The sequence below is a fragment of the Euleptes europaea genome, chromosome 11 (assembly GCF_029931775.1).
Source record: "Euleptes europaea isolate rEulEur1 chromosome 11, rEulEur1.hap1, whole genome shotgun sequence".
Lineage (NCBI taxonomy): Eukaryota > Metazoa > Chordata > Lepidosauria > Squamata > Sphaerodactylidae > Euleptes > Euleptes europaea.
This window is the reverse complement of record NC_079322.1, coordinates 5,590,972-5,651,919: the sequence shown is the minus strand read 5'-3', so window position 1 is coordinate 5,651,919 and position 60,948 is coordinate 5,590,972. Positions and strand designations below refer to the sequence as shown.

General features: G+C 44.4%; 1 protein-coding gene and 1 pseudogene across 1 annotated transcript; one reads left to right on the top strand and one right to left on the bottom strand.

Annotated features, from left to right (window-relative positions):
- The first annotated feature begins 6,595 nt into the window (after positions 1-6,595).
- Positions 6,596-6,830, top strand: LOC130484407 (DNA-directed RNA polymerases I, II, and III subunit RPABC4-like; annotated as a pseudogene).
- An 878-nt stretch (positions 6,831-7,708) lies between these two features.
- On the bottom strand, positions 7,709-37,408 carry YTHDC1 (YTH N6-methyladenosine RNA binding protein C1). The gene is made up of 17 exons (XM_056857392.1): positions 37,376-37,408; positions 21,859-21,960; positions 20,415-20,746; positions 19,935-20,307; positions 18,522-18,611; positions 18,005-18,058; positions 17,255-17,349; positions 16,369-16,477; positions 16,167-16,284; positions 15,361-15,445; positions 14,270-14,436; positions 11,869-11,951; positions 11,196-11,232; positions 11,075-11,114; positions 10,908-10,970; positions 9,989-10,123; positions 7,709-7,943 (listed from the first exon to the last, which is right to left on the bottom strand). Exons 1-17 carry the CDS (start codon positions 37,401-37,403, stop codon positions 7,722-7,724), a joined length of 2,133 nt encoding a protein of 710 aa, XP_056713370.1. The 5' UTR covers positions 37,404-37,408; the 3' UTR covers positions 7,709-7,721.
- Positions 37,409-60,948: the final 23,540 nt, after the last annotated feature.

Below are 60,948 nucleotides of genomic sequence, written 5' to 3'. Positions count from 1 at the left end.
CCGCCCTGCCCAACAGCTGATAGGCGGGCGGGCCCAGGCCAGGAACCGCCCAGCAATCGCGCGGCTAGAGGGGAGGGGAGGCTTTAGCCTCCCAACCATTGAGGGCAAGGGAAAGGGGGACCCGGCCATTCTCCATGGCGGGGGGGGGGGGGGGAACAGCGCACCTGCTCACCTGCTGTCTCACGCTCTCTCTCTCTCTCTCTCAGGCGCTGGCTCTGCAGCCCAGCTGCCAGCGCAAGTGGGCGCGAGAGCAGGGGCTCCGAACCAAGTTCGGAGAGTCGAACTCAAGGGGCCAAAGAGCCGCATGCGGCTCTCGAGCTGCAGTTTGGTGACCCCTGAACTAAAGGGAGTGCTGCTGATCCTTGGTCAGGTTGTTGGATTGGTGAGCCATAGAGGCCCAGTGAACTGTCACTTATGTATAAAATAGTGAGCCCTTGGCAGCAAGCCAGGACCAAGAGCTGGGCATAATTTGACTTGACAAACTGAATAACCTGCCTATCTCTTCCTAGTGAGACTAAGGGCCTCCAGGTGTTGGAGCTTCCAATACAGTATAGTTCCTTTTTAAAAAATTACCCGTGATCCTTTAGGATCTGGGTGGGCTGGATCGAATGATCCAGGGCTGATCCTGGTACCTGAACCAAGGAAAATCTGCAGTGATTGCTGCAAATTATGTGTAAACAAAAAGATCCAACGATGTCAGGACTACACTTGGCTGAAGATCTGCAGCGATCAGCCTACAAAATTTTCCTGTGGAAGTATTTCTGCACTATGGACATGTTGGTGTGTTTGGGGTCTAGTGCGTCATGTCAATCTCTGTTTGTCTTAATAATGGAGAGAAAAGGCAGAGTCTGCACCTAATGTGCATTCGATAAAGCACTGGTTTGATCGCTCCATACAGCAATAAGTGGAGGGTTGCTTCTAGCATTTGAATGACCGCCAGGATCAAATGAAGCTGTCCTAGTGGAGAATGCTGCTCTGAGAAATGATCGAATTTGATTATTGGGTCAGGAGAGGGATGAAGCCAAAGATCTAGGAACTGGTTTAATCCTCCCCTCATCTCTGGTGACCTCACCTGACACCACTGCTTCCATGTATGGTAAGCTGTGATGGTTCTATCAGAGCGAATATGTTGGCAGAAAACTGTCCTTAAGGAAAGACCCCCCCCCAGGAGGGGGATTCTTGCTGTTTGACCACTGTGCATCCCGTTCTGATAACTGTCGGGGTAGGGAGAGATGAGAATGGCAAGAAGATAGTGGGTGAAAAACCCTGGTCTCACTACAAACATACGTGGGCATGGTCTTATTTTTGTCCCTAGTTCTACTGGGATCTTAACCAGTTCGTCTCCAAACAGTCCCGCCCCCCTCAGGAGTTGGATGTGACCATGATTTTGTATGTCGTTAGGCTTGTCATGATCTGAACGGCAGTGCCCATCTTTTCCCTTGATATGGGGAAAGCGGTCGCCAAGGGTAAATCTGATGTCAGGGATACATCAAGGAAGGTGTAAGATCATGACTTGCCCCAGGATGCAACAGTCCTGGGATATCGCAGCTCTAGTGATGATGGCTGAGGATACTGTTGTTTGAATGGCGGGAATTAGTGGCTGTGTGCCTTCTCAGGAGCTAAGACTGCTCTCCTAACAAAGGAATCAGACATCTACTAATAGTAAGCCCGAGATAGGAGCTCCTCTAGGGGACGGCCCTCCTAAGGTCACCTGCGGCATAGCCATGGCACAAGGGATCAAGATATAAGGTCCTTTTGATAGTGTTAATAGTGATCTGTTTGCCAGGGGCGGTACTATTTTAACTGAGGCTATTCATATGTGAAAACCTTAGAGCCCTAGGGCAAAATGTCTTCCTCTGGCTCCTCCACAGAGTCTGGAGTTTTCTACAGGACCTGCGCTATAAGCACCTTGTCCGGCAGGGAACGGAATTCCTCTTTGTAGAAGAAGTTGGTTATTACACCTCAATTTGCCTGTTCATCCCTTTGAAAGGAACTTTCCTTCCTCCCTGACCTCATTGTTAAGGACAGAAGGGGGTAGGAAGCATGCCGCACCGTGTGGCTGGGGTGGGGTGGGTTCCCGAGGGAATAAGCTTCCTAGCTGCCTTATTGGACCCTTTTTTATGGAACCCGTCGTGATAAGTGTGAGGTCCCATCCTTATGCTTTCCTGATCAGAAGGACCTTGCAGGGGGGAGCTTGGGGAAGAACCCTGCATCCCCCTAATGAACGTAGAGGGGGGAGGGCAGTTGAGAAACTGCAACCACTTTCCAAGGGCACTTATACAGCCTGCATAATCCGCATGCAAGGCTGGTTGCCCCCACCCCCGGCAACCGGAGGGGTGGTTGGTATGTTACCGTTCGATGGAAATCTCAGCCGGAGCTGTCTGCCTCAACAGGCTGCCCTCTGGAGAGCTAGGTGTGCTCTCGCGGCTGCGCTGGACCAAGCCGTTAGCCTGGGTGCTGATTTATTTGCCTTTCCTGGTCACTGCATCGGTGCTCTTTCCTGCGGCTGCGGTCAGCTCTTTCCCGCCCACCTCCTCCATTATGACGTGAAAACAGCTGCAGGAGGTTCAGTCGCTCCTCTGCAGCTAGGCCACAAGTGGACTCATCCGGCTCTCCCTCTTTCCTGCGGCTTCAGTGCTGCCGATCTGCCATTTGGTTTTGGTGGGAAGAAAAATACTGAGAGGAAAAGAGAAGCGGAAGAGGACAAGGTTGAGAGAAGGTGAAAGCTGGCTCAGAGATGGGATTGGGGATGAAAGTAAGAATTTTAAGAAAGAACAGAGTAATGTAGGTGTGGTACCAGCTGCCCAGATGACCCCCCCCAACGTGGGCAAGCAGGCAGGCATCCAACAGGTGGCGCACTCGCCCACCTGGTGGCACAGGATGGTCTGTTGCACCAGCCAGGCGTAGCTGTCCAGCCGCATGCTGGAGTTGCTCCTGCTCCGCATGGTCGGGGCCGGATTCTACAGTCGGCTTCTGCTACCTCCGCCTGCAGGGATGAAATGAGGACACACTGGCTAAGAACTTGCCCCTGGGCATTCTGGCCCTGCCCCCTTTAACCCCTCCATTGTCGCCACTTCCACCCCCAGCCCTCACAGTGTCACAGGGATCAGGTGGTTAGAGGTTTCATGGCAGTCTTGCGTGATGAATCACTGACATAGCAGTCTTTATTACACCACAACGTCTTTGCGTGTCCACGGCCCTTTGGTAAAAGCATGTCATCCAAGAATCAACAGGGACTCCAATGAGATCCAGGTGACAGAGATGCCTGATCCCAAGAGTAGCTGTGTCAAAGTGAGACTCTTAAGAGGACTTCTCAGTATCGAGAGGATAAGGGGGCATCTCTCAAAGGGCTCATTCCACTGAGGCCAATGGTCAGGAGAGAACCAGAACCAGCGAAGTCTCCAAAATCAGTGATAGAGCGATACAAACAGGAATGACCTTCAGGATCCGTTTCAATGGTTGTATGGTGGTAGGAGTATGACTTTTTGCCCTTTTTGAAGGCAGCTTTCCAGGCATAAATCTTTTTTGACTGCTGGGGAAAGGAGCTACTGTTAGTTGCGTGGTGGGGAGTGCAGGAAGGCAGCGGCGTCCTTCAGAGGCACATGGATTGGTGATTGCTTCCAAAGTCATGAGGGCTTGTTCATCTTGTCCAACGAAGATCAGTCCAATTACAGCAAGCTTGTTTTGTGGAATTCTTGAGTGTTCACAATTCATTTACTTCATTTATTTCTGCCTTTCTCCCCAATGGGGATCCCCAGCTGCTTATATCAGTCTTGTCTCCTCCATTTTATCCTCACAACAACCCTGTGAAGTAGGTTAGGCTGAGTGTGACCGGCCCAAAATCACCCAGCACGCTTCCATGGCAAAATGGGGATTGGAATCTGGGTTCTTCCAGATCCTAGTCCAACACTTTTCTTAAAACATAAAAGGAAGCACTTGGGACCAGCAGCAGAAGGCTCAGCTTCACACATGAAGCTGCCATATACTGAATCAGACCCTTGGTCCATCAAAGTTAGTATTGTCTACTCAAGACTGGCAGCTGCTCTCCAGGGTCTCAGGCAGAGGTCTTTCACATCACCTACTTGCCTTGCCCCTTTAGCTGGAGATGCCGGGGATTGAACCTGGGACCTTCTGCATGCAAAGCAGATGCTCTACCACCGAGCCACAGCCCCTCCCAAACTTCACAACGGCAGTGCTTAAAATGCGGTCTTAAGTGTCACAGAGGAGGAACATTCTACATACAGCATTTTTCAGAAGAAAAGCTAGCTCTCAGGAGACAAAAGTCCTCTGGAGGTTTACGATCAATGGAGAGCTGAGCAGCAAAAGTGCGACTCCTCCCATCAAGGCAAACTTCACTCGAAGCCTCAATGGTGTGTGGGGGAGTTTTTCATACCCAACTCCTACCTGTAGAGGTTTCTGCTCTGCACAGGTGCAAAGCCTAGTGTGATGTATACAAGCTGCCAGTAAAATACAAGTTACCTAACATCTGGACCTTGCAAACTGGCAACTCCAAAATCTGGAGACAGTGGCTTGTTCAGTGTTTTCCTTTGCTTCCATAATTTCTTCAAATTATGGAATTATTTCAACAAATTATGGGAAACTGTTCAACTGAATGTGTCATTACATCAACTTCATTAGCGTTATATTGCAATGTACACAACCAAAATGTGCTATTGAGATGTATATACCTCATGGGTAATATACATTATCAACGTTTCTCATTAAGGCACCTATTAAGGAGCATATGTTAACAGTCTTCAAGATGACTTGAGAAGCTATTAGTAGGATAAAAAAAAGGATGTCCCTGAAATTCAAATGCAGTGTTCCAATGCGGTTCTCAGATTTGAAGAGGGATCCACAATTAAGCCCACCTCCAAAGGAACTCCACACTAGCTTCCTCCTACCTAGTACGAAACAGTCGTTAAAACTGAACACGCTTGTATTTTATGTCTCATGTTTAACATTGATAATATTTAGCATTACTGAATGTAATGCTCTTCGTGGGCACCCCCTACCTACCCCCGGCGGGGCCACTGTGTTGATCTGGCTGTGCTCATGTTCACCCCTGTGCACCTCCTCTGCCCTGCCCCCCTTGCAACCAATGGCTCCTGGCCAGTGCTCAGCGGGCCTCAGAGGAGAGGGTTAGCCACACTCCCCCTCAGGGAGCATCAAGCTTGCCCCTCAACTCACAGGGTTGACTTGTCTCAGCCACACTCTGCAGCACACTCCTCCTTGGCCCTGGCTCAAATTTACAGAGCAAGCCCCACCCCCTAGGCTCCCATCCCCTTTCCTCATTGGTAGCCCCGCCCTCTCCCAAGCTCATATAAGGGCCAGCAGGTCCCCCGCCCTGGCCCTCACTCTAGCCAGGCTGGCCCTGCACGCAGCTGCCTCTCCCCCGTCTGTGCCTGAGGGCACCAGCTGGGGAGGAGGGAGACCTGCGCTCGTGCAGGCGTCCTGCAGGCAGGTGCATTCGCTTGCAGCTCTGCCCAGCTGTCTCCGGCCTCCATCGGGTCCTCCTCCTCTGTTGGCCGCCTTTGGCTGGTTCCCCGGTGCATCCTGGGCTTTCTCCAGCGTGGTCAGCTTGACAGTGGGGTGAATGCGTGACCCAACGCCTTTGTGCCCTGGGGGTCTCCATCCCTTATCCCTGGAGAGGGAGGCTTTGCTAGGGATTTCCCAGGGAGGGTCAAGGGGATGTCCTGCATGGAGGGCCCGCAGCGCACAACACTGAACAACAGGCTGTATTTCATGGCTGCTTCACTAACACATGCTGTGGAGTCAAACCCAAATTTGCCCTTGAGCCTCCCAGACCCACTTCTTCTTCCTCCTCCTTTCAGGTCTCATAAGCCACCTGTGAGAGCTGACGCTTGTCTCTGGATCCTGACCCCCAGCATGAAAACTGCTGTCCTAGCCACATCAACCCTCCTACACAAGAGGACTAGCTCATGGGCCTACCACACAGCTTCAATAAGCTCTTCTTCAAGGTTCAAGGCAACAGAAACGGCTGAGAAAGTTTGGCAGCCACTCACAGATGCTGAGTGCCATTTAGGTGTGGGTTAATATGTACATCACACTCCCTCCTTGCCACTCGAGCAATCCATTCAGCATGCTGCTGAGGAAAATCAACTGCTTGTGTCCTGTGAACTGCCAGTGGAGAGCACTTAGGGCCCTGGATTTTCCCCACCCTGCCTGCCCCTCTAGAGCCATTTCCCATCTCAGGAATAATTGTTCCCAGGGGTGAGGGACTTGCATGTATTAGTGCACCAGTCAGGTGACTGTAAGCAGGAAGACAGAAGGGAATGAGATGGCCCTTCTAGCCTCTTGCACAAGTCAAGTTCCACTTACAGAAGAGACTCCCTTCCCCCTCCCCATTAGGCAGCTGTCTGGCCAGCGCAGTTATTAATACATGGAAGTCCCTAAACCTCAGAAATAAACTTTCCAAGGAAGGGAACTGGCTCCCAGAGGAAGGGGAGAGTGGAGAGGTTCCTGCAATCCTGCCCACAGATCATGGATCCAAACCAATGCTTGGCTATTTCCCCCACCCCTCAAAATACATGAGATCCAGGCTACGGAGACTGGTGGACAATGCGATCTGAATATGGACACCCAGACAGATGTGCCACCTCCCATGCAGCAGCCAGCTGCATATCTATACACATCTGTGGAGAATGTTGCACAGAAAATGAAATAAAAGCTAGAGATCCCATCCGATGCAGACAGTGTGGTTATAGAACAATGTACAAGAAAAGGACAAAAAGATGGGTTGTGTTTGATGCCCGATAAAGAAAGCTGAAGATGCTTCTGGTTTCTCTCAATGTATTTTGATTCTTCATATGCTGAATTTGATTTCACATTTATTTTATCCTGATAGTGTAAATTATAGTTGTAATAAAGTTTTATTGAAATAAAAATAAATAAATATATGAGATCCTATTAAGTACGGGGATCCATGGAAGTTGATTGTTATACCAGTTTATTATAAAAAAAGAAATGGTAGCAATGTCGAATACAGCAATATTTCCTGCTTACACACACAAATGAGCAGAGGACATCCCAGGCAATGTGGACTTTTCAGGGAACGCAAGGAAGTGGGAGAGGCAACTAAACTGCATTAACCAAAATGCCATCAGAATACAGAAACACTCTCTTTAAAAAGGTTAAAAATTAGATATTAATATTGGTGTCTTAATATTGCTTTCATTATCGGACAAGCACGACTTTTACAGAAGTTAAAGCACACACACCAAAAAAAAAAAAAAGAAAGAAAACAAGAAAACAGGCGGCTGCTCCAACATTGCCATTAATAGCCCAGCCATCTCACTCAGTATTTGTATACTTGATAGCAGCACTTTTCATGAGAACTACATAGGAGAAAATATCAAAGCAAAAATATTGTGGCAGTTATCAACAGGTTTTCAAAGAAATATAGGATTAAATTACTGTTAAGATGAACACTTAGAGACAATTTAATTATCTACATTTTTAAGCTGTTTTCCAAAACTGCTCCAATGAAAATAATCAACTCAAAGATCAAGCTTTGCATTTTTTTTGGCTGATGGGAGTTTTCCAGTTCACAGCTTTCTGCATGCTTGGAACAAGGGCCAATTATAAATCCTTTCAAACAACCAAGTAGGTAGACAGAGGAAAATAAAAGTTTACTGCCGGTAAACACACCACATACAAGCCTTTGCTCTTGTTCAAGTTAACTGCTGTCCCCCGGCACATTATCTTCTGTATCTTCCTCGCTCTCCTCCTCGGTCTCTGTCCCGGTCGCATATCCGCTCGCGCTCCCTCTCCCTGTCTCGGCCCCGCTCTCGCTCCCTCCGGGTGTCGCGAGGACGGTCCCGCTCGCGATCTCGCTCACGCTCGCGGGGCCTGCTTCTCCGGCCACTAACTACGGCTTGCGTCCGACGTAGAAAGTCATCAACCCTCATGTCATAGTCATGCTAAGGAACACAGAATGGTTTTTAGTCATCTTCTCATGTAGAATCCATACCCGAGGATCTTTCTGAAATTCAGACTTAAAGCTAGAGGCACTCTGGAGATCTAGTTTTCCAGAGAAAAGATCTTCAGGTCCCTTAGTTTTTGATCCGAAATGGAAACACTCCAAAATGCAAGACAGCAGGTTTTCCATCACAGATCAGCTGATCTGAACACCCTCACTGATCTAACAAATTCCTCTGACACCAGCCAACAACCATTTAGCTGGCCAGGAGACAGGGAGAGGGAGCAGAAAGTATATCTGGCACACTTTCCTCTCCAAGCCCCAACCCATCAGCAGGCCAGTGGCAGTGGGAGGCATAGAGCTAGACATATAATATACTTTCAGCTAGACATATAATACACATTCCGCTCTAAGCCCCCAAGCCACAACCCCTGTAGCCTTTCAGCTGCAAGCCCCCCCCCCCAAACAGGCTGGGGGGGGGGGTGAACTGGCCGGCCCCAACAGCAGAGCAAGAGGGGGGGAAACCCAGAGGAAAGTGGGATTCCCCCCCCCAGCCCGGTGTTCTCAGGGGCCTCTTGTCATTTCTTATTTTAAAGGCATCATTTTGTATTACATGCATAGTTTTTATAAATCTTCATGGTGAAATCTAGATTTCTAACAACTGAAAACCCACAATAGATTGATAACTAGAAAATACAGTGTTTCAAATGAAGCACCCTGCTGATTTATGAACTCTACCTTGGCCAGCTGTTTACCAATTTTGTTGTAATCCTACTTTTCATTACAGAGGATAATTAGCTGGGTTGCTGGCTGTTTTTGAAAAATGCTCCAAGTCACTGGGGGAGCGTAATGCAGAGAATGCACCCCTAATTAAATAATCCAGGGTAGTAAAAAAGAGCTATCAGTTTTTTGCTTTTAAAAACCCAGTTAAATGCTTATACACCCCTACCCTATCCCGGCTGCTGAGACATTACATGGACCATAAACCTGGGCTGCCTCCCTTCAACTAAGCAGGTGTAAACAAACCATCATTTCAGAGCACAGGTGACACTGGTAGTACTCCCCACAGACCGCAAAGCACAGACCACACCGTGCTGTTCCCACAGCCAGGATCACAGAACATCCCCAAAGGCTGAACTCAGAGCATACTAAGATGCTCTGGCTAAGCCTTGACTCGATTCCTTGCCTCACTCCACGTGAGGTACAAACACAGCATGCACAAAGACAGCCCAAGCAGAAGCTCAGCAAAACCAAGCACAAAGCTTCTCTTGTGCTTCTGATGAAAATCTCCATATTCCACATGGTCTCGCTATACACTGTATTGGTCAGGCCACCCCTGGAGTACTGTGTGCAGTTCTGGAGGCCTCACTTCAAAAAGAATATGGACAGAATGGAGCGGGTGCAGAGGAGAGCGACAAGGATGATCAGGGGCCTGGAGACCAAGCCCTGAAAGGAAAGGCTGACAGAATTGGGAATATTGTCGAAGGCTTTCACGGTCAGAGTTCATTGGTTCTTGTAGGTTATCCGGGCTGTGTAACCGTGGTTACACAGAACCAAAGAATTGGGAATGTTTCGTCTGGAGCAGAGGAGGTTGAGGGGGACATGCTTGCTCTCTTTAAGTATTTGAGGGGCTGTCACTTAGAGGAGGGCAGGCAATAATTGGTATAAATTACGGGTGGAAAGGTACCGGCTGGATATTAGGAAATCATTTTTTACAGTAAGAGTTGTTCAGCAGTGGATTTGGCTGCCTAGGGAGGTGGTTAGCTCTCCCCCCACCCCCTGGCAGTCTTAAAGCAGTGGCTGGACAAACACTTGTCAGGCTGATAGTGCATTGAGCAGGGGGTTGGACTAGATGGCCTGTCTGCCCCGTTCCAGCTCTATGATTCTACTCTTTACCTGGGCACAAGTGGACGTTTTAAAAGCCTGCCAATTGCAAGACTGACCATAATGAAGTTTGGCAGCCTGGTGCATCCTTGACCCACAACTGCCTCCAATTTGTCAATTTTCCTTACTTGGTGCAAGTCAAGCCCACGGTGGCACACTTACCACTCGCTTATCGCGATATCGTGCATCATGTGGTATGGGATGGTGCCCGGAGTAAGGAGGGTGAGCTTGGGGCGGAGGAGCATGGTGTTGGTAGTACGGATGATGGGGAGGCTGCTCCATACCTGGGTAGGGAGGCTAAAATGAAACAGTTTGTTACTCCAATGGAGACAAAACAACAACAAAAAACACCCCCATTTGAATGCTGCTGCAATTAAGAGTGCTCCTTAGACGGCATTTCACTGGGATGGGTATGATGCTTTTTAGGCTACACAGCAACTGCACTAGCAAAAACCCTACCTGCACTTAAAACAGCCATTTTCACAATGCCTGCCTGAAAAGAGATTGCAGCATTTTGCAGCATTTTACAGATCCTACTTGTTGAAGGCAGCATATTTCATGCCAAAAAATTGCTGCCACAGGTTACCTTCATTCACACAGTGAAGTTCCTCGAGCAGTGACAGCAGCTTCTGCTGAACCAACGTTTTAAAAATCTGAACAGCCAATCAAATGTCCAGTGGTCCATCAGAAGCCCTGCTGGGCAAAAGCCCCATCTGGTGCTACACACTTTCTAAAAATACTGGACGGGCACCCTGCTGGCCCCCCCTGCAGTAGACACATAATAATTTTCCGTGTGGTGTATTACTTGAAGCCCCATTCCTGCCTACTTTACCAAAGTCCTGTGCCAGGAACATGCCATGAATAAGCCACCTCTATATTACAGCTGTCTGAACCAAATCCTCCTGCTGCTGTAAACTTCAGGAGAAAAGGGATATGGTGCTCTACTCCCTAACAGGGTTTAACTGACAGAATGCCACAGAAAATCTGGACAGCATTTTAATACAATGGGGCGGGGGAGGGGCTGAAGAGAAAGGGATGAGCTGCAATCAAGATCTAAAATAAAATGAACAGAAATACAAACCATTCCTTGCCAGGGTGGCGGTGGCCCCATGTTGTGGAACTCCCTCACATAATCATTGTAAGACTAAAAAAGAAAAGAAACACAATAAAAACAATGGGAATATCAGCAATAAGGAATTGTTCTGAAAAGCACCTGCAGCTACAACAGAAGAAAGGCAATGGACTTACCCCATTTAAAAAGACATCCCTCCGGACTCCTGAAAATCGTCTGTTGAGAATAAGATTTGTGAAACTAAATGCCAGTGGCAAGTAACCAGATCATGAAATGAATAAAATTAACACTTCTTACCTGTCTACTTCTTGGTACCTGGGGTCCTTTAAATACCCTGTTCAAAATCAAGCAGCATTATATATCATATTTACAGTAACATTGTCTAAGTCGTTAGCACCCTCCCCCCAAGCATGCTACCTCCTTAGCAAAGACCCACCAGGAGCGGTCATTCTGCTGCTCCTAAAGCCGGTTTCACCAATTTGGGAAAGCTTTCAAAAGTCATTGAGTTTTCCTTTACACCAAAATAGACCAGGCTCTAGTTAAGAGATATGGATTAGACTGAAAGTTTTACCTTTCCAAATGACACTTTGCAAACTTTTATTTAATGCTATACATTGATGTTTGAAAAGTGCCCAACAAGCCTCTAGCACTAAATCAACCTGCTGATTACACAATCAAACAACTTGCTACCAATACTGAACTGATGTGTCAGCAGAAGCCCACAGCAGCCTTCCGGGAGGCATTGGGATTTGAGGGGCAACACTCAACTATTCTAGTTAGGTTGGCTTCACTCATGCAACAGGGGAAAGAGAGTTACATAAAGCCCTGACTGTGGCAGTCTTTCCAGGAAGCAGGGCAACCTGATTATGTCCTTCTGTCTGCATGCCCTCCACCCAAAAAAACCCCAATGTTTGGTTTACACACAAATCTGTTCGTTTGTGCACATATATTTGCATAGGAAGATATTAACCTGGTCTTTGGTGAAACTCAGGAGGATAATCAATCCTTGGTTTCTTTCTGCTGTTATGAATATCATAATCCTCTGGTCGACGCCTACATAAATTAGACAATAATTAAACAGTTGTTTGGAGGAACCTTCAGAGAGAGAACACCTTCAGAGGAAACAACAGGAACTGCCCTGAAATGGGTTTCTGGGAGTGCATGGTTTGTTTGAAAAAATACAAGTCTCAGGTAACTGTGTCACACCATTCATGACACAATCCCATTTGTAAGAATATCTATTAGAACTTGCATTTCATGGTTGTGATGAACCAGAGCTTATTAATATGTTATCTAATCCAGCCATACCTCTTACAGTTCAATCCGACACACAAGTATTAGAGAAAAAAAATCCCTGAATTCTGTGGTCTTACTAGCAAATTTGCGAAGGAATGCAGCCTAAACCTAGTCTAAACTTATTTTTAATTCATGCAATTACATTGTTAACCTACAAGAATGAACACAAATGTGGAAATATTTTACAAATTGGTCCTAAATTGTCCTCACTAATTTTGTGAAACATTTTATCAAGCTCTTGCATGCAGACCCCTCCCCTCCCCATTAAATAAAATACCTGTGCTATAAGACACATTTTGAAACATTTAATATTACTGGCATTTGTTCTAACTTTAGACATTTTAAAATGTGAACATTCATGTTACTAGTTGAAGTTCTCTCTTTTTTTCAAGTGGATGCTTTTCAGTTTTCTTCCTTTGCTCACCATCAGCAGGTAGTTTAATGGCCACCCTCCAAATACATCGTCAACATTGCCAATACTTATAAAAGGGAAACCAGCTACACTGCTGAAAAGGGCTGCTTTCTAAACATAAATGTCAGCTCCTGGAGCTTTGAACAGAACCTCCAGTTACAGACAATGATCCACCTCCCTCCTCTTCCCCAAATATCTTTAAATTCAACTGATTTTGCCAGATTTTAAGAAATTAATATAATTCTGAGCAAATAAATCAAAGCAACTGTATGTACAGCAAAAACAGCTTTAAGAAAAATAATAGCTGGTGTAAAGAATAAACATACCGCTTTCTTGTAGTTTTGAGTGTGCACTTACGACCGGTATAATATATGATAGTAACAGTTCATATAGTAGTCCAACTACTGACTTTAAGCTGAAAGCCACATACATAAATGGAGGCCCTGGCAGGCTCGAGAAGGTGTGATGGCGTAATAAGGTATAGTTTGCAGTCCATTGCAAAACCTTCACTCGCAAATACTTTATTGCACTGGAAACCTCTCAGGGCTTAACTTCAAAAGCCATCTTGGTGCTCAGTCCGCTTATGCCCAAAGGAAAAGGGATGCTGCCAGGATTCCTCCTACCTACAGGTTACAGTGTCCTTTTTTAAAAAGAGCAAGGAAATGGGGAATCGTTGGGTATCTGTACCTACCACAGGACGTTTCCACAAAGGAAACTTTAACCAAAAAGGTTGCCGCCCAAACCACAGTCTTTAGCGAAACACTTTAGATTTATCAGAATGCCAAGTGGCTACACGGGGATGGGGGGGAAACAGTGTTGGATAGAAGGGCTTATATAGCAGTCCTCTGCAAAGACTTCTCCAATTCTGCAACAAGATACACCCCCTCTTTTCTGGCCAATGTTGGCAAGTTCATACAGCAGTGATCAATAACCATGGCGATCCTCTAAACACACTTAAGTCCACCGGTGCTGCCAGCATCTGGAAAAGTGGCGTACACAAGACACAGCAACAGCCATTCTTTTGGGATTGTTGCCAGCTCTCCAAGGGCCGCTTGCTCCCCTTTGGAGAGAACCTATGGCTTTCAGAAGCTCAGAAAGATGTGAGAATATGTGGTAATGGGTTTAACCACAGCACGGTGATACAATCTGAAACAGTCCCAAACACGCTCCTCTTGAACAGCAAAATAATATAAATATTTTATCCTCAAAATGAGGCGGTCATCTTCTGCAAAATTACAAGAGATCCTGATAAAAGTCCCATATTTGATAAGGCTTATCCAGAGATTACCTGAAAGAAAAGGCTTTTACAAGATATTAACTCATTTTCGAACACACGGACATGCTCTTCCTCCACCTAGCCTGCTCTGGATAAATCCGCTTACCTATGTTAACAGATATGTTTCATCTGTTCAAAGGTCTAGTCTAAGCTAAATTTAAAAGCTTTTTTCTGTATAAGCCAAAGGTCCCCATTTTCCTCTTGAAATTGACCAACTGGGGTGGGGACAGTATGAAATCCTCAATGAAGCCACAAACCCGTCCATGCAGCTTGATGTGAGGATTTTCTCTCTTCTTGATTGCCGGAAAAGCTTTTTGATGAATCACATTCCTCCATCACGTTATTCTGACACATGTGCCTATTATCAGTCCAAAGAACGTTTCTAACCTTCCCACGTCCCGGACTGGCTCTCGACGCGACAGCCGTCCTCTTGACCGGGGTTGAGAGTGCATTCTTCTCTTGTGCCGCAATTTATGAATGACTTGATACAAGTCAATACTTTCATCGGGAGGGAATAGAAGACAAAGCTGGTTTCCAATTTCAGGCTCAATTTCCTGGAACAGTGAAACACTGATTTACAAGCTGAAGTCAGAACACATCCACATTTGCTAAAGCCATGTACAGGATTTCCAGCCCAGCAGAAGAATGAGTTAATGTGATTTACTTTTAAAGCAACATTCACTATGGTAACAGAACCATAACAAAATATACCAGCTTAGACACCACCAGATAGAAAAAAAACTTTTAGAAACATTTAAGAAAAATAAAGTTAATCACCTACTTCAACTGAGAGCCTACAAGTGAAGCCCTGAATATATGGGCCAAAAGCTTACTGGCACACATAAATGTATGTTAGATAAATTTGCTTTTTAGGACATCTGATTATCGAAACACCACAAGTAGGAGGCAATGTGTTAATTGTTGTACATTTATATTTCATGTGTACTAAAGTGTGACAGCCATTATTTTTTTTACAAAGGCATACGGACTGTACAATACACATGCCCAGTGAAACAGCTCATGAATTCATGGGGGCTGGTTATTAACCACAAGGTGAGATCTTCTAGGAAAAGCAGGGAAGAAGCTCTAAGTCACTCTGGCTCTTCTGTGTTTACTATACTTCTGTTCCCTTATTCCACACATCCCTGCTCCCCCCAAAGCCCAAGTACCTCCTTAAGAATGTGCCCGTCTCATACAGCAACTTCCAACCATGTTGGAGGTTACAGATTCTCAGGTTTCAAGACGACTTGTTGAAAGAATGCAGGTTACAGTGAGTATTTCAAAGAGAAACCAAGTATACTTCCAAAGAAGATATTTTGCCGCTTAACATTTTACCCAAATGTTACTTATCATTTTTCTAAAATCTTTTTGACCTGGACTTTCTATATTAATTTCCCATATGTGACAAAAACTAGAATGTATGGATTCTGGATGTTTTTAAACACCAGACTGAAGAGAGGGCAAAATGACTGACAAACCTGCCCATCACGTCCAATCTTGACTGGCTTATGTTCGTTCCAAGGATTCGTCAGGTGAGCAGACTTAGTGAAGGGCAACTCACGCCTGAAGTACAAATGACATTTATGCACCCAACATCAATTTAAAACAGTGAGTCTTTGCATACTATAACATTAAGAATTTACACAGATGGGAAGAACCATAACTTTCTGAACATCTTGGATGACACAAGACAAGACAGTGCAAGAAACCACCACTTGAGATGATCTTTATTATGCCCCCTCCCCAAAAAACTGAAGCAAAACAAAGATAACAAAGACAGAACTCTACAAAAAATGGAAGATTGGCCCCACCACAGAACTTGGAGTGGGCCTTCTACACACACTGCTTGGGCAGGTGCCAAGACACAGTGGAGTTCCCTCGCTAGGGTTAAGGCATCCCTCTCTCCCAAACAAAACCATCAGCTAAGTTACCCATCAGGGAAGCAAGCGAAGGTCTGTTAAAGTCTAATTCCCCTCAAACACAACTTTCAGGAAGACTGATACCACTTATTGTCATATGCTCTGATTTCTAGCAAAACAAAGATAGAAATACAAGTTGCTGCTAAACATCACATATTAGACTAAACAAATGCAATCGTAGCTTTGCAATCGTAGCTTTAAAAAACAGGAATCTCTGTGATGGAGTCTCAGTACAAACCTTTTTTCTACCTATCTGGGCCAGCAAAGCCTGTTCTGAAGATATACTGTTCGAATCCTGTAAGAATTCTCAATACTTGTCAAACTACTATTTTTCTGTATTTTACATGTCGAGTAAGCACAATTACCTGCAAATCCAATCTATTTTAAACACGCCTCCGAGCATTTTTGCACTCATCCCTGCAGGCAGGACCCAATGGATGGGGGATCCTCCATGATGCGATTCAGAAGCGAGCCTCGCAAACCCTGCACGAGTGGAGACATGGCGATAAGGAGACACAACCACACGAACACCAATGACTTCTGACAACAAGAGGCCCTCTTATTTACCTTGGAATTTTCCACTCTCTCTCACAGAAAATATCAAGATGACGCTCCTGGCTGATCGGAAGGCAGTGTTGAGCTTCTTCTCATTGACAGGGAGGGTCGACCAGACGCCCTGCAGAATCACCGACACGCACGTCACAAATCTGCCTAGGAAGCTGTGCACTTGTGGTGAAGGTCCACGGCTCAGTGGCAGAGCATACGCAAACCATGCAGAATGTTTACAAATTTTGCTTGTGGAAAACTAAGGCATTTATACCTTTACATTCCATAAAAACATGAAACAGTTCATGCTAGGTTTAAAAATGTGCATTTTATGTTAGTAAAGCAGTAAAATAAGTTTAGGTTTGATAAGAAAAAGTATTTTCAACCCCCTCCCCTATTCCTGTTTTTTCCCAAGGAAAAAAGGTTTCAAGATGGCCAGAAATGTTACATCTGTAGATCCTAGATAGCAGAAGTATAAAAGATGTCTTCCCAGTATGTTGAAAAGGTTCTTGCAGCAGAAGGAGGGAGGACGAAAAGGACAGACCAACAGTCTGCCTAGAGCACGTTCATATACCCACAGGCCCCCAAAAGCAATCTTGCAGAGAAGCACATCTTTCATCACCCATGGAATTGGTATTACATTTGTGGACTTCAAGCCACAAGGAAAGTTTCACCACTTGATACCAGAATGTGGTGTCTGCCTTTCCTCTGAAAAGGAACAGTGCAGACTAAAAGTCACAGAAAAGTCCCATCTGATGGGAAACGGTCTTTTTGGCAGCTGGCCTCAAGTCACAGGGTGAATTTAAGTGTGGGCATTCAAACTGCAAGAATTAGCCCACTGCCTTCCCTACTCTGCACCTGAGGAAATCTAACATCACCATCAAAGGGCCAGTGAAGTCAAGCATACCTTTGCTTTGGCCAGGGAGACATTTTCATGGTTGTTACTTTTGATAACAAAAAACCTTGCATCTTGGAGAATGTATTTAAGTTTGCTAGTTTGGTCTGGAAAAAAAGAAAACAGGAAATGTTATTAGACTTTTATCCCTTCCAACCCAGGGAAGCATACATCAACTGCTTGCAGCATTGGTGGGACAGAAAAACATTATTATTGTGACACAGCCCTCCCTCCTTTCAGAAAACACATCAGGGGCCTTTCTGCAAATCCATTTTAATACATGGAGCATACATGGCCACAGCCTTGAAGGTCCGTGTCTTCCCATCAATCAAGCAACAGAGACCCCCACACACAGATACAAGTGTGCCAGAGCATGCAACGCCAAGCTTCAAAAAAGCAAAATAAATACTGAAGGTAAAAATGAATGCATGATTAGTGATGTCCCAATATACTTGCTTCTTGGCTTACTACTGAACAATGAATGTTCTTGAACCAAGAAACGTCTTTTAGGTAAAATTTGTCTTTCAAGATCAGTCTCTGTGCTTCTTTGCCTACCAATTCAGCAACACCTTCTAGTTACTTTTTGCTATTATAAAAATAACATGCAAATAGTAATTCAAGACTCAGATGCATTACTGTTTGTTCACTATAATTAACTTCATCATACATTAGAACATCACCGCATCAGATGCAGGTTAAGGAAGATAGACAACAGCTTGTGATGGGGAGCATGCATTAAAAAAAATCGAATTTAAATTATACCTTTTTGGACAGCACGAACGGAAGATGATAATTTCTCATGCTTCTTTTCTGAACCTGTGTTTAGCCAAAGTACATGTGTTCAGATTGAGCTTTAATAGAGATACGATACAAGTTCAAAGCCTTTTCACATACTATTTTCATTCATGACAAATTATTCTTCCTGACAAGTACCACACACACACAAAGAATACTACTCAATGTGCATGAGGGTTTTGAATTTTTGGGTTGTTTCGTTTTTTGTTTTGCCTGACCAGTTTTCTCCTCAGAAAACTAGTCAATGAATCATCATCTTCCAAGTTTTAAAAAGTGAAAATTCCACTTAAGCAACAGAATAATAGCATTAACATAACAAGAAAGCCTACTCCCTCAAAGTATTCACAAAGAACATGCCAGTATACCAACTTTGACTATTCAGCTACATGTCCAATAGGTTTATATGGCCTAAATTTGTTTTGCATAATACAATTCAAGGATTTCACTACAAATCACAAAAGTAGGGAAAGCATTAATAGAATACCTGCATATGACTCTGATGCAGAGCTGCCACTTCTATCAAAAACAATCGGAGAGATGCCTCTGGCCCTTTTCCTTTCCTTCTTTTTTTCATCTAAGACCACCAAAACAAGCAAAAGTGGTATTTAAGGTTTACCGAGGAAGACAGAAGCTGGATTGGAAATGGCTGCACAAGGCTAACTCGTTTTACAATAGCTGAATACATGTTTGGTACCAGAAAAGGCTTACATTATCAACTAATTTATTCTTCAGTTAGGATCCAAAGAACCATGAAACTAGTCCCAAGAACCCAGTGGTGAAATAGCAAGGAGTGGGAGTAGTCAAACATTCTCCTCAATTCATACAAGCCACGTGCGAGCTTAAGCAACACGTTGGTCCCAGGTTTTATGACATTTTTATGTATGTTCTTCAGTATAAATTGATTACCGTTAACCACCAAGGCCTAATTTATACATTATGCACGTGATGTGGTTGCTGCTTCCTCGTGGCGCTTTGGTGCTGTCTGGAAACTGGAATCTCATGTGAATTGTAGACATCAACGCCGCAGACTCCCCAGGAGGTGCAGCATTGAGGGCAGAAACTTGGCAAACCCATGGCAACTCTACCCCATTGACAAAATATGGAAATCAGGGCTGCCACGAGGCTTCCGTACACCAGAATTATAAAGGAACTCTTTCAAAAAGTACACAGGCAGGGTGCAGAAAGACAAATCTTGAATAAAACAGGAACATCAGTATACAAACCCAAAGAAAAGGAGAGTCAGAACATCAGAGCAAGCAGCTCAAACAGCAGGACTGTCACCGGATTTCAACTTTTCATCTTAACATTTTACCAGTTTGCTAACAGAACGTCCGCAGTGTACTCCCAAGTTATGATATGGTCTTGTCATGGAAATCTTTCTCCCAAACTGAAATTCAGGCACTGACTACAGTAGGCATCAGAGTGCCCGACAGAGCCTTTGCGGGACCCCCCTTCAGCCCCCACCCAACACAGATACCTCAGAGGAGCACAGCTTAGAGCAGTGGCGCAGTGCTCAAGAGGAGGGTTCTGGTTACACTCTGCCCCTCATTGCGCCCCACCCCAGCATCACGCGAAAACGACTCCGCAATGGAGCTGCAAGGACTTGGCTGCTGTGCTGCCTGCGCTGCCTCAAAGCAGAGGTTGTCAAGACCAAGCTTCAAAACAGCAGGTTGGATCCAGACTAAATTTCCCAGCGGCAGAACGGAACTTCCTTCTCTCCCCCCACCATTGCAGCTCACTGACCTCCACAAAATGCTACTTGTAGGGAATATGGAGCCCTAAGGAATGACGTGAGGGAGGCCAGAGGAGGGAAGGGGAATTGGTGGAAATCGCCAATTTAGTCCGGATCCAGCCCACAGAGTTGACTATTAAGAGATTTAGAATAGAAGGATCAAACCTGATATGTCTGTGCCGGAGCCAGATCTGACTGACCCATCAGTAAAGGACGCCGACTCAGAATCAGAATCACTGGCTTCACTTCGCGTGTCATAGTCATTTCCCTCCTTCTGATCCCTCTCGTCTTGATCGTAATCCTCTTCGTCATCGTCTCCATCTTCTTCCACTTCTTCCTCTTCATCATCATCATCTTCCTCCTCCTCCATCCCCTCCTCCTCCTCCTCCGTATTCCCTGGGTCAGAGGAGCCGCTGCTGCCCGTTTCATGATCCGAGCCGTATTCCTCAGAATTGAGCTCTTCCTTGGAAGAGTGGCTGGACCTGCTTGGCCGCCCGTCCGCGTCGTGCCTAAGTCTCTGCTGTGTGGGAAAAGGACACTCAGTGGGCACCACCAGCGACAAACATTCTCAGGATTATGAAAGAGCCTGGAGCATTCGCCTCAGAAAAGCACAGTCTTCATGCGGCCGCAGAAGCCGTTACTTACCTCACAGGTGTCCGGAGTGGCTGACTTTGCCCTTCTTTCAGGCTCCCTCTTCCTGACACCCGCCTTATCTGGTTGCCCTTTATAGGGGTCCCGTGAGCTGCTACTTGTCATACGGGCCTTCCTGTCCCCTTCTGGCCGCTTGCTCCTGTCAGACCTCTGATATTCCTCACTCTTGTATTCCAGTGCCGGCTTTCCTTTCGTGCTCACTATTCTCTTGTGGCTGCCAACGGAGGAGCTTGGAGGTTTGGGCAACATCTGCCTCGAAGGATGTACGGCAGGCTTCGGTTTCTTGCTCTCCACTGATTCCATCCTTTCACTTTTCCTTTTAGATCCTTCAATTCAAAGAGAAGAAAAAGTAAATCTAAAATTAAACCTTTTTATCATTCCTTGAGTTAACAACAGTAGTTTACATCAAAGACAATTAAAAAAAATGGGAGTCAAGGATCTCCTGAGTGCAGAAAACCTGTGCTAGAACTACTGTTTTAACCAGCCTTTGATTGATCACAAACAACAGGCTGCACATTAGGAACCCTGAGTGAGAGTGCTGGTGGGGGGGGGGGAGATCTTCCCCCACATCACCCTTCTTCCAGCAGTTTCCTAATACCTCCAAAAAGCCCATTATGGGAGTCAGGGAAGACTCATGGTCTAAACAGACAGAGGTCAGGCTGCACTTCTCTTCCAGCCAACATCCCTTCTTCTCCCTCCGCTCATTAGAGTAGAGGTACCATACAGTCTACATCAAAACTTCTTAAACTGCGGGTAACTGAATGTGAAGGTCGCGAAAAATCTGGCAACAGTAAATGGTAAAATTATATGTATACCAAAGGATTTTTAAAAAAATAAATTTCTTTATGATTTATTATCAATAAATGTTTGATTTGTATACCTATTTTATATACTATGTACCCGGGGTCGTGTAAAAATTTCTTGGGTGAAAAGGGGTCACGAATGGGGAAAAAAAATTAAGAAGCTCTGGTCTACACAACCAGGTATCTAAAAAAAAATTCACACAATATGCTTGATTTTTTTTTAAATGCAGCAGCTTGTGATTACCAATTAGAGAAGACACTTAAACTGTACGGTTTTATTAGGTATGACATTTTCCACACACAAAAAGGGTTTTTTTCTTCTTTTTGCAGACAAAGGCAGCAATTCAGAAGATGATGCAGCTAGTTATTTGAACACGATGGGGTACATAAGAAGCCCACTCTACACAGCCTGAGATGCCTCTGAAACAGTTAGGCCTCTTGGAAAGGGCCCACAATTCCCAAAGGAACTTTTGATGAATTTCCTGCTGAAAAAAAAAAGGGGGGAAGCCGAAGGCCCAGCGAACCCACCCCTGGTCCACAAGCTTGTTTAAGGCTGCTGCTAGACCTCTACAGTCAAACCTGGCTCTGTGGCTCTTGGAGGAGAGGGGGAACATACAATTTGTGAAACAGCATACCCTTTTTCTCACTTTTATCTTGTTCGCTATCAGGGTTGTACAGCTCATCGTCATGATCAGGTGCATCAGTCAAGATGTCATCCAGAACATTCAATTCACCATCTGAAAACAAAACCAGTTGTTAACAGCCAGCAGTGCACACGTTACAATTGGATACCTTTGTAAAAACTGAAGGAGGCTGAATGCAATACCCACGTTTCCCCCCAGAATTACCCCTGCTCACACATTCAAGCTCTGATAATAGTATGTGGTGCTTGTTTAAATGGATTCTCAAGCACACACGATTTACAACAAGAGTGTACAACATGGGAGAGAAGGAATCTCAAGCATACAAAGGCCAACTGGGCAGTAGCAACACTTTCTGCAAAGCTACTCCTGACTGCTAACATTATGGGATCATCAGCCAGAAGAACCACAAGACAACCATATGCCATGTACACCACCCCAAACACAAACACGATATAAGATATAAATATTATATTATACATATAACAATAACAGCAGGTGAGAGTGATAACAGGCGAGAGTGAAATTGCTCAGGTACCCTGGGGATGCCACCTGGCTATAAAGAAAGGGGAGTAAAACTACTCCCACCCCACTGTGGCCAGCGTCCTCTCCTCCCTGCAGCTGAGGAGCTGGGACAGGCTGTGAAGAAGGGTGAGGGGTTGGGGGGGAGGTGAAGCCCTTTGCTTCCATCCCTGGCACAAGGCAAGCAGCTCAGGGAGGCTTGCAGCTTACCCCCCCCCAGTCCCTCTGCGCATGGCTATTTCAAGGTGCATACCACCAGCCCATCACAAGTGCTACCAGCAAGGACCTTGCCACACTTTCCTGGAACATGGGGCAGATGCCACATTGGGGCACAGTGCTCAGAAGAGCCTTGGGTGGCATGCTCATAGAACTCTTAAGTTGGAAGGGACCAAACAGGCCATCTAGTTCAACCCCCTGCTCAATGTAGGATCAGCCTAGAGCATCCCTGACAACCTCTTCTCCAGACTGAATATTCCCAACTCCCTCAGCCTTTCCTCTTAGGGCTTGGTCTCAAGGCCCCTGATCATCCTCTGCACCTGCTTGATTCTGTCCACATTCTTTTTGAAGCGAGGCTTCTAGACCTGCACACAGTACTCCAGGTTCGGCCTGACCAATGCAATGTACAGCGGAATTATGACATCTTGCGATTTGGATGTTATGCCTCTGTAGATGCACCCCAAGATTGCATTAGTTTTTTTGTCACTGCATCATACTGGCTGCTCATATTTAACTTACGGCCCACCAATATCCCAAGATCTTGGTCACACACACTGCTACCCAGAAGCGTATCCCCCATGCTGTATGCCTGCCCCTCATTTCTGTAACCCAGATGTAGAACTCGGCACTTATCCTTGTTGAATTTCATCCTGTTCACATCCACCCACTTTGCTGAAACACTGAGTATCAGTCACTCATTCAAAGAAATGCTGTACAGTTGGCAGGTTTTTTTCTTCTTTTTGTAACACAGCTGTTACTACATCTGTTATGCTTTCCACAGAGCTTGCCTGAATGCAGCAAAAAGAAAGGCCCCAGGCCACATGGGTTTAGTCTAAGCCTTTCAATGAGGATCACTTCTACTATACTGGGCTGCTCATCGACTGCCAATTTCCTCCTCCCTAGATAGTCCCTAGCCGGGACACCACCACGGCCGGCCAAGAGCATTCCCACATGTCCAGCAGTTCTACAAGTGCCCTCCTCCTCCCTTGTTTATTTGTTCTTCTTTGTGAACAAAGCACAACTCAGCGTGCAGGGGGGTGGGGGAAAGAGAGAAAGGGACAGCAAAAATCTTGGGACTGAATTACACTTTCTTTGTTCTGGTTCCATTTACTTGTTGGCAGCACAAATACATACGGAAACAGCTAGGATAAGGGCAGCTAGGATAAGCGCATCTATGGTTGGCCCTGATACAATTCAAACAAAAGAAAGCAAATGTTGTTTCATAATGATGCAATAACATAACCCTGATGGCTTGAGCCTGTTATACAGAAGTGAACCAGAACTCAAGTCACTTTTAATATACACAATAAAAATCTGAAACCCATATTTAAAACACATAAAACTGTGTGAAGTCATTTTGTCACTTTTTATCATACTGAAAACCATTTTACTGCTTAACGTTTAAAACTTAGTACCCAGAATTATATATCCATGCCATACAGATTAAAAAGTATAAATGCCTTTAACTTTCTACAAGCAAAACTGTAAATATATTTATTATTTAAATCACCCCCTTAAGCACTCTAAAAATTTAGACAGGTTCCTACACCATTCAATAAAATCATAAAAACATCAATATAAGAATAATGAATATTAAAATAAGTTTCAGCAGCCTAAAATGATATCCATAAAAAATTCCTTAGGCTAGCTAGAAGCAGACTATAAAATCTCTCAATGGAACATCTCAATTAAAAGCCTGGGTTAAAAGAAGTGTTTTGGGACTGGCATCTAAAGGACAGTAAGATATGTGTCAGGCGAACCTCAAAGGGAAGTACATTCTAAAAGCACGCTGCCACCACTGAAAAAGTCCTGTCTCTGGTTGCCACCCACCTCACCTCTGCAGGCAGAGGCACGGAGCACAGGATGCACACAGTACTCAAGTTTTGGGCTAAACAAATGGAAGCTAGAGCAGAACCAGGCACATCATACCTGGGTATAAAGTTAAACTTTCTCCTTTCCTTTATCCCTTAGAAGCTCCTTGATCCACTGATCTTGAGCAGCGTAAATCTAATGTTTGAGGGATATAAGGACTGAGATAAATCTTGCCACTGATAATGTAGCCTTGGGATCCCTGTCACTTAATAAAAAAGGCATTATGTCAGACACAGAGGCATTAGATTTATACGTTAAAAGGGGAGAGATATAACGTGATCGAAGTTCCTCATAAAAGTGGCATTCCAAGAGGGCATGAGCTAATGAATCAATAGAGCCAGAAGAGCAAGGACAGGTCCTGTCTGGGTATGGTATATTCAAAATTCTGCTGTGCATAACCATAGAGGGGTTAGCATTCAGTCTAGCGTTAAACTTTGTAACCCTGAACTCTTCTGTAGGGACAAAATTAATCACATTTAAATAAGCTTATCTTTGAAAATATGTATCTACACAATACACACTAATCATCTAACTTAGCTCCAGGATGGGGACCATAAACACATACAACAAAGCCACACATTCTGCAGAAAAATCTGAACCCTACATGTGTATCAACAAATCCTAGGCACCAGGTCACACAGAAATTTCATTGTGGAGCTTAGTATTTCCAGCAATGGTGCATGTAGATGCATTTTTTGCCATTGCTTGTTTATACTGCACCATTCAGTGGTGCTAGATCAATTCATTTCTTAACCGGCAGCTGTCTCTATTGACACCAAAGTTCAATTAAATGGAAACTGGGAAGGTTAGGAAAGGATTAGCTTTTTGTTGTGGTAATGACAACAAAGGTAACCCCTATATTTATTTATATGCTACAATATTTTTGTCATTGCTTTAAACAGTGAAGAGTTTAGAATCTAGTTTTATAGTAGCAATAATTAGCAAATATGGTCACTGAAATACAAAGACCAGAAGGCTGAAAAATTGACTCCTGCAGAAAAGGAACATTTGTCCAGTCATAATATATTTATGTATGCACGTGTGTGCACACACACACAGTGGGGAGGTTATTTCCCCCACCAATGATGTAACGCGCAGACATCACAATTTAAAAACTGCTGACCAACATCTCACAAGAGTATGTCGTGGGATCTCTTCACCCACTTCAGAGGTTGTTGGGAAACTCCAAACATTACCAAGGCTTTCATACCTCCGCTTGGGTATGAGAGACTGAAGAATCTGGTGGGGAGGAAGCAGGGAAAAAGGAGAAAAGCTGGAGAGAGGGTGAAACATACGTAAGCAAGGAAGGGGGGGAAGGTGAGGATAGTGGGGGGGGGGGAGGCCAGTAGGTGAATGTGATGCCCTACCAGTGAGGTCCCCACTTGTCATTACACAAGGCAGCAGATTGTTTTACATAAACTACATGTTTTCAGTGAGTAAAGCATCGTCTTAAAGCATTTCACTCATTCCAAAGGGGAAAATATTTTACATGATTTCCCTCCTGTGCCCCCCAAAATTTCCATTTTTTTTCTGTTGGAAAAACCAAAAAAGTCCAGGATGTGTATCTGTGTGAATTTATCTGCTTTCCCCCCTTGGGCCTTCAAGTCTCTACTATACCAGGCCTTAATTAGGCCCCTTGGAGGAAAAAACCCACAAGGTCAATACCAGCTACCCCAACTCCTTCATCTCCAATCCCTCTGTCCCATCAATTTCCTGACCTCCTTTGAGTTTAGGGCGGCATTCGTGACTTTCCCTTCCCCTCTGCTGTCCAAGCAACAACTCCGTAGGCTGAGAACATGTGATTGGCTCAAGGTCACCAAGTGGTAAAGGTGGATAAAAAGCAGTTTTAAAAAATTTAAATCAGATTTTTATGTTTCAAATAACCTAGTTTAAAATAAGGCTGGGACCAGCTGCAAACATAGTTCAATAATACCACATATAAAGCTGTTTCATACACTACTCTTCATCCTGAGGGTAACTTCCATGCTGGCCATAATTAGATGAGGAAAAGAGAACAAAACTGCTGCTATCATACTGTCCTTGTACAAATCTATGGTGAGACCACACTTGGAATACTGTGTGCAGTTCTGGTCACCACACCTAAAAAAGGCTATTGCAGAACTTGAGAAAGTACCGAAAAGAGCAACCAAAATGACCAGGGGACTAGAACAACTTCCCTATGAGGAGCGGTTAAAAAGCTTAGGGATGTTTAGCTTGTAAAGAAGGTGGTTAAAGGGAGACATGATAGAGGTCTATAAAATTATGCATGGTATGGAGAGTGTGGACAGGGAAAAGCTTTTCTCCCTCTCTCATAATACTAGAACGCCGGGTCATCTGCTGAAGCTGGAGGGTGAGAGATTCAAAACAGATTAAAGTCCTTCTTCACACTATGCAGAGATAAATGGTGGAACTCCCTGCCCCAAGATGTGGTGATAGCTGCCAACTTGGAAGGCTTTCAGAGGGGAGTGAACATGTTCATGGAGGATAGGGGTATTCATGACTACTAGTCAAAATGGATGCTAGTCATGATGCACACCTATTCTCTCCAGGATCAGAGGAGCATGCCTAATATATTAGGTGCTTTGGAACGCAGGCTGAATAACACTGCTGCAGTCGTCTTGTTTGTGGGCTTCCTAGAGGCACCTGGTTGGCCACTGTGTGAACAGACCTGTACTTGCTGGGCCTGGGTCTGAACCAGCATGGCTTTTCTTATGTTCTTAACTTATTAAAATAAAATGTGAAGATGGGGGGGGGGCTGGTTGTCAGCTCTGCAGCACGATCGCTCCAGCTGGAAGTCAAAAGCAGAGCCAAAAGCGAGATGGCTACCTCCCCAGTGTGGTATAGTGATCAGAATGTTGGACTGGGGCCTGGGAGACCCGGGTTTGAATCCACACTCTGCCACGGAAGCTGGCTGGGTGAACTAGGGCCAACCTCTCTCTTTCACACACTCAGCCTAACCTTCCTCCCAAGGATGTTGTGAGGATAAAACAGAGAAGAGAAAGATAAAAGCTGCTCTGGGACCCCCTTGGGGAGAAAGGCAGGGTAGAAACGGAGCAAGATCAGTGAAAGACAAGCACAGAGGCGAAATGGGGCAGCGGGGCTGATGGAAAGGCAGCTGCAGGCTCTCCCAAGCAGAGACTCTGACAGGGGAAGTCAGCGGGAGACCCCCCTGGAACAGTCGGCTGGTGACTGCACTCTCCACCAGCTGCAACCTCATATATATGTACAGAAGGGGATACTGTGAACATCCCCCCACCATTAGAACCAGTGCTATCTATCCCTCTTCCACAGATGTTTCACTTAGTGGCTTTGTTTTCAGGAACATAACTACCATGCTAATGGAGGCAATACTGTTTTTTAACACAAAACTTATAACCTTCTTATGAAAGGCTGCTTTTCTTTGTACAATAACTGCTGTGGGAAAACCATTTTCGCTTGTCATAAAATGGAATTGTTCATAAAATGCAAAAACAAACAAAACATTTCATATACCAGCCAACACAGGCTAATTCTTTTTTAAGAAATAGCAGACCTGCAAGTTCAGACCACTACTAACAGATAACACCTCTAGAAGACCAGCCATGACAGCCCTCTACAAGAAACCTGAACTGCTTAAAACTGAATCCACCTCAGAACTGATTTGATGGACAGAGAACCGAGAATTGCTGTGACACCATCTGCATTTACTACATGCCCTTTCATCGCTTCTCAAGTGCTGCATTAATTATTTGCATTGTGATCAATAACTAAACACAGACTTTTCCAGATAGTCAGTGCAATATTTTTCAACCAAGCTGATCAATTCATATAGCTGCCAGTCATCAAGTAAAGAGAGAACAAGAGATGGACACGAGTTAACTAACTCAAAAAAAGAGGGGTAAAGGTAGTCTCCTGTTGAAGCACTGGGTCATTACTGACCCATGGAGTGATGTCAGATCACGTTTACTAGGCAGACTGTGTTTACGGGATGGTTTGCCACTGCCTTTCCCAATCATCCACACTTTACTCCCAGCAAGCTGGGTACTCATCTTACCGACCTCGGAAGGATGGAAGGCTGAGTCAACCTTGAGCTGGCTACCTGAAACTGACTTCCGTTGGGATCGAACTCAGGTCATGAGCAGAGCTTTGACTGCAGTACTGCAGCTTATCACTCTGCGCCACGGGGTCTTTTAACTAGCTCAAAGAGATACACAATTACAGAAAATGTCTAACACTGATAATTTTTCAAAACACAGCTACACATACCTTGTTCTTTATATCCATGTGCAAAAATATTCATGGAACATTTCAATGAATGGCTGATATAGTAATCAAGACCTTATCTAGAAAGCATGTGTGTGTGTTTTGCCATCAAATCACAGCTGACTTATGGTGACCCCGTACAGTATTCAAGGCAAGAGATGTTCAGAGGCAGTTTGACATTGCCTGCCTCTGTGTCACCACCCTGGTATTCCTTGGAGGTCTCTGATCCAAATAATAACCAAGGTCGAGGCTGAGTGTGTATGACTGGCCCAAGCACATTTCCATGGCAGAGTGCGGATTTGAACCTGGGTTTCCCAGATCCTAGTTTGACATATTTACCACTACACCACGCTGGCTCTAGAAAGTACAGCAATGCAAACAAATTTAGATACCAGAGCTTTAGTAAAGGGAAACAGGGAAAAAAACCACAGTCTTTCCAAGTTCAGAACAATTTCCACATTGTTTTCTGAAACAATGCAGCACCTATGAATGAGTCCTACAATAGGAGATGTGGAAGTGCATGTGGCTCTTATCTCCAATTATTCCATATCCACATATTTGTAAAACTTTCTCGTCAAGTTATTTGCTCAGCAACATTTTTACCTTCAAGAGGACTGCAACCAAGGTTGTGCATACTCTGCATGCAAACTGCAGACACAGCAGTATGATTTGGTTCCCCATGACTATTAACTATTTGAGAAGCTGGGAGGCAGGTTTTATTTGTAAAAGCAAGCAGAAAGTTCTTTCAGACCATGCTCCTGTGGTCCTGGATGCTGGTTCAGAGAAGCCAAAACATAGGCTAGTCAACTCCAGCATGCGAGGCTCCACTTATTTATGCAAGGAAGTCAGTATGCAGTCAGAAAATGTTAATTATTCCCCGTGACAGAAATGCTATAAGTTCAGCAACAGCAGCAGTGCTACCAAAGCCTACAGAAGAAACACATTTTGTTCATGAGCAAATTCATCATTTGCTGTCTCAAACTTTTATAGACTTAGTAAAAATAAGAGATGGCTGTCAAATTTGAGGAATCTGAACAAAAGACTGACAGGAAGTGCTATGCCCTACATTAGGCAAATGTTCTTTGAACAGTGTTATAAGAGTGGTAATTTTTTTAAAATAAGTAATTTAAAAACCTTTTAGGTTTAATGACTCTTACAAAAACCATTCTGGATTTTGGTAACAAAAGGATAATATCCCAAGATTTTCTCAATTGTTGTGTGTGTAAAGTGCCGTCAAGTCGCAGTCGACTTATGGCGACCCCTTTCATGGCAAGAGACTAACAGAGGTGGTTTGCCAGTGCCTTCCTCTGCACAGCAACCCTGGTATTCCTTGGTGGTCTCCCATCCAAATACTAACCAGGGCTGAACCTGCTTAGCTTCTGAGATCTAATGAGAGCAGGCTAGCCTGGGCCATCCAGGTCAATTGTTAATCAATGCTATATATTGTTCCAGTTCCCAAGACAAACAACTTGAATTATTTATTAACTTCTCTGCAGACTCAAATAACTTTAGAATTGGGCTGTCTGCTAAAGCAAAACAAGTGCAAGTAAGCAAACTGGAAAAAAATAGAGACACAGGGTATGTATGGATTTCCTCTGACAGTCTACCAAAAATTCACAGTCAAGCAACTGCAGCTTTTATAAAATATCTTTTTGGACTGTTTTCAACAAGGAGTTATCACTCAACCTGGGAGTGGGGTTGGACCATGGTTCAGTGGTGCTTTTCATGCAGAAGGACCCAGATTTACTGCCCAGTAAAAATGATTAGGGAAGGAGGTGATGTGAAAGACCTCATCCTGAGATGCTGTAAAACTGCTGGATGGCAAAGACAAGACTGCCCTTGACAGATCAGGGGCCTGACTCTCTATTAGGCAGCTCCATATGGAAAAAAAAAAAACTAAAGTACTAAACCTACACCACATAAGGATGCTGCACTGCTTGACAGTTTCATTCCACTCCTTAATTATTCTTAGAATATAGATTTACTGACCAGGGATTTATCCCAGGACTAGTTTCAGCCACTATGCACTCTAACACAGGACTTCATGCCTGTGCCCTCAGCAAAATGAGGGTACCCATAGACAAAATAAAGTATGCTGGTAAAACTTTGCAAATTACACACCTTCACCTCAGTGACCTGAAGATAACTGAGCATGCACACTGAAGGCAGCTGTGACTCAGTTTTTAAAAAAAGAAAAGAACATGGGTGGGGGAGGAGATATTGGCCTGCTAGTCTCCAAGAGCTCATAATCTCCTGGAAGATAATATTAGTGGGGGGTGGGGAATTCCCAGTCATTTATTGCCTCCCTGTAATTCCTTGTGCACTGACCTGGATAGCCCAGGCTAGCCTGATCTTGTCAGATCTCAGAAGCTAAGCAGGGTCAACCCTGGCAAGTTATTCGTATGGGAGACCTCCAAGAAATACCAGTGTCTGGACATAGAGGCAGGCAATAGCAAAGCACCTCTGAATATCTCTTGCCCTGAAAACCGCACTAGGGGTTGCCATAAGTCAGATTTGACTTGACGGCCCTCCCAAAAAATTCCTTGCAGGCTCCCAACTTTGCCATATTATATATAGACCTGTTATAGACCAAAAACAGAGAGTAAATTCCAAATTGATTTTAGTGTCTCTATGAAAATACATTCAATTGGGCACAACAACATTTTTTATGTGTGGGCTCTTAAGCTTGGAAAGCCATGGCTCATCTTTAAATTATGTTAAACTATAATTTAATGGCTTGATTGAAAGGGGGAGCTTGAAACAGAAGTCAATTAAGAAACCAGACGAAAATGTCTTAAGCAGATGGAACAAGATTTTGCATTAGTTTCATAATAAACTTAACCGATCTAAAACAGAATGTTTATACAACAGTTTGCACAGCTATAAGAAAAATCAATTACAATTTTTATAATTGGACAAGTGGGATTCTGGTTAAGTATACAGGTGTGTGATTGTCAGAAGACCCCAAGAACTTGGTACATCTCAGTTATGAACTGCTGATACAAAAAAACACCTAGTTAAGTTTTAAATTTGGTTTGGAAATCTCATATTAAGATAGCTGTGTGTGTGTTTCTGACTCATGGCAACCCTATGAATCATTTTTTTTTAATTTAACAGAAAGAAAAAAAGGGGGGGAATTGGAAGAAACACCCAACAACATGTATTTGGGATTTAACTCAAAGTTCACCTGTAGCATATCTTGAATCATTGACCTCCAAAACGTCTTATCGTTAACCGCCTTGCTCAGGTCTTGCAAACTGAGGGCCGTGGCTTCCTTTATAGAGTCAATCCATCTCAAGTTGGGTTTCCCTCTTTTCCTGCTGCCTTCAACTTTTCCTAGCATGATGGTCTTTTCCAGTGAGTTTTCTGTTCTCATAATGTGACCAAAGTACAATAGCCTCAGTTTAGTAATTTTAGTTTCAAGGGACAGTTCAGGCTTGATTTGATCTAGAACACACTGGTTTGTCTTTTTAGCGGTCCATGGTATCTTAAAGCTCTCCTCCAACACCACTTTCAAAGGAATCTACTTTCTATCAGCTTTCTTCATTGTCCAACTTTCAAACTCATACTTAGTAATAGGGAATACTATGGCCTGAATTAACTTGATCTTGGTTGCTAGTGACACATAATCTTTTCTAGGTCCTTCATGGCTGCCTTTCCCAGTCTCAATCTCCTTCTGATTTCTTGGTTGCAGTCTGGCTTTTGGTTGATGATGGAACCAAGGAATAGAAAGTCTTGAACAATTTCAATTTCTTCATTGTCCACCTTAATGTTGTGCAATTATCCAGTAGCCATTACTTTTGTCTTTTTAATGTTCAGATGTAGTCCTACTTTGGCACTTTCTCCTTTAACTTTCAGCAGTAGTCATTTTATGTCTTCACTATTTTCTGCCAGTAATGTGGTATCATTGGCTTGGAATAGCTCTATTGATACCCCATCTGCTCCTGGTGATTTGTTTCTCCCAACTGATCTTCTTGTAGCTTTCACTTCACTTTCTGAAACAGTAGGTTCTTCAAAAGATTATTCTTGGAAGGAATCTGTCATCATTTCATCTCTTCTTTATAGTTCATCAGTGTATTGTTCCCACCTGTTTTTTATTTTGTCCTGTTCAGTTAATGTATTTCTATGTTGATCTTTCAGCATGTCTAACCATGCTTTAAATTTCCCTTTGATTTCTTGGATTTTGAGGAACAGATCTCTTGTTCTTCCTTTTTTGCTGTTCTCGTCTATTTCTTCACATCAAATATTGTAATTGTTCTCTTTTTCTCTACATGCGAGTCGCAGGAAAGTTGTATTTAGACTTTTGATTCCGTTTCTGCCACCTTTTACTTTTGCTTCTCGTCTATTTTTAGCAATTTTAAGAGTTTCCTCAGTCATCCATCAAGGTTTTTCATTTCTTTTGACTTCAGCAATAGCCTTTGCACATTCTTCCTTGATAATATATCTAATTTCAACCCCAAGTTCTTCTGGTTTACATTTCCTTGAATTTAGTAATGCACATCTGTTCTTTACATGGTCTTTAAACTCTTCAGGAATGTTGCTTAGATTGTATTTTGGCATGATGAATGTTTTGGTGTTTTCCTTCAGCTTTATTCTAATTTTCGATATTAACAATTCAAGATCTGTACTACAGTCGGCTCCTGGCCTTGTTTTAATTGAGAGAATAGAGCTTCCAATTATGTTATCTATTTAATTTCTATACTGGCCATCTGGTGATGTCCATATATACAATCGTCTTTTTGGTTGCCTGAAACATGTTTGCAATGGACAAATTGTTGTCTTTGCAGAATTCTATGAGTCACTCTCCTGCTTCATTTCGTGTTCCTAGCCCAAATCTGCCAACAATATTGGATTCTGCTTTGTTTCCTACTTTTGCCTTCGTCACTTATCATTATCAGCACATCTTTTTAGGTGTATGATCAATTTCTTCCTGGACACTTGCATAAAATCTTTCAATTTCTTCCTCATCACCATATACTGGAATTATGGTTATGTTGATAGGCTTTCCCTTAAGTCTGACTGATATTATTCAGTCAGACTCCTGACTACCTGTGCCACTTGTCGCCTCACTATTACAGCAACTCCGTTTCTTCTGGTTTTGTCATTCCCCAAGTAAAATACTTTGTAATTTTCTGACTGAAAATATCCTAAGTTCACTCACTCCCAGGATTGAAATGTTTAAATGTTCCATTTCTCATTTGACGATTTCAAGCTTACCTTGATTCATGTTTCTCATGCTTTATGTTCCTATTATATGCGTCAAACAACTTTGGACTTTCCTTTTCCATCCTTTCATGTCAACAACTGAATGTCCTTTTGGCTTTAGTCCAATCACATCATTAAGAACAGTGCTACTCGTACTTGTCCTCTCCTCTTCCCCAGTAGCTGACTGAGTGTGTCTGACCTGGGGGTATCATCTTCCAGCACTATATCTTTTTTCATTTTGGATTGTCTCATCATAGGGTTTTCAAGGTAAGGGTTGGTCTGAAGTGGTTTACCAGTGCCTTCTTCTGCGCAGTACTAACCAGGGTTAGCTGTAGTGGTACTGCTGTTGTCTATGAAAGATCCTCCACCAGTGTCACCTTCTACTACTGCTGCTGCCCAGTAGCTCACCTTCCAGGATTCCTCTTCCCCCATCACCATTGGAATGGTCTGTTCTCTTCTCTTCTGCTGATGTGGCTGTTGATCCCTGAAGGGAGTGGACGCATCTAAGTCTGGTGTCTCATCTGTGCCTGTTCCACCTTGAGTGACTCTGCTAGTATAGCCTCTTGACAGACTCTAGACCCCTTGCGGTCTTGCTCCCAGCTTCGCTGACACACACAAACTCCCTCACCACTTTAAGGTGTGCGTCCAAAAGGGGGATTAAGATAGTTACTCTTGCTAAAATGTTATTATCTCTCATAACACCAATATTTATTTTAAATCACAGTAAAAATACATCAGAAACATTTTTAGGCAGTTTGTGTGCACACATCTGCAGGGGAATCCAAAAAATAAAAACTGATTTTTACAAAAGAGTAAACTGGAAATGCAATTTATGTGGAAATTATTATGTTGCTCGGCTTCACAATAGTACCATGCCTATGGACAAAACAACAGCATAAAACAAGAGGTTGGCTTTAAATACTGTTCTTGGCTACAGAAAAGAAAAAGGGTACTGTCACCACAGTCTTTCTTCAAAACAAATACAGCTGTTAAGCTCCAGTGATGGTTTTTTAAAGTAATGGACAGATAAGCATCTGTTTTAGGACACAAGGAAAGTCAGTGGATCAGTGATGGATTTATAATGGGCATTAGGGACTCACTGATGAGATCTTTACTTGCTTTAAGTATCCAGAATGGATAAGGGTCTAACAGAATGGATCATGACATCCTATTGAGATGTATGCAGGTAGAAGTAAGGATTAAGGGATGTGCTTTGGATTGGTTTTAGCTGTTCCTCATGGGCTGAAAGCCACTTTAGGGGACAAGTTTCCTACACTGTGGGACCTGCCATGAAGGGTTCCACAAGGTTCAATCTTGTTCTACATACTATTCAATCTCTGTGTGTAGACCTTGGGAAAAACTATTCATGGTTTTGGATCAGGGCGCCATTGCCTAGTACTGCTACAGAGTCTCTGAACGAATTCCTGAAAGCAACCATTGAATAAAGGTAAACAAGATGAAATTAAATCCTGACAAGACAGACATAAAGTTAACAGTGGTCCTGACTCTTGCCGACTCAGTTAAGAACGTAGGGTGATTTGGGATCTGGCATTATTATTTAAGGAACAAGGCGATAACATTCTACCAACCCCACTTTGCTCAGAGGATGGCATCCCTCCTTGAATCAGCTGACCTGGCCACATGTATCCAGGCTATGGTTACCTTGAGGCTATGCGCTCCCTACATGGGCTTCCCCTTAAAGACAATTCGAAAACTCCAGTTTGTATGGAACACAACACCCTGACCACTATCAGATGCTAAGCAGAATCTGCATATAACTTCCACTCTCCAGACAGCTCTTTGGATACTGATCAGGTACCAGCAGGCTCAATTCAAGATTCTAACTATCACCTACAAAGCCCTTAATGGCGCTGGACCAGCATACCTGCAGGACCACTTCTCCAGTTATGACAGCTGCCCTCATCTGAGCAAAACATTCTGAAGGTGCCACCCTGCAAACAGGTAAAAATTGGCAACAGCCCCTTCACATTCATTCTGTGGTGGCTACCACATTTTGGAACAGTCTGCCTCAGGCCCCTATGCTCATATTTTTTCACAAAATACACAAAACAGAATTGTTCAGAAGGACATTCTTGGAGAGGAGTAGAGCTGTGATGTAATGGATTAGTTCAGGTGGCGACCTCTATTAGGGACATGTTTTTTCTTCCCCTTCTTCAAGTCCAGCTTCCTGTGTTATGTTGCTTACTTGGAATCTTTGCTGTTAGGCTAAAATGCTGTCAAGTTTTGAAATCCACTGGCAGACTGAATTAATAGCTTTTTAAAATTACGAATCTCTGGTGTTAGGATTAAAATATTGTTATAATTCAAACGCTATCACATTTTACGTATTGGTTGACTAGTTCTATTGTACTTGCAACCAGTATTGAGTCACAGTGAAAGGTAGAATGTACATTAAATAGATAAAACATAAAAACGGAGATCCATACTTTGCTCAGAGGACACGTTTCCTTCCTACAGAATCTGGATTTCACCATGCATCCAGGTTGACAAGGGCCACGCAAGGAGAAAGCTCTACAGCTGTGGTCGGAGATTTAAAAAGGCTGCAACCCGCAGCATGTATACCACTGATGAAAATTCCACTGAAACAGATGCAACTGACAGTGGGGGGGGGGGGGAAGGGAGAGGCAGGCTGCTAAAATTAGGTTAAGGAGGGTAGTATGTTAAAGCAGTGTGAACAAATATTTTCCCTTTTGAATCTCTGATCATTCAGTTGATCTTTGGTCCAATTATACATTCTCTCTCTCTCTCTCTCTCTCTCTATATATATATATATCTATATATATATCTATATATAAAATAAAGTACAGTTTAATTCCAAGACGGTTTGGGAAGGCTTTTTCTAGGAGGCTTTTGTGCCCCTGACTGTGGCAAAGGGACTGCGGAGAGGCGGCCGTAACAGCTCCGCACTGCACGCGCTGTCTGCAATTTCACAACAAAGAGCTACTGTGCGTTCCTTAAAGCATTTACCCCCCACTTTCCCTCGTGATTCAAGGTGGTCTACAAGGTCAACCCTACACGGCCTCGCTTACCGACAAGCTCCCTGAGCACAAACCGACCTGAGGAATCCCAGCACCCCCCTGGGCCTCGGGCCGTTATTTATTGGCTTGTTTCATTAGATTTATATCCCGCCCCTTTCCTGGCTCCAGTCACGAGGGCCCTGCCCAGGCTACCGCCGCCACTCCAGGTTCATCGGGCCGGGCCAGCCTACCTGGCAGGGTTGTCAGGAGAACAAACCCGGTGTGAGGAGGGAGAGAGGGAGAGGGCCGAGCAGGGGGCCGCCCTCCCCGGGAGAAGGGCAGGGCACCGGGGGGGGGGGGCGAAAGGGAGAACGGGGGCCCCCCTCCCCTCCCCTCCCCCCCGGGGGAAGGGGCCGCGTTCTGTCCGCCCCCTCCCTCAGGGGCAGGGGGCGCGGGGCGGGAGGCGCTGGGGGTACCTTTCTCTTCCCGGCTCTCGGCCGCCATCGCTCCCGGCCACCAGCAGCACAGCCCGGGCGGGCGAGGGACGAGGAGGCGGAGAAGGCGGGGTCCGCGGGAGCCGAGAAGCCCCTCCGAGCAGCTCCTCCCGGGGCGCCCCAAAATGGAGGCTCCGTTTCCTCCCCCGTCCCCTCGCGGAAGCCCCGCCCCTTCCTCTCGGCCCGCCGCCGGGCTTCCTACGCGACAATCCCACCACGCACTGCGCCGCCCGCGCTCCCTTGCGTCACAGGGGGCGACGTGTGACCTCGCGGCGTGCTGGAACGGAGCCCGCCGACGCCCCCGCGGCCATCTTGAGTGCTGGCAAGCGGGGTCGGGGCAGGCCGCAGGGCGCCCCGGGCCTTTTCGCCGCAGGTGCCGGGGGGGCCGGGCTCCGCCAGCCCTGCAGCCAGGGGGTAGTCAGCATGTTTATTTATTTGGAACATTTTTCTGCCCCCCTTCCGCCTCATTCTGGCCCTCAAGGTACGAAACGGTTATAAAGACATTAAAGTGAGTGATCCATGGTTAGGGTTGCCAACTACCAGGTACTAGCTGGAGATCTATGATTCTATGACCTTACACAGATCATGGGAGGGAGGGCATCTTGGTCCTCTCCTGGGCATGGAGTGGGGGTCACTGGGGGCGTGGGGGGGGAGGGTGGTTGTGAATTCCCTGCATTGTGCAGGGGGTTGGACTAGATGACCCTCGGGGTCCCTTCCAACTCTGTGATTCTATCTCCTGCTATTATAACTGATCTCCAGCCGATAGACGTCAGTTCAGCTGGAGAAAATGGCCGCTTTGGCCATTGGACTCTATGGCACTGAAGTCCCTCCCCTCCCCAAACCCCGCCCTCCTCAGGCTCCGCCCCAAAAACCTCCCTCCAGTTGCAAAAAGGGACCCGGCAACCCTATCCATTATGTGAGTCAGAGGGGACGGTCAGGGGACTGGAGCAACTGCCCTAGGAGGGGCGGCTAAAACGCAACTGCCTTAAAAGGAAGTGTTTCTTCACACAACACAGAGTTAAATGGTGGAACTCCCTGCCCCAGGATGTGGGGATGGCTGCCAACTTGGAAGGCTTTAAGAGGGGAGTGGACACGTGGCATGGAGGAGAAGGGTATCCATGGCTACTAGTCAAAATGGCTACTAGTCATGAGGCATACCTATTCTCTCCAGTACCAGAGGAGCAGGCCCATTATATTAGGTGGTGTGGAACGCAGGGAGGACACTCCTGCAGCCTTCTTGTTTGTGGGCTTCCTGGAGGCCCCTGGTTGGCCGCTGCGTGAACAGGCTGCTGGACTTGATGGGCCTGGGTCTGATCCAGCAGGGCCTTTCTTATGTTCTTATGGAAGTAAGAGCAGACTGCTGGATGTTGGCCAATCAGGAGAAGAGCCTCTGTTGAGGAGCGGGGGCTCTGGCAGCATGGTGTAGTGGTTTGGAGCTGTGGAGTCTGATGTGGAGAACCGGGTTTGATTCCCCACTCCTCCACATGAGCAGCAGACGCTAATCTGGTGCTGTTACCGCGCTAGGTATCCCCAGCGATGTATTAAGAGTTTGGAAATATTATAAAAAACTGTTCACACTTTGTGTATTCCCACCGATGTATTAAGAGTTTGAAACTGTTATAAAAAATACTGTTCGCACTTTGTTTGGCCCCTTTAGCTGTGGAGACGTTTTCCAACCATTTTTTAGCCGTGGCATCCAAAAACCCTTTTAAAGCGAACATTTCCAAACTCTTGGTACATCACTGGGAATACCTAGTGCGGTAACAGCTTGGTTTGTTTCCCCACTCCTACACGTGAAGCCAGCTGGGTGATCTTGGGCTAGTCACAGCTCTCTTCGAGCTCAACCCCACCTACCTTACAGGGTGTCTGTTGTGGGGAGGGGAAGGGAAGGTGATTATAAGCCGGTTTGATTCTGCCTTAAGTGGTAGAGATATATAAAAAACAACTCTTCTTCTCCTACCCCCTCCTCTTCCCTTGCCTCCTTTGCCTTTGTAGCTGCCATCCCCACCCCTCTGCCGCCAGAGGGCTGCTCTCTAGCTTTAAAACAAAAACAAAACACCAGTTAACAGCTCGGCTGCTCCGACATTGTAACTCGACAATCTGTTGCAATAATGGACTAGTTCCCAGCTTTCATTGCCAAAAAATAAGTCTCTAGCTCTTTTGGCTGCAGAGTTATAAGGAGAAATGTGCAAGCAGTACCTTTCTCCCAATAACTCTCCAATGATAAAGGCTAGAAATGTACTTTAAAAAAATGTGAACTGAGAACTAGATAAATGTGGTGGCTAAAAAGGCAAATGCGATCTTGGTCTGTATCAACAGTAGTGTCCAGATCATGCGAAGTGATGGTATCGCTTTACTCTGCTCTGGTTAGACCTCACCTAGAGTAATGTGTTCTGTTTTGGGCAGCGCAATTTAAGAAGGATGTAGACAAGCTGGAAAGTGTCCAGAGGAGGACAACAAGGATGGTGAGGGGTCTGGAGACCAAGTCCTATGAAGAAACATTGAAGGAGCTGGGTATGTTTATCCTGAAGAGGAGGAGACTGAGAGGTGATATGATAACTATCTTCAATTATGTGAAGGGCTGTCATGTAGAGGATGGTGCTGAGTTACTTCAGAAGGTTGGACCAGAACCAACAGGTGGAAATCTAAGGAGTTTCCATCTAGACATTAGGAAGAATTTTCTAACAGTTAGAGCGGTTCCTCAGTGGAACAGGCTTTCTCGGGAGGTGGTAAGCTCTCCCTGTCTGGAGGTTTTTAAGCAGAGGCTGGATGGCCATCTGTCAGCAATGCTGATTCTATGACCTTAGGCAGGTCATGGGAGGGAGGGCATCTTGGCCATCTTCTGGGCATGGAGTAGGGGTCACTGTGGGTATGTGGGGGAGGTAGTTGTGAATTTCCTGCATTGTGCAGGGGGTTGGACTAGATGACCCTGGTGGTCCCTTCCAACTCTGATTCTATGAACTAGAACATTGTTGCAACAGATCATTGTGTGTGTGTGAAAAATGCTGTGAAATCATAGCTTACTAATGGCAACTCTTTATGGGGGTTTCAAGACAAGAGACTAACAGAGGGGGCTTGCCATTGCCTTCTTCTGCAAAGCAACCCTGGTATTCCTTGGTGGTCTCCCATCCAAATATTAATCAACACTGACCCTGCTTAGTTTCCAAGATCTGGTGAGATCAGGCTAGTCTGGCCCATTACAGTGCTATAAATGCTATGACAATACAGCTATTACTGTTGTTTTTTTTTCAATCCTGAGAAAGGTCGCTGGTGGGGGTGGAATGGCTGCCCCTTGGAAAATGGGGCCAGTATGAGTGGGACCTGAAAAAATGCCCCCTCCTCATCCACACAATGTCCAAAGGCACATTTGACTGCAATCTTCCAAAAAGATTTTACCAAACCAAGATTACAGCAATCTTGGCCAGCTGAGGGGGCGTTGAAGGGGAAAGCAGGTCCAGCCCAGCATCCACCCCCCACCCCCCCAGCCAGATGATGGAGATTCTGGGTTGCAGAAGCCTTTCTCTTTCCAAATCCACATTGGCAGGCTGGCGGTGAGAGGTCTGGAGGAGAAAGTATGGAAGATCTGCAGTTAGCTTTAAGCCTTTCCCCCTCCTGGTAGAGTTGCCAACCCCCAGGTGAGGCCTGGAGACCTCTTGGAATTAGATTCGATCTCCAGACTACATAGATGAGTTCCCCAGGAGAAAATGGCTGCTTTGGAGGGTGGACTTAATGACACTACACCCCACTGCCCTCCAAACCTTTCTGTTCCCAGGCTCAACCCCCAAGTCTCCCAGTCCATAGTTGGCAACCCTTAACTCCTGGCCAGCTAATTGGGGGTGTGGAGAGGAAGGAGGCACTTTCTGCCGGAAGCCTCCCCCTCCTCTGGAAAGATCTCCTTTGGAATGGTGGATGGCTACTTCTGCACTTTGTTCCGTGGCTTGTAGGGGTGGTTAACCCACCCACTTTTTGTTTTAAGTCTTGGGATTTTTCTGCAAATCTTGGGTTTCCACTGGTCTGAATATCTTCAGCTGGATGGTGAGCATTTTTGGCTGTTGCTCCACACCTGGGGAAAGGGCTTCATGCTGGGGTCCACAAAGCAGTTTCCCTGTGAAGGCAATTCTCTGCGGAGCTCTTGTTGCTGCTGCTGCTGCAAATACAGAGGTATTTACAGTGGCACCGGAGCAACCTGCACTTTCCTTGCCCCATCCTGGCATCCTCCCATGGCCACCATTTCTTCTCCTCCACTGGAAAGCTTTTTGTTAAAAAAAACAACAAAACAGCTTTGTAGATTATGATGACCTATTGTCACATTTTAATAGTTCCCAGCATTCATTTTTAAAACCAAGGCATTACAGAAGGAAGGGAAGGGGGGGAAATGGCATCTTTCCTTGCTGGGAAACTCCAAGGTAACAGCTAGACTGAGCCACTGAGAAGGTATCCTCCTAGTGTAGTAGTACAACAGTAACAAAGGGGCAGGGTAGAAACTCCAAGAAATACCTTATAAACCAACTATGTAGCGCCGCGCGCTCTAGCATATAGGGAAAAGATTCAGAGAAATTTCCCAGAGAAATGGATTGTACTAAGCAAAGGCAAAAAAGCATTTATAAAAAAGGTTTATTATAAAAGGGGGGAGGGGGGAAGTGTGGTTGGATCTTAAAAAGGAGTAGGGAAAAGGCAGAACAAAATACGGAGGGGGGCATACGAGAACACCGTGAACAGAATTCCAAAGCAAAAAAGCAACGTATGTGTGTGTGCCATCAAGTCACAGCTGGCTTATGGCAACCCTGTAGGGTTTTCAAGGCGAGAGACTTTCAGACGGGGTTTGCCATTTCTTTTCTTTTTTAATTAAATATTTTTATTGATTTTCAACGATAAATAGGGGTACAAAAAGGAAAGGGGTTTGCCATTTCAAAAGTTCAAAATCCTCTCAACAATTATGCTGGATGCGGTGTTAATGGAGAGAATACCCTTATCTTTACCTCTGCCTCCAACACTTCATAGACCTTCAAATGGTCTGTACAGATGCTCTGACCCTGTTGCTAGGGTTGCCTGCGGCCTGGGAAATACCTGGAGATTTTGGGAGTGGAGCCTGGGGAGGGCAGGGTTTGGGAAGGGGAGGGACCCCAGCAATGTACAATGCCATAGGCCATTTATGCAAGGTCAATTTTGATGCTCGCTCAAAGCTGTTTTTTTAAATGCGACCTTTAAAATGCTTATTCACGGTCCTGATGCAAAAGGAGAAATTCCACTCCCCACACTCGCCTGCTCCTTTGTTCCTTCCATTAGAAACCTCTATTTGCATAGCTAACATGCGGCTGTGAATTTTACATGCTTCCTTGAGGGGATTCTTGACGGCTAGGGCAGAGCAAACACAAAAGTTCGCGTTAAAGGGGCTCTTAAGAAATGCGAAGCAGGTATGCGCTGGCTTTGCAGTCACTTCCTGAATGACAGTTCAGCCTGAAAAACTCAATCAATGCTGTGGGGCACTTCAGCCTGGAACATGCTGCTAATTACCAAGCATCAATGGCCATAGAGTCCACCCTCCCAAGAAGCCATTTTCTCTAGGGGAACTCATCTTGGTCGTCTGGAGATCAGTTGTAATAGTGGGAGATCTCCAGGTGCCACCTGGAGGTTGGCAACCCTACTTGCATTGCTAGATCGCTTCCATCCTTTTCAAAGGCTTTGTTCTGCAGCATACCAAGGTGACAGATTCTGGCCAAAAGGGAGAGTGAGGACAACAAGGAGATCCTTCTTAACTGGAGACACTCAGGACTGGACTTGGACCCGACGCCTGCAAAGTGCGTGTTCAGCCCCTCCCCTCAAGCCTACCCCTTCCAGTCTGGGAGTGAGCTTCTTGTCTGTGGATGCAGAAGAGGCTCTCAGAAATTCAATGCCAGTCAGACATAACAAAATGGCATCTTATAACAGAAAGTCAGGTGAAACCTACATTAGGAAGGAGACATCTTTGTAAAATAGTTTCTGTGTATAAAGGCAGGCCAATCCCTGTTTCATCTTGTCACTTCAAAACAATGAAATAGATAGATTGTTTCACCTGTTTCTCCTTCTGGCAGATGACTAATTAACCACAACGGGCAACACCTAAGAGTAATCAGCAAAACAATTGAACGATTCTCAAAATGACAAAAGAGTTATGTTCAGAGTGTTTCCTGGGGTTGGCAAATAGCAATGCAATCTTCAGGCTATTAGACCACTTCAGGCAAGACCGTAAATGCAGAGTGATCCAGAAGTGATTTATGACAGTACAGATTCCTTGCCTGACATTTGTGGTGATGTATTTGATGCCTCTTCTGCACTGCAATAGCAATTAGCAGTTGGTGCATTTAATGCTCTCATCGGTCTTTCCATTCTCTGGTAATACTGAGTCAAATGCAATAGCAAAGTTCTTTAAAAAGCAACATCAGAATCTAAAGCACCATTATGGACATGCAACCATCATTTTTTTGGGAACATCATTATTTAGCTGGGAACACTCATGCTGCTTGCAGAAGGCATCTTCCAAGCTTGCTGGACCATCAAAGTCATGTACGCAGCCATTCAGCAGCATATTGGCAGGTGACATCAAGGCCTTGATTGCTTTCTTTCTTTATTTTGATTATCCACCTGAGAGACAAGGCGGATTACAGTCTCTGCAATCAATAGGATGAGACATCGAATAAGCAATGTAATAGGACTAGGATTACAGAAATATGAACAAAAGCATAAAATATTGAGAACCAGTGTGGTGTAGTGGTTAAGGTGCCAGATTAGAAGCTGGGAGACCCAGGTTTGAATCTCCACTCTGCCATTGAAGCTTGCTGGGTGACCTTGGGCCAGTCACGTGCTGTCAGCCTAACCTACCCCAGAGGGTTGTTGTGAGAATTAAAGGGAGGAGAACAGAATGATGTAAGCAGCTGTGGGTCCTCACTGGGAAAAAGGTAAATGGATAAATAAACAGACATGACTTGTTGAAACAATGCAGAAAATTGTATTACATAAGTAGAAAAAATTTACAGTGGGTAGACGTGTTAGTCTGTTTGCAGTAGTCAAAAAGGGCAAGAGTCCAGTAGCACCTTAAAGACTATCAAAAATATTTTCTGGTAGGGTATGAGCTTTCGTGAGCCACAGCTCACTTCTTCAGATACAGCTAGAATGTGAATCCATCGGTGTGACTCACGAAAGCTCATACCCTACCAGAAAATATTTTTGTTAGTCTTTAAGGTGCTACTGGACTCTTGCCCTTTTTGACTACTTGAAAAAATTTAGTTAGAGCAGGACAATACATACAGCAAACGGATAATATATACTAAACACAGTGGTGTGGTTCACAATCCTGTTCCCATTATCGAACATAAGAACATAAGAAAGGCCCTGCTGGATCAGACCAAGGCCCATCAAGTCCAGCAGTCTGTTCACACAGTGGCCAACCAGGTGCCTCTAGGAAGCCACAAACAAGACGACTGCAGCACCATCCTGCCTGTGTTTCTCAGCACCTAATATAACAGGCATGCTCCTCCGATACTAGAGAGAATAGGTATGCAGCATGACTAGTATCCATTCTAACTAATAGCCATGAATACCCCTTTCCTCCAGGAATATGTCTACTCCCCTCTTAAAGCCCTCCAAGCTGGCAGCCATCACCACATCCTGGGGCAGGGAGTTCCACCATTTAACTATGCGTTGTGTGAAAAAATACTTCCTTTTATCTGTTTTGAATCTCTCACCCTCCAGCTTCAGCAGATGACTCCGTGTTCTAGTATTATGGGAGAGGGAGCAAAACTTCTCCCTGTCCACTCTCTCCAAACCATGCATAATTTTATAGACCTCTATCATGTCTCCTTTTAGCCCCCTTCTTTCCAAGCTAAACAGCCCTAAGCGTCCTAACCGCTCCCCATAGGACAGTTGCTCTAGTCCCCTAATCATTTTGGTTGCTCTTTTCTGCACCTTCTCAAGCTCTGTAATATCCTTTTTTAGGTGTGGTGACCAGAACTGTACACAGTCTTCCAAGTGTGGTCTCACCATAGATTTGTACAAGGGCAGTATGATATCAGCAGTTTTATTCTCTATTCCTCTTCTAATTATGGCCAGCATGGAATTTGCCTTTTTTACAGCAGCAGCACACTGGGTTGACGTCTTCATTGAGCTATCCACTACCACCCCAAGATCCCTTTCTTGGTCTGTCGCTGCCAGCACAGATCCCATCAAAGTGCCTTCCAGAAACACTGCATTAAAATACAGCCCTATTATTTTTATTAAAAACACCTTCCTGAACAATTCTGTTTTACATGGTTTGTGGCTTGACAGAAAACTGGGAACCTTCCCGACCTCCTCAGGCAGGCCATTCTACGGGGGGCGGGGGCTTGGGGGGACGACGACAGAGAATGCTCAAGTACGGGCTGTTGTAGATCTTGCCCATTTGCATGGTGGCACCTGCTGATGAGTGAAGCTGTCACTGAAGAACATAGAGGGAAAGGCAGTCCTGCAGATGTGAGCATCTGAGTCCATGAAGGGCTTTTCTGTGATAGCCAATACCCTGAATTGAACCCGGCGACGGCTGGCCAGCAAACGGTGTGTGTGCAAAATGGGTGTAATCTGCATGCTTTGCCTGGCTCCAAACTGCAGAGGGTGGGGGGGGGGGCGTATGCAGAAGACGTCCGATCGCTACTCTCTGCACCAATCTTCTTAAAAATCGCCGCAGTTAAATCCTAGCTAAGCCAAAAATATCCAAAAAGCTATGGGAAAATCAGGGGAAGGCAGAAACAGGAAAAGCAACCTGAAATCACCGGATTTGAAGCCTTTTCTGCGTCGAGGACCTTCAGAGCCTCCAGAGTTCCTAGGCAGCCAGGCAGGCAAAATAGCCACCGAACAAGTTAAGCTGGAAGAAAAGTGCGACGAACAAGCTCCAGGAGCCTTGGAAAATCAAATAACGACTGCCCTTCGCCAACTTGAACACAAAATCGTAAGTGGGATGGAAGAATTACTCCAACCTATTGCTTCTTCTCTTCTAGAGCTCCAAAATAACTTAAAGCAAACAGATAAAACTGCAGAAACAGCATTAGAGCTGGGGATAACTGCTCAAGAAGAGATCAGAGCTCTGCAGTCCAATGAGCTCATCTTGAAAGAAAAAATAATCATTATGGAGAATAAACTGCGTCAAGATAATTTGAAACTTAGAGGCTTCCCTGAGAAGGTGGAACAATCCGAACCTCTGGAAATATTCATAGCTACTTGGTTAGCTAATATATTCAACTTGGAGGACGGGGTGGCTCCCTATATTGCTCAAGCATATAGATCAGGCCCCATTCCCAAACCAGACTCATCATTAAGGAGAGACATTACAATGAAAATATCAGACAACAGAACCAAAAACAAGATTTACAATGAGGCCAGAGCTAAAGGTTTTTCTTTTTAAACAGTCGAAAATCAAAGTTTTCCCAGATCTTGCACTGGAATCCCTTGCTAAAAGAAGAATCCTGAAACCCATCATATCCTCTCTTTCAGCAGCATCTACAAGATACAAATGGCTGCATAATTCAAATATTTTGGTACGAAAAAATGGCCAATCTTTCACAGCTGAAGACCTGGACTCAGGATACAAACTCCTTCAAGACCTACAGATAGACATAAAGGAAACCTCGAATGAAGATCTGGCAAAAACCCAATCAACTAAAGGCTCCACAGAACCGAAAAAGCATTTCACACAAAAAAATGATAACAAAACCCCAGACTGTTGAGCATACTTACAAATTTAATTTGCGGCTTTTGCATATATTAACAAGCTTATGCGGTACAGTTCAGGGTAGTTTGATCTTCTCCCTCCTTATTATAACCCCTCCGGCTACAGGTGTCATTATTGACCCTGTATTTTAATAGGCTAGATATAGAATTAAGTGCTTTCTACTGTTAAATAACAAGGGTGAGTTTATTACACCTATTTAATTTGTGTGTGTGTGTATGTTTGGGTATAGCCTTTTCCGGAGGGGCGTAGTTTAGTTTAGTTTAATGTAAATTGAAATTTAGATAAGTTTATAAAGTTATAAGTTTGTAAGTTGTTATTGATGTCGCACAAAATAATCTCCCTCAACTGTAGAGGTTTAAATAATCGGATCAAGGCCAAGCATATCCAGTCTGTGATTCTAAAAGAACACCCGGATATAGTTTTCCTCCAGGAAACTCATTTATAAAATTCTAAAACACAACCATTCCAATCAAAGAGATGGGCTGAGACATTATATGCTTATGAATCAAGAGGAGTTGCCATTTTAATTTCCAGTAATATTAACTTTACCCCACAAAAAATTAGTAAAGATTATAATGGTAGGTATATTTTTGTTTCAGGCTTATTAAATGGCGTTAAAATTACTTTGGCATCAGTATATGTCCCAAACACCAATCAAACTCAATTCATTGAGAATGTTCTTACGAAATTAGAAAACTTCAAAGAGGAAGAAATTATGGGAGCAGATCTCAATATTATTAACAACCCTCATTTAGATAGGTCTACAATCACAAACAAAAAACGTAGTTCCCCATCTGAGCTGGGAAACAATACATCAAAATTAGCCATAACACTTCAAAAATTTAATATGATTGATTTGTGGAGAGTCCACAATCCCAATTGCAGAGATTACACTTATTATTCCTCACAATTTGAGACATACACTAGAATCGATTATATCTTGGTTTAAAAAAAAAATACTACCTCTATTCAACTCAACAAAGATAGGACTTAAGTTATGGACTGATCACCACTGGGTTGAAACCACAATAAAAAATCCCAAAACCAATACAAAAAATTACAAGTGGTCTCTCAACAGAAATTTATTGACAGATGGCTCTATTGCAAAAGGAATTGAACTTGAAATAAAAAATTATCTAGACCTTAAATGGAATTGTGGAGTAGCTCCGCCAATAACTTGGGACGCCCTTAAAGCTCTATTGAGGGGAAAATTCATTGCCATGGCCTCAGCAATTAGAAAGAAAAAAAATCAGATTAGACAAAACATCACAACATCACAACTACTATTACTAATCTAGAACATCTTCATAAGCAAACAGGAAGTAAATCTATTTATAAAAAATTATTAATAGAAAGGAAAAAACTCGAACTCTTGGAATCCTCCCAAATTCAAAAAAACATATTATTTATGAAGCAGCGCTATTGGCACTCTGGTCCTAAATCATTAAAAATTTTGGCCTGGAGAACTCGACAGAAATTAAACAAAAGATTGGTGAGTTCTATCAAGGATGAAAAGGGCCATGCCCATACGGATTCTAACTCTATTATAAAATTATTACACACATACTATTCAAAATTATACTCTTCCCATAGGCCAAACACTCAACAAATTGAGAACTATCTAAATACAATAGATTATACCAATCGCTTATCAGCTTACCACCACCAACTCTTAGATCAACCCATAACCCCCCAAGAAGTTTTAGATACTATTAAAAAAATAAAAATTAAAAAGGCGCCTGGAATGGACGGCTTTCCATCAGAATTTTACAAAAAAATTTCTCATTTACTCGCTTCTCCTTTTACAGAAATTTGCAATATGGTAATGGAAAGGGCAATAACTCCCCCTGCCTGGTCGGAATCTGCCACAATTTTAATACCAAAGCCAGGAAAAGACCTCTCAAATCCATCCTGATACAAGCCCATTTCTCTTTTAAACCAAGATTCAAATTTTTTTGCATCAATTTTAACGGCCAGACTGAACAAGTTTATAGGCAACTATATCAATACAGACGAATCAGGCTTCATTCCCCAGAGGCAGTTAATAAACAACATCAGGAAAACCTTGAATATCATTAAATATAGCAAAAGCTTGAAAACTAATTCGGTCATTATTTCTTTAGATATTGAAAAAGCGTTTGACACGGTAGAACCTAATTACTTAATTCTTTTATTAGAGAAAATGCAAGTTGGGCCAAAATTTATGCAAGCAATCAAAGCAAGTTACACTCATCCCACTACTAAAATAAGAGTTAATGGCTTGACTTCAGAATCAATCAGCCTACACAGAGGAACTAGACAAGGGTGCCCCTTGTCTCCATTGTTGTTTGCATTAGCAATTGAGCCCCTCGCCCATCACATCAGAACTAATTCAAAAATTGAAGGTATTAGCATAGGAAACAAGATATACAAATTGTCACTGTTCGCAGACGATATTGTTCTTTATATCACAGAACCCTGCTCATCACTCCCCTTTGTGGATGAAACTATTGGGCATTTTGCCAATATTTCAGGTTTAAAAATTAACAAAAATAAAAGTGAACTTTACCCTATACATTTAACACCTAAATCCTTCTCAACAATCAAAGAGAATTTTGACTACAAGTGGGTGTCCACAACTTGGAACCACCTAGGTTTGTCAATCCCTGTCAATATTGCTGATCTAGAAAAAATCATTGTAACTAAAATAAATCAGAAACTCAACCAGTTATACCTGGATTGGCAAAGAATACAACTTTCCCTATTTGAAAGAATTAACCTTATTAAAAGTTTAATTCTCCCCCACTTTATATTCTTATTTAGCTCTCTCCCATCAATGTTTTCTTACTATTGTTGGAAGTATTGGCAAAATAAGATCTAAAGGTTCATTTGGAATAATCACAAACCAAGAATCTCACTAAATACACTTCGGTTTCCATCTGCGAAAGGAGGCCTAGATGTCCCGGATATCCGCCTCTACCATGACGCTATTCACCTCCAAAATATAATAGTATTAATGAAAGTTAAGCCTGTCCCAGACTGGTTAGACTTGGAATTCTCTGGCGGAACACAAATCTCAATATTTGAATTCCTCTGGAATAATCCCACTGATAGACCAAAAAGAACAACTCAGAATTCCTTTCTTAATTCGAGTATAAAGATCTGGGACAAATACCGACAAACCTTAGCGCCCCATCCATCTAGAATATCCCCCTTTACAGGACAAAAATGGTTTAAGCCAGCCTTAAGCACTAATGACTTTACTTGGTGGAGGACAAATGGAAAAAATACTTTTGAAGACATCATCAAAGCAAGACATCTATTAGATAAATCCAGGATTGAATCTGGTACTAGCTCTAAGTTACCCTGGTTTCAATATTTCCAATTAAAACATGTATGTAATAACAATTTATACAAGCCTTTAAAAAACCCCTAACTGATTTTGAAACTCTGGTTAAATTACACACCAATAGACAAAAAGGCCTAATCTCAAAACTTTATCATATTTTACTGGGGAAAACATTAGAAAAAGGAGTTATTACCTACTTAAATATGTGGAACAAAGATTGTGGGAAAATAATTTTAGACAAACATTGGTTACAAACCTGGAAATCATACAGCTATACATCAAGAATAATTTCTGTCAAGATGCAAATGGTGAAACTGTTGACAAGGTAGTATCTAACTCCTGTGAAATTAAACCATATTAATAACTCCTTCTCTCCAAAGTGTTGGAAAAATTGTGGTAGTCTGGGTACCTACCTACATTGTTGGTGGTCATGCAAACACATTAATTCTTTTTGGGACTATATTCTAAGAGAAATCCTCTTACTCACAGGTTATTCTATACCAAAACAACCAGAACTCATACTACTAAATCACGGATATGATCCCAAAATTCCCAAGGTTAGAATCCAGCTCATACAAATTCTTATTTCTTTAGCAAAAATAATAATAGCATCACAATGGAGAAACAAAAATCCTCCCACAGTTTCTATGTGGCTGAATCGTATTAAAGACTTCCTGATTATGGAAAAAAATATCAGAAAAAGTACAGTAAATGGAAAACCCCAATCACGAGTCACTTTTCTTAGAAACATGGCTTCCGATCCTAGAAAAATTTGATATGTTGGCTTTTCCCGATTTTATAAATAACTGTTTTAACTACTCAATACGTTCCAATGGGTAAAGGTTTAACCTACTATTCTTAAAGTCATTACCTCTTGACCCAATTCATCATAATGTGTGATGTTAAATAGTTACGAATTGTATTTGTTTGTTTGTATGTGCAAGTTAAAAAATAAATAATAAAAATTACAAATTAAAAAAAAAACCCAAACTGCAGCATTCGGTACTAACGAGTCTCTGAGTTGACTTTGAGGGCAGACCCATGTAGAGTACATTACAGTAGTCTAGTCTCAATGTTGCTGGGGCATGGATCCAAGTGGTCACGTGGGCTGAGTCAAAGTAGGGTGCTGTATTCTGGCCTAGATGAATTGGGTATTACCTCCAGGCTAAGGCTCTGGTAAAACAGAGGATATGAGATGTTGAAAGGCAACATAACTTGAATAGGATTAAAAGCAGTGTATTTGATACTAGTACCCTTAATACAGGAGTGGGGAACCTTTTTTCCACCAAGGGCCATTTGGATATTTATAACATCATTTGCGGGCCATACAAAATTATCATCTTAAAAAGTAGCCAATCAAGCCCCAAGCAGGCAGCTGCCCCAGATGACACCCCCGACCAGTGCGGGCAAGCAGGCAGGCATCCAACTGGTGTCGCACTCACCCACCTAGTGGCACAGGATGGTCTGTTGCACCAGCCAGGCGTAGCCATCCAGCCACATGCTGGTGTTGCTCCTGCTCCACAAGGTCAGGGCCGGATTAGAAAGTCGGCTCCTGCTACCTCCGCCTACAGGGATGAAATGAGGACACACTGGCTAAAAACTCCCCCCATGCATTCTGGCCCTGCCCCCTTTAACCCCTCCATTATCACCACTTCCGTCCCCAGCCCTCTTGTAGTACAGAGGGAATACGTTTCTCCATGGCCCGGGTGGGAAAGGGTTAACACAGTTTCTTGGGTGGTCCTAGCAGCTCCATAGCTAACGACTCTTCTGCAAGGGTGGGAAAAGGTTCCTTTTTTTGGCAAAACAAACTCACATCAACCTTGAATAGAGGCTATTCATGTCCGCGGGAGAGGGCGGATCACCAGTCTTAGATCCTTCTGAGCTAGAGATCTGCCAGGACCCATGAAGGGCCAGACCAAATGATTTCGCGGGCCTAAAACGGCCCCTGGGCCTGACGTTCCCCACCCGTGCCTTAATAAAATGCTTCCAGAGTCTTACATTTTCCATCTAGACAATCCAGATTATAGGAGAGCATTTACCTTGGTGCGTTATAATGCACTCCCCTCAGCTATTCTAGAGGGTAGGTTCAAAAGGATTCCTCTTGAGGATTGTGAATGTTTTTCTTTCTTTTTTAAAACTTTTTTATTGCAAAACTTAGGAATGCAGAAAAGAAGAGGAGGGATAGGGGAAAAGGCAAGATAAAACAAATTGTATCTTCCAAGCCTTAGCAAAACTATATTAATAAAAAAATAAAAAATAACTGATTTATCCAAGTTTCAGTTCATATACTGTAGCCTAAAACACCTTTAAGATTGTGAATGTTTCTGTAAAGAGGGGCATGCTGAATCTTTAGAACATGTTGCTTTTGACTGTAAAATCTACAAACATATTCAGGATGCTTTGATTGTTCCTATAACGAAGGGCTCTCCAGGGAAGAATAGAATGCCTTACCTTTATACTATGTTATCAGATAAGAATCAGGAGATTACTTTTAAGGTGGCAAAATTTGGCTGGCTGGTCTTAAAGATCAGGAAATCTTGGTCTACGCTGGTTCAGGAAGGATCATAAGCAGCTATTATTATATATCCTCTTTTACTCATTTTCATTTGTTTTAGTATTATTTTATTCTATGTTTTAGTGGTGACAAATGACTATCAATCATATGAAGTCTGATTGATGATATGATATTTGTATTTATAACCTATGTTACACTTTTAATTCTATATATAAAACAGCATTCTGGGCTAGGACTGTAATAAATATTTACTTACTTGAGTTGGGAAGAAAGCGTTGGAGGGTTGGTTTGCAGGCTGCCGTTAACCTGCTTCTTCAGCCTTGACGCCGGGCCCAGTTCAACTCCTCTGCTCTTAGCCAAGTCAGCAATTGTTAGCTGAACTCCATCGAAGGTGAGGGGCACACAATGTCCTTCAGGGTCTCAGCCTACCCAGCTTAGCGTTACTTGCATCTTGCCATGATTCAATTTCCATTTTTTTACACAGACCCACACAACAAATCCCACACTGATGACTTGTTAGTATCATATATTTTTTCAGCAGAAAGTGGGTTTTTTTAACATGACAGTCACCTTAATAACATTTACCATCGCTACTCTGTACCTGATGATCTTTTAGATGCTGCTTCAGATAAATCTTTACTGGGTGACTGGGTGTTTAGGATGGATGCCTTAATTGACAAAGTAACAATCTGAGAGTCTAAATTCCCCCCCTGGTTCCATAACTATAGGAAAAACCATCTTAGATCTTCCTATTTGGTTAACTTCACATCTCAGAACCTTAGGGTGGCTTCCACCTCCCTAAGATTTCAGACCATGCCTTCAGCCTTTCTGACAGGGCGGTATAATAAAATCCCAAAGGAACATCGCACACGTATCTGTGGATCTTTATCACCGGAGGACATTTTTCATTATGTGCTATCATGTCCGTTGTATAGTGAGCCTAGAGCCAAATTCTTGGATGGAACTTTGAAGGGAGTAAATTTTTGTTCTGAAATTGATTAAAAAAAAAAATTACTCTCTGACTCTGGTCCTCATGACCCCTTCAGAATGTCTCAATTCGCCATTGCAGCCAGGAAGATTAGAGCTCTTGAAGCTATTAAGAAAAAATTTGTATAGGAAAGCAAATGAGTGCGATTTTTGTTTTAAGAGAGATTTTGTATCCAGGCAATGTATATTAATGCAATTTTATCCCTTTTTTGGGCTTTTTGTACATATGTAAGGATATTTTGTAACGGCCTATGGCTAAACAAATAAATGAATTCTCTGTCTTCTCTTCTTCTAAACACCCAGCTATGAGCATCAGAGAGCTTAATAACTACATTAGATTCTCTACCATAGAATCATAGGGCTGGAAGAGGCCATAGAAGCCATCTAGTCCAACCCCCTGCTCAATGCCGGATCAGCCTAGAGCATCTCTGGCAAGTGCTTGTCCAGCCTCTGCTTAAAGACTGCCACCTCCCTAGGTAGCTGATTCCACTGTTGAACAACTCTTACTGTAACCCCCCCCCCAATATCCAGCCGATACCTTTGTTCCCGTAATTTAAACCCATTATTGCGAGTCCTACCCTCTGCTGCCAACAGGAACAGCTCACTGCACTCCTCTAAACGACAGCCCTTCAAATACTTAAAGAGAGTGATCATGTCCCCCCTCAACCTCCTCTTCTCCAGACCAAACATTCCCAGCTCCCTCAGCCTTTCCTCACAGGGCTGGGTCTCCAGGCCCCTGAGCGTCCTCATCGCTCTCCTCTGCACCAACACCCACCGCAATGTGGCTTGCTGAGAACAATCCCAGGTTGGCCCAGTGGGGAAACAGCCAGCTGACGTGACCCTGGCAGCCCCCTGCCCACTCACAGAGCAGAAGAAGGGAAGGAACAAAGAAAACAGCACCCTCCACTCTAGAGAGGGCTGAGGCAGACCTCGGAAGAGCCTGTAACTACCACCCTCCACGAAATGCCAGATGGGAGTTTGAATCCTTTCCTGCAAACAGGCTGACTCACACGGAAGAAAGCAGAGCTACTTTAACCACAGCACCCAGACACTTGGCTGGGGGGAATCCCCCCAGAAGACCCAAGGTGTCATGAGTCAGCCTGCAGAGACCTCCTCTGACGAAGGGGAAATAGAAGCCAGAACAGAGGGACATCGTCAGGCAGAAGTCCCGCAGGAACAACCACAGGGCCTACAGCCTGCCAGAATAGAGGATCGGCCAAAGTCAGGAGATGACTCACCATGCCTGCAGCCTGCCAGTTCAAGGACTCCAGTTGGACCTGACCCCCTGCAACATGCAGTGTCTCCAGAGGCCTCACCAAGGCCACTGGAGCAGAGAAGAAAACAGGTCCATCTGGCAATGCAGCAGAGACGGCAGTGCTAGACTGAAAGCTTTACAGAGGAACCTCCTCAGGAGCAGTGATGAAGAAGAGCAGGGCTGAAGCACCACCTGTGAACTCAGCCTAAGCATCAGCTGGCTCTGCTACAGCAGCAGAAGGGATTTAAGCCATCAGTTAGGCTCGGCTGTTGTGCAAGCAACTTGTCGCCAGTACCGGCCTTGTTTCCCTGCTATACTTTGGATTCCTGGTATCCTGACTTCTTGGACTGACTTTGACTAACGCCTCAGACTTCCCTTGCCGGTACTGAGATCTTGGACTTTGCCTGAACTGTGAATGACCTTGGACTGTTCCCCGGACTACGCTTCCAGCACCACGACACAAGGCCTCTCCCAAAAAAGGATTCTAATGCGGGGGGTGGGTGGGTCCCCGGGTCCCCAGCTTTTAGCAGGGCAAGGCAGACGCAGACACCGCAAGTGAATACCCAACAGAACATTAAAAAAATACACCCCTGTCTCATCAGTAGTTCAGGAAGCAGGGGTTCAAATGAATCAAAGATGTCCAATTAACCGATCAGCTGTAAAACAGAAAGAGACAGGACTACAGCCCACACCTCAAACTCAGCTGAGCGTTTCTCTAACAACACACCCCACTGGGTGGGGTGGGGTGGGGTGGGGGGGAGAACATCCTGGTATTGTTTGAACTGTGTCCATTTCAAAACCAGGAAAGGCTGAGGAGAATGGCCTGGAATCGCACATAGCATGCGTGAGGCCCCCTGTCCAAGCCCTGCATGATGCTAGCTTTCAGGAGGCCTGGCAAGGAGGCCTGGCAACAACAGGGACCAGGGTTGCCAGGTCCCTCTTCACCACCCGCAGGAGGGTTTGGGGCGGGGTTTGGGGAGGGAGGGTCTTCAATGCCATAGAGTCCATAGAGGTTGACAATCCTAACAGAGACTCTACACTGCCCTGTCGCTGGGGACGGGCTGCTTATGCTGGTTGGTTGCCTCGGATGCCAACCATTTTGCTTGACACCTTCCCATGCAGCCCCCCCTGTGAGCCGCCTCCCCCGGCCTCCTTCAGCGGATTAGGGGATGGCAAATGCTCAAGAGCCTGCGCTTTGCTCTTCCTACAGCACAGCTGGGCAGATGGTGGAGGGCCCCCTCCCAGGTTAGTAATGGGCAGTGAAGTTGGCATAGGTGTCTCTCTACCAGATCCCATTGAAGCACAGATATATTTGTGAAATAATCCAGACATTTATTTATTATACACATTTATCTCTACTAACAAAAAAAGCAAAATGTATGGGTTTAAATTATATGAAAACATTTGGGTGCTACTACCAATACAGCCTATACACTATCTTATACATACATAATCAAAGTCTTTGTTTAACACTCTCTACCACATTACTTTTGTATTATAGTTTCCAACATTGGAGAAATGCTTCTTATGCCCAAACACTGGCTTTTTCGGCAAGAATGGTTTACAAAGTTTCATGCTGTCAAAATCTACATTTTATTTTTTCATTTCTGCATGTTTTCCCCCTCTCTTTAGTTTCGGAAACATTTCCCCATCATTTATTCACCATTGTTTTTCTGAGCATTTTTACCACCAGGTTTTTCCCCCTCCATTTCTGAGCCAGCTTCCCTTGAGCGTGCGAACTTGTTGAAATGGTCTTTATTTCTCCACCTCACCAAACACCCTTCCCTTGACCACATCCACTGTTTTGCTCATCTCCCCCTCCCTTCCCCTCCTTCAACCCATTCCCCCCCCCTTTAAAAAAAGATTTTTTTTGACGGCAAGTTTAGCGATACAATGATAGATTGAATGGACGATAATTTGATAGTTCACTGGTGCTCGAGTGCAAAGCAAACTGGACGAACACACTGGGCCTCGGTTTGACCTTCTGTCTCCTAAATATGCTATAGATTAACATACAATCCCCTCCTTAGAAGTGCCGATCCACGTGCAGGCAAGAAAACAAGCACCACTGCTGTCCAGCTTTTCTGGCACCAAGGAAAGGAAGATTCAGAAAGGGGTGTAAAGGGGTGTGTGTGAGCAAACGATTGTTAACTAGGGTTGCCAACTTCCAGGTGGTGGCAGGAGATCTCCTGCTATTACGACTGATCTCCAGCTGATAGAGATCAGTTCACCTGGAGAAAATGGCTGCTTTGGCAATTAGACTCTATGGCATTTAAGTCCCTCCCCTCCCAATCCCCACCCTTTTCAGGCTCTGCCCCAACAACCTCCCACCGGTGGCGAAGAGGGACCTGGCAACCCTATTGTTAACCCAACCACAAAGTGGGCTTGCAAACATCCCACAGCAATGGGAGAGCTGGCGAGGGTCACTTCCTGGGATTCTCCCTTCTGGACTAAGAGTAGGAGAAACCACAGGTTTGGCCATTTCCCTGGGCAAAAAAAGAAAGAAAGAAAGAAAGAAAGAAAGAAAGAAAGAAAGAAAGAAAGAAAGAAAGAAAGAAAGAAAGAAAGAAAGAAAGAAAGATGCCTGTGTAATTGGAGTGCATTGTAAAGCATGTGATAGTTTGATAGTTCAATGGTGCTTGAGTGCAAAGCAAAGACAAACGCACTGGGCCTCTAGCTGTTTTTTTTGGGGGGGGGGTGCAGATGTGCCTAATGGTGGATTGTTTAGGTTTGGAGCATCCATTTCGAGTGCAAACTTTTGCAAATGCATAATGGTGGATGAGACACAGGTGCAAAACCAGGAAAAAACGGGGAAGTGGGGGGAGCGTCCAACGTGATCATCCACAACTTCACGAATAGCGTGATGCCCTTCACCAGAAAACATTGCTTTTTGGGAAAACCAGTGCAGACAGGATAAAACTGATTTTGAAGTGGGAAAAAAGTGTTTTTTTGAAGTGTTGCAAAAGGAGGCACGCGGACAAAAATCGTGGAATGCGATTCCAAGCCTCATCGATCACGTGGAAAATCGGGAAAAAGAAAACGATGCATGTGGAAAAGGCCATTGATGCGTGACCCACAAATATTACTGACCTAATCTTACTCAACTGTGTGTCAGTTTCTAGAATAGTCTGCTGCTCTGCTTTGATGATGTCTTACTGTTTCCCAATCAGCGTGGGTTTGGCAGAAGAAAAAGAGAACATACGCCAATGAAATAAGCCTGATTCGTCCTGCTCTAGTTATAATTTGGGATAAATTTGTAGCAAATATGACTGGTTTTCCCTCCACTACTTCCCCCCCCCCACTGTTTCCCCCCAAGGCTTTTCGTTTTATCAGATGTTCTACGTTCTGCTCCAAGCCCGAGGACTGCTTTCTTGATATCGTTTTAGACTGCTCTGTTTTATGTGTCCCACCTGGAGGATGGCAGCCCTAGAGCGTATGCAACTTCCTGTGCTCTCTTAAAAAGGCCAGGGCTGCATGTGATGAGGAGGCATCTGACCACATGCTGCAGGCAATGCAGGAAGAGGGGAGGCAAAGGGAAGGTGACATGGTTGGTAGCCAGGGATGAGTGAAGGACAGGGGAGGAGGTGATCAGTGGCTCAGTGACAGAGCCTCTGTTTGGCATGCAAAGGGCCCATGTTCAATCCCCAGCATCTCCAATTAAAGGGACTAGGCAGGTAGGTGATGTGAAAGACCTCTCTGCCTGAGAACCTGGAGAGCCGCTGCCGGTCTGAGTAGACAATACTGACTTTGATGGACCTGGGGTCTGTCTGATTCAGCATAAGGCAGCTTCATGACCCAAACCTCCCCTTCTGCACTATGCAGACTTACATTGGGCTCCCCATGTGGGAGACACTGCTAGCAACGGTTGCAGGAGAAAGCATTGTTTAGCCGATACAAAGAAGGCACATGACACATCCTGCCTCACTACAGGAGTGGGCATGCATGCCATTGCCAGCCTCCAGGTGGCGCCTGGAGATCTCCTGGAATTACAACTGATCAGTTCCCCTGGAGAAAATGGCAGCTTCTGGGAACTGACAGTATTGCATCACATCCCTATTGAGCTCCTTGCTCCCCCCCAAACTCCACCCCCCCTAGGCTCCACCCCCCAAGTCTCCAGGGGTTTCCCAACCCAGAACTGGCAGCTCTCCCCAGGGGAGCTGTCCTGCCACAGCCACGTACACTAGTGCTATTCAGGCTCTGACTGAGATAAACGTTTGGGCATATGGCATAATAAGAACCTACAAGAACAGGGTCTCCCAGGTTGGCACTGACCGCTGCCACAAGCCACAGATGCACAACTTCATACTAAATTTGGAAATTAAAACAAAACGGAACAATAGAGATTTGCTAATTTACTGACTGGGGCCTCAGAAGACTTTGGAAACTAATTAAGGTATTTCAGAACTCCAACATTCAGAGAGAAATACAAACGAGGAGCATTTTTGACAAGCCCTCATTTAATAGATTCATGGCCCAGGAGTTATGAGCAGCTTTTGGAAGCTCGTATATGGTGCAAAGAAAGCACCACAATCCATTGAAAGATTGCATTTACTAATCCAGCTGTTTACAATGTATGAGGTTGTCAGACAATATTGAGGTGAGTCATGAGGTCTTCCAGAGGTCATTGCAAGAGCTGTTGTTCTAATGACACATGAGATTGTTCAATGCATTCTTCACTCTAGTGGTTTGCAAGTCAGGGCAGCTCTGCATGGTGTCCCATTCTCCCTGAAAGCTGACAGAGGAGCTTTACATGAGCCCCGCAAGTACAATTCACTGCCAGCATCCAGACACTATGGGACTTGTTCGGAATATTTCCCTTAACTGGGATTGGGAAGCCAGCCGACTTCCTCTTGTTCAACTGCTCCAGGAAATGGGCGCTAGCAGCAAAGACCAAACCCAGTTGCTTTGTTTGTATTGGCTATGAATACTAGCATCCATCCTGGCCTAGCATCCACAGATTGGCTGATACTTGTTATAATCGTTTGGGTCCAAGGAAGGCTTCTTTAGGAGGGTCCAATGTCTGGCACTTTCAAGGGCACTGGAGTTTCTTCCTCTCTCTCAATGAGGTATTTACCAGCATCAGGACTCTGCCAGCGCCCTTATAAACTGAAAGGACAAGGGTCCCACTCCCACACCTCACAAAGAGTCTTGCCCATATTTTTGGACTGCAATAGCGGGAGCCAATAAAGAATTCTGCATTTGAGAACCAGCATGGTGTAGTGGTTAAGAGTGGTGGTTTGGAGCGGTGGACTCTGATCTGGAGAACCAGGTTTGATTCCCCACTCCTCCACATGCGCGGTGGAGGCTAATCTGGTGAACCGGGTTGGTTTCCCCACTCCTCCACATGAAGCCAGCTGGGCGACCTTGGGCTAGTCACACTCTCAGTTCCACCTAACTCACAGGGTGTCTGTTGTGGGGAGGGGAAGAATCGCCGGTTTGATTCTTCCTTAAGTGGGAAAGTCAGCACATAAAATCCAACTCTTCTTCTTCTTGTTCAGTATCAAACACACAGTCCAAGTTAAAGCGGATGGGAATGGTTTTATTCATAATGTGCCTGGCAAACGAGTCACAGAGGACTGTCGAGGGTTCATCATACAATTAGTAGTTTTATATTGTGGAATGCTAACAGTGCCTGGAAGGTGAGGAAGTTTGGTGATCCCAGGTTTCTGCTGATAAAAATGCAAGGACACGTTCAGAACAATTGATGGCACAAAAACGTGGTTTTGGACTTTGA

What these genes read in the sequence shown, in the direction of transcription:
- YTHDC1 (XM_056857392.1), bottom strand. Translation starts at nt 37,403, where the DNA reads ATGGCGGCCGAGAGCCGGGAAGAGAAAG. An exon ending in CGTTCGTGCTGTCCAAAAAG is followed by an intron (nt 17,350 to 18,004) that starts GTATAATTTAAA and finishes CTTTTTTTCCAG; the next exon opens with ACCAAACTAGCAAACTTAAA. An exon ending in CGCCACCCTGGCAAGGAATG is followed by an intron (nt 10,124 to 10,907) that starts GTTTGTATTTCT and finishes GTTTCATTTTAG; the next exon opens with CCTCCCTACCCAGGTATGGA.